At 36.5% G+C, this 60,948-nt stretch overlaps 8 protein-coding genes across 12 annotated transcripts in view; 3 read left to right on the top strand and 5 right to left on the bottom strand.

Moving 5' to 3' along the window:
• LOC109710770 (DNA topoisomerase 3-beta) lies at positions 887-8,161 on the top strand. Of its 2 annotated transcripts, none has more exons than XM_020233521.1 (16): positions 887-977; positions 1,063-1,119; positions 1,277-1,380; positions 1,492-1,585; positions 1,709-1,808; positions 1,924-2,167; positions 2,956-3,118; positions 3,206-3,325; positions 3,977-4,056; positions 4,717-4,995; positions 5,335-5,503; positions 5,639-5,767; positions 5,904-6,116; positions 6,243-6,422; positions 6,858-7,540; positions 7,713-8,161. In XM_020233521.1, exons 1-15 carry the CDS (start codon positions 957-959, stop codon positions 7,506-7,508), a joined length of 2,604 nt encoding a protein of 867 aa, XP_020089110.1. In that variant the 5' UTR covers positions 887-956; the 3' UTR covers positions 7,509-7,540; positions 7,713-8,161. The 2 variants fall into 2 exon arrangements, with proteins under 2 accessions (XP_020089110.1, XP_020089111.1); XM_020233522.1 differs by having other exon boundaries at positions 6,858-7,544.
• LOC109711100 (translation initiation factor IF-2-like) lies at positions 10,066-12,089 on the bottom strand. The gene is made up of 2 exons (XM_020234003.1): positions 11,747-12,089; positions 10,066-11,652 (listed from the first exon to the last, which is right to left on the bottom strand). Exon 2 carries the CDS (start codon positions 11,650-11,652, stop codon positions 10,396-10,398), a length of 1,257 nt encoding a protein of 418 aa, XP_020089592.1. The 5' UTR covers positions 11,747-12,089; the 3' UTR covers positions 10,066-10,395.
• Positions 15,232-18,821, bottom strand: LOC109711057 (cytochrome b561 and DOMON domain-containing protein At4g12980-like). Its single transcript, XM_020233943.1, has 3 exons — positions 18,046-18,821; positions 16,233-16,487; positions 15,232-15,768 (listed from the first exon to the last, which is right to left on the bottom strand). Exons 1-3 carry the CDS (start codon positions 18,670-18,672, stop codon positions 15,457-15,459), a joined length of 1,194 nt encoding a protein of 397 aa, XP_020089532.1. The 5' UTR covers positions 18,673-18,821; the 3' UTR covers positions 15,232-15,456.
• On the top strand, positions 23,805-26,224 carry LOC109710827 (60S ribosomal protein L32-1). Of its 2 annotated transcripts, none has more exons than XM_020233605.1 (4): positions 23,805-23,895; positions 23,990-24,081; positions 25,398-25,579; positions 25,895-26,224. In XM_020233605.1, exons 2-4 carry the CDS (start codon positions 23,992-23,994, stop codon positions 26,022-26,024), a joined length of 402 nt encoding a protein of 133 aa, XP_020089194.1. In that variant the 5' UTR covers positions 23,805-23,895; positions 23,990-23,991; the 3' UTR covers positions 26,025-26,224. The 2 variants fall into 2 exon arrangements, with proteins under 2 accessions (XP_020089194.1, XP_020089195.1); XM_020233606.1 differs by having other exon boundaries at positions 23,815-23,895; positions 23,987-24,081.
• LOC109710825 (60S ribosomal protein L32-1) lies at positions 23,812-30,581 on the top strand. 3 transcript variants are annotated; one of them, XM_020233604.1, is made up of 4 exons: positions 23,812-23,895; positions 28,215-28,306; positions 29,623-29,804; positions 30,123-30,577. In XM_020233604.1, exons 2-4 carry the CDS (start codon positions 28,217-28,219, stop codon positions 30,250-30,252), a joined length of 402 nt encoding a protein of 133 aa, XP_020089193.1. In that variant the 5' UTR covers positions 23,812-23,895; positions 28,215-28,216; the 3' UTR covers positions 30,253-30,577. The 3 variants fall into 3 exon arrangements, with proteins under 3 accessions (XP_020089193.1, XP_020089192.1, XP_020089191.1); XM_020233603.1 differs by lacking the exon at positions 23,812-23,895 and adding an exon at positions 28,000-28,120 and having other exon boundaries at positions 30,123-30,581; XM_020233602.1 differs by lacking the exon at positions 23,812-23,895 and adding an exon at positions 28,010-28,120 and having other exon boundaries at positions 28,212-28,306; positions 30,123-30,581.
• Positions 34,136-36,087, bottom strand: LOC109710884 (ras-related protein RABA5c). Its single transcript, XM_020233677.1, has 2 exons — positions 35,690-36,087; positions 34,136-34,704 (listed from the first exon to the last, which is right to left on the bottom strand). The coding sequence occupies exons 1-2, from the start codon at positions 36,024-36,026 to the stop codon at positions 34,391-34,393; spliced, it is 651 nt and encodes a 216-aa protein (XP_020089266.1). The 5' UTR covers positions 36,027-36,087; the 3' UTR covers positions 34,136-34,390.
• Positions 39,904-47,431, bottom strand: LOC109710202 (type I inositol polyphosphate 5-phosphatase 13-like). The gene is made up of 11 exons (XM_020232683.1): positions 46,612-47,431; positions 45,900-46,152; positions 44,998-45,808; positions 44,361-44,485; positions 44,126-44,210; positions 43,298-43,463; positions 42,399-42,436; positions 42,028-42,295; positions 41,786-41,909; positions 41,340-41,700; positions 39,904-40,606 (listed from the first exon to the last, which is right to left on the bottom strand). The coding sequence occupies exons 1-11, from the start codon at positions 47,147-47,149 to the stop codon at positions 40,259-40,261; spliced, it is 3,117 nt and encodes a 1,038-aa protein (XP_020088272.1). The 5' UTR covers positions 47,150-47,431; the 3' UTR covers positions 39,904-40,258.
• LOC109710784 (TSL-kinase interacting protein 1) overlaps positions 55,715-60,948 on the bottom strand; it is a 7,609-nt gene continuing 2,375 nt past the window's right edge. The window contains exons 5-14 of the mRNA XM_020233537.1: positions 60,366-60,475; positions 59,737-59,821; positions 59,360-59,621; positions 58,737-58,907; positions 58,504-58,610; positions 58,131-58,369; positions 57,504-57,759; positions 56,921-57,259; positions 56,704-56,826; positions 55,715-56,239 (exon numbers count right to left, since the gene is read on the bottom strand). Coding sequence (XP_020089126.1) covers positions 56,054-56,239; positions 56,704-56,826; positions 56,921-57,259; positions 57,504-57,759; positions 58,131-58,369; positions 58,504-58,610; positions 58,737-58,907; positions 59,360-59,621; positions 59,737-59,821; positions 60,366-60,475 — 1,878 coding nt within the window. The 3' untranslated portion in view covers positions 55,715-56,053. The remainder of the gene's footprint in view (positions 56,240-56,703; positions 56,827-56,920; positions 57,260-57,503; positions 57,760-58,130; positions 58,370-58,503; positions 58,611-58,736; positions 58,908-59,359; positions 59,622-59,736; positions 59,822-60,365; positions 60,476-60,948) is intronic.

The following is a 60,948-nucleotide window of genomic DNA, read 5'->3' as shown; positions in this document are numbered from 1 at the left end:
TAATTTGAATTAAAAAAAATGAGTAAAATAAAAAAATAAAAATGAGTAAACAGCGCGTTTTAACTAGGATAAAAATATACAAAGACCTTTCACCCTGAACTTCAATTTTTTTTTATTTACTATCGAGTATTTCACCGGGTCCTGCATCGGGCCCGGGTCTTGATCCGAATTTGGAAACTCTTCCGGCCCCTACCTTTTAAAAAATCGGGTTCGAGTCAGGTCCAAGTTGGGTGTGGGTATAATGTATTCGAACCCATATTCGAAACTTTAATAGATAATTTTTTTTTTTATCCATATACTATTTATTTTTTGTCATGTCCGGTTCGGGTTTTGGTAGAGTCCAAGTCAAGCATGAGATATTGGATATTTTCGACAACTTTATGTTTGGTACTGAGATCCATCTAATGCTAATAAATAAAATGGTGTTAGAGAAAAAGTATATAGAAATGTATTTTTGCATTTTTCAGTCGGACCATCAAAAATATATTGAAACTGGTTCCAGAGAATAACCAACCATCTTTAGAGCAAGTGGCAAAGGGCTTGGTGGTTGGTACCCGAGACCCAAGTTCGAATTCTAGTTGATTCACATTTTCAGCTAATTTTATTTTTAAATGAAATAAACGAAGCGGGTAGTGTGCTCTCTCTCTCTCTTTGTCTCTCTCTAAAAAAAAAAAAAAAAAAAAAAGGGTTCCAGAGAATATAAAAAAGAATTTGATGGTTGATATTGGATATTTCAAATTCCAAGGCTAATTGCCTCACATTTTTATGGGCCGGGTCAGTGCGGGCCAGGCCGGCCAACGGGCTGCCTTCCCGTTTTTCACCCCGTACTGGGAACTGCTGTCAACCCCTTTAGCCTTTCCTGCGCGGTGCGAGACCGCTCTCTCTCTCTATATCTCTCTCTCTCTTCGCTTCTATTTCTGTTTTTCCCCTCGCATGTTCGACAGATTTCGCTCCGCATGGCGCCTAAAGTGTTTATGGCAACACTCCAAACCCGCTCCTCTCTTTGCTGCTTATTATGACAATACAAAAATACTTACAACCAAGGTTCTTCCCCGTTTGCAGGTGGCAGAGAAGCCGAGCATCGCCCTCTCCATCGCCTCCGTTCTTTCCGCCGGCCGGGTAAATACCTAAACGCCGCCTCCCTTCCAAAAACCCATCCATTACATTCCAAAGGAAACTGATTCTGTAAAACTCGTGCCGTAATAATCGTTAGGACGCTGCAGTTTTAGATGTTCCGCACATTCAAGCTGCCTCTGACCATCTTTTTACGCCGCAGATGTCGACGAGGAAGGGCAGTACTGATGTGCACGAGTTCGACGGAATGTTCCGGGGAGCACATTCGCACTTCAAAGTAACATCTGTCATCGGACATGTCTTCAGGTTGCCTGTTGATTGATTACTCTGGATTTTGGATTTGATACATGTCAGACTTAGTTTGATTTATGCGTTTGCAAAACTTTGATTGTGAATGTTCTTCGCATCGTCGGACAGCGTGGATTTTCCACCTGCGTATCAGAACTGGGAAGTGACTGATCCTATGGACCTTTTCGAGGCGCCGGTTCTGAAGTCGGAATGTAACCCAAAGGTATCGTCTTCCGACACTACACTTTGCTGACAAACATATATGTAATGGTACGCAGCAGTTGTCGGCATTTCATGCATCTTCATGTCGGCAATATTTAAGCTGACAAATATTTGTATGTGCAAGGCTCATATCCGTAGGCATCTATCGCTAGAAGCTCGAGGTTGCACCTACTTAGTACTATGGTTGGATTGCGATCGGGAAGGAGAAAATATATGCTATGAAGGTAAACCTTGTTCCCTTTTCTGAATGAGATATTGGCGGTGTATAATGTTGTTAGACGTAGAAGTGATTGAGCGAATAGTAGAGTTGAAGCTAATCAGCTCTACCCTTTAATCTAGTTATCGAATGCAGTGGAATCCATGAGACCGAGGCTGGAAGAAGAATTTTTCGTGCTAAATTTTCATCTGTCACTGAGAAAGACATATGCAATGCAATGGACAATCTTCTTGTGCCCAACAAAGATGAGGCACTATCTGTTGATGCACGCCAAGAAATTGACTTGAAGGTAGGAGTCGCATTTACTCGATTTCAGACCCGCTATTTTCAAGGAAAGTACGGGAACCTTGACTCGAGAGTTATCTCGTGAGTTCTCTTTCCCTTCCCCAGTGTTGCTTTGCAATAATGACTTTGTTAGTGTTACTTCATGCTTCTAGTTGCTTTTTAACCGGTACTTTTGTTTTTTCACGTATAGTAGTTTGCGTTACATTTCCTCTTTTTCTGCTGCACGTTATGTAGGAAGTTTTGAAACTGTATCGCCGAATGCCAATTCAGTCCCTAATCATCGCTCGTTAATGATTGAAACTTCATTAAGTTGTTTTATTAATCATGCCGTGAGCTACCTCTTATGAGAGGTGACAAAAGTCTGCCTTTCTCGTTTATCCTATCATAAGCAACTGGAACATAAAGTATTCCTTGGTCGATACCACTTTGTCGTACTACTTTATCATGTCTCCAAAATCACTACTTGAAGGAAAATATAAAAACGAAGATAAGGTGCAATACGAATGCAAACCTCATATTAAAATGAATATTATGATTACTTTATCTCATGTTTCAAAAGTTAGTTTGTTTGCTATAAGCTTTGTCTATATTATAGATTCTATGATGCTTTATCTCTTGACGCAATTTCAAAAATCAGTTTGTTTGCTATAAGCTTGTCTATATTAAGAAACTGATCACTCGCTATTCTTTCAGTTCTATATTAGATGGCAGCTGTTTCTTTATTTTGTTTTTTTCTTTTTCCTTTCCAGAAAACAAGCATGAACATTCCATCACTTATACCTGTGTCTTAGAATTACCACATCTAGCTTCTTGATGATATTGTGCTATCTGCTGATCTAAGAATTCTTAATATCCATCTGTTTACTTAGCTATGGCCCATGTCAAACTCCCACTCTTGGATTTTGTGTTCAACGCGCCATGCAAATTACAACATTCAAACCAGAAAAGTTCTGGTCCTTGAATCCTTTTATCATGAAAGATGGTTACGAGGTACAATTGGATTGGGACCGCAGGAAAGTTTTTGATTCTGAAGTAAGATTCTGCTTTCTCAGTGCCCAATATATGGTTTGTCCTTGTTATTAATCTTTAAGGTGTTTGCTTTGTCTTCCGAAATTGCAGGTCGCCACGATGTTCCAAAAGATGGTGACTGATGATGGCACTCTAAAAGTAACTGATATATCGACAAAAGAAGAGTGCAAACCTCGCCCTTCTGGTCTTAATACAGTTAACATGCTTAAGGTACCACCATAGACAACACAGTTTGACTATGCTGTTTATAATTCTTATGTATAATGCATCTTTTCTACTTATATTAACAAAAGGCAGTGTCATCACATGGAAGCAAAAAACTGAATCAACTGTAGCATAGGGTCTTGGTAAGAGTTCTTTAATCCTTTGGACGGTGTTCTAATAAATAATCTAGTCAAGGATAGTAAGCTTTTATTTTGCCTAAACTCTGGATACATACAAGAAAGAATGAGATGTTGAAGAGTTATGATAAGTGTGACTGTTGATATGGACCCTGAATGTAATATATTCCATCATCATCATAATAATAATAAACGTAATAGTAACCATCCTTAAGAATTATGTGAGTTGAATTAAAACTTGCTATGATGAGGAAACATATTTCTAGTCTTCTGGTAAAGTAAAAACGTAAAACAGTTGGAGTACAGTAAAAAAAATGTTTCTTTTTGCAAAATTCTTATATATATATATATATATATATATAGAGAGAGAGAGAGAGAGAGAGAGAGAGAGAGAGAGAGCAGCTTAAGCTTTTTTACTTACCTAATTGAAATCTCTGCGAAGTAAGTTTTGATGTTCCAACTGCATAAGTATATTTTCTTAGCCATCCTTTTTTTTTCCGTTTGTTTTTCTTGATATCAGGTTGCATCAAGTGCACTAGGACTCGGTCCTCAAATGGCTATGCAGTTGGCAGAGCGACTATATACTCAAGGATTTATTAGGTTTTCCATAACAGCGTGTTAAATAAATTAACTTATTTTCAAAAAAAAATTCTTTGTATCAATGCTTTAGGTAGATGTTGTATCTTGGAATAACTAAGCTCTGAGAATTCCCCATGCGCATATTGAATTCCCTTTGCTCAAGCTGTTAATGCTGTGTCTTTTTTTGTTCAGTTATTGCAACTGCATGCTTTATCAGTTTTTTTTTTTTTTTCCTCATTATTATTTCATCGAGTGCACTAGCAGCCTAAAATGCCCAAAAATAAAAGGACTCCCAATTATCTGCAAGTATTGAATTAACAACAGTGACTGCCCTACTAAGTTCCTTCCGTACAACGGCGCCACCCAGACACTTGAAATACTATGTACTCATGTGGTTTAAAGGCTATAGGAAGTTTATCAAACTCGTCTTATCATAATTTACTTTTGCATTTCTGTATAAAAGCTTTTAATTTACATGAGACTGAGCTCTAGTTTTATAAATATCATAGGACTACAGATGCACTAATCTAAATTGTCTTTCACTATTCTTTTGTTTTACGTAGTTTGCATCAACAAGATAAAATTCTCATCATGTGCAATTTGTTCTTAGACTAAAACAGTTTGCACTATAATTGTCGAGATATGCTTTCTCTAGAAGATTGAGTTTATTTGCATCTGCAGCTATCCACGCACAGAGAGCACTACATATCCTGCATCATTTGATTTTACGAGTGCTCTAAGTATTCAACAAAACCATCCTATTTGGGGCAACTACGTAAAAGCACTGCTAGCTGATGGGTACCATAAGCCGCGGCAGGGACATGATGCGGGGGACCATCCTCCCATTACTCCAATGCGCTCAGCAACAGAAGATACGTTGGGAAATGATGCTTGGAGACTGTACCAGTTCATTTGCCAACATTTTATTGGTTCTGTGAGCCCTGATTGCCGGTATATGAGGTAAAAATACTAACTTGCTTGGCTCATAGGTCTTATAATTTTCATGTACAGATCCACATAAGTGGCTATGACAATTTCCTTTCTCTGCTTCCTTCTTTGGATCCATATGACTCCTAAATGTAGAGAGGACTCTGCTCTATCAGTGTTATGGAATTCCTGTCATATGGTGCAAAACATTTAGAAGTTCATAATGGCTCTTTGAGGGACTGGAGTAGTTTAACTTTTGTTTTACTTTATGTAATTAAATTGGTTTGAGGTATTCTGAGTTTATTTTCACATGGAAACAGGTAGTTTGTTTCTTTTATTGCATACGATATCTCACTTTTATGGCTATCACAGGACTGCAATAGAATTCACAGCAGGTGGAGAGGTATTTCACTGTACGGGACACCATGTTACTGCTAAAGGCTTTACATCTATCATGCCATGGATGTCAGTTAGTGAGAAGAGTCTTCCTCAATTTAAGCAGGGTGAGAAGATAAAAATTCTTAAGGTTGACCTATATGAGGTATAACCAATTAATATGGGCATCTCTTGTTGGCATCAAACTATGATCATTTTTTGCAATTTTTTGTTTATTCGATTATATTATCCTCTCATCGTACCTTTCTGAACCGGTCTCATAATGCTTATTCACTTTTAGGGTAGCACCACACCTCCAGATTACCTTAGTGAGAGTGAACTGATTTCTCTCATGGAAAAGAATGGTATAGGGACAGATGCTTCCATTCCTGTTCACATAAACAATATCTGCGAGCGCAACTATGTTCAGGTACTTAAATCTCAAACTATTGTCTTATCCAATAATTAATCATGTGGAGTAATTATGGTATTAATGGTGATGCTTGTAAAATCAAATGTTTTACTGCTTTCAAGAATCTAAATTTCAACCGATGTGTTGATTAAAGGTTAACTCCGGAAGAAGATTAGTTCCAACAGCATTAGGAACTACCTTAATAAAAGGATATCAATGCATTGATGCCGACCTATGTTTGCCAGACATCCGCAGTTTTATTGAGCAGCAAATCACCTTGATTGCAAAAGGAGAAGCAGATCATGTTCATGTAGTGCAACATGTTCTTCAGCAATTTATGAATAAGTACTCATATTTTGTTAAAATGGTAAGTTTTCTTTGGCTTGCATCTGGTGTTCACCGACAGTGAACATGCTGACAGGCGACAGCTCATTTATCCATAGGTATATCTTCACAATTATTCACACCAACATTTGAGTTCTGCTTCTTGCAGATTGAAAACATGGATGCGCTCTTTGAAGCACAGTTCTCACCTTTAGCAGACTCGGGGCGTCTACTGAGCAAGTGCGGAAAATGTACTAGATACATGAAATATATTTCCACCCAACCAACAAGGTTATATTGCACAACTTGTGAGGAGGTGTATAACCTCCCTCAGAATGGCACCATCAAGGTAAATTACTCCCAAGTCCCAAGTATTTTAAACATGTTTTGCTCATAATAAGTTGTGATCATGGCAATAACTACTGCTATCACTTCCCGTATATGTAGTTGTGTCGACTTGAATATCATATTTTGTTGTAGGTTCCTCATTCCCTACTTTTGTGGGAAGGAAAATTCACTTTTTTTTTGTATAAGTGCTTAATAGATTTACATGGATACTTCATTTGAAAAAGTTTTTAGCAATGTACCATCCCTATATTTTGTAGCGAGTAAAAGTAGCGACTTCTAAAGCATTCTGCAATATCTTTGTTTGTGTCAGATCTTGATTTAATGCATAATAGGTCTAAAGTAAAAGTAGAGACTTCTAAAGCATCCCACAGTATCTTTGTTTATGTTTTAAATCTTGATTTAATGTGTAATAAGTCTATCTTTTACCTTTTCTCAGCTTTACAAAGAGCTTGCTTGCCCTCTCGATGGCTTTGAACTGCTTCTCTTCTCGATGGCTGGGCCTGATGGGAAATCGTTCCCGCTTTGCCCCTTCTGCTACAATTCTCCCCCGTTTGAAGGGATCGACAAGCTCTTCAGTGCGCTTAAACTTGAAAGGAATCCAGGCAAGGTCGGAAAGGGGGCTGGTATGCCATGCTTCCTTTGCCCACACCCAACATGTCGTCACTCTATGATAACTCAAGGAGTATGCGCCTGCCCTGAGTGTAGCGGAACTCTAATTCTTGACCCTGTAAGCGCGCCTAAATGGAGGTTATACTGCAACATGTGCAATTGTCTCGTCTCACTTCCACAGGGGGCTCATCGAATCTCCACTACGAGCGAAAAGTGCTCAAATTGCGAGTCAACTATAATTGAGGTCGACTTCAACAAGAAGACAACGCCGCTTCAAGACGGTGCGACTTTGCACAAGGGGTGCATCTTGTGCGACGAGTTGTTGCACTCACTTATTGAGATGAAGCACGGAAAGTCGTTCTCTATGAGGCGCGGAAGAGGTGGTAGAGGCAGAGGGCGAGGGAGAGGAAGCAGCAGGGGAAGGGGGCGAGGTGGCTCAGCACGTGGGGATCCGAAGATGAGCTTCCGAGACTTTTGAGAAACGGCATGATGTTTCTTCCAAGCATTTTGGCGGGTAGTTTTTTTAATTTTTGGAAAATCTTAGTTTGCTTTTTGATGTTTGAGTTAATTTTTAGAGAACACGCAGATTGCTCAAAATTTTCGACCTTTTCTCAAAATTTCTTTGCAATGAGCTTTTTTTGACTGATATAAAGGCACATTCTGGTTCATTTTCTTGATGCAGATCCTGGAGAAAGATTAACTTTATGTACAGTTGACGCGGTAGGAGTGAAAGCATTTATCAAGCTCTTCTGTCGGGAAATGATGCTAACAGAGCCCCGTCTCGTAGCAGCTCGAATTCATTGAATTTGGTCGAGTGCAATTAGCGAATAATGACTAGAAATAGTAGCAAAATTAGTTCTGTCAACAGCATCACTCTTATCGAAACCCTACTGTAGTGATCATGTTGTTGGAACTCAGGATTTGTGTTTGTGACCTAGCTGTTGCTGTATCATTGTGTATCATTCATGTACTCTGAAAACTCTTACACTGTATGCAGCTTTACCAAGCATTGGTTTTGTTAATGATTTCTTTTTTATGCTTCGAAAAAGGCTTGAAGGAACAGTTATTATGGCGGAGGATGTATAAGAGGATTGAAGAGTGAGCTATTTCTGTCGATATTGTTTTTTTTTTTTTGGGACTTTTGAAGGGTGAAATGCATGGATGGCTCCTGTACATTCCCAATATATGTCTTTGATTTTAAACATTTTATTTAAACAATTTAGTTCCTGAACTTTGTTTAAAAGAGTTAGATGGGTTACATGCAAGGCACAACACTTGAAGGCCTCGTTTTTTTTTTTTTTTTTTTTTTTTTTTTTTTTTTTTTTTTATTTTTTTTTGTGGTTGGCAAAAAGTATTTCCATACATTGCACAAACAGCAAACAACACCCAAAGAAGAGCCATGGGTACTAACGTTAAAAAACAAACAAAACTCTTAACATAGATAATCCAAGCCCAACAGATCACAAAAATTGTCAAACGGTCAAAAAGCCCAAAGAAGAGCCATGGGTACTAACGTTAAAAAAAAAAAAAAACTCTTAACATAGATAATCCAAGCTCAACAGATCACAAAAATTGTCAAACGGTCAAAAAGCATAAGACGAATAAAGCAACAAATTCAAAAAGAAGAAAAAAGAAAAAAAAGGAGAAAGAAAAAAGAAAAATATCAGAGTCGAAAACAGTATCTCATGTAAATAATTATTACTCTCTTTTTATCCCTGCGGTCCCATAAGTTTAGCTTCTGCTGTAAGCAAAATCCAATGTTCAAAAATCTAAATAAGCTTTTGACTTAAAAAAAACCAGAAGGCCATTCTCTCCCCATCTATACCTCACCTTATTTCTCACTTTCGTTACAACTTTGCGCTGTTTCTATCATGCAAATCAACAAAGCAAAGATGCTTACCTGCAAATTTATCATCATCATCGAAAAAGGGAAAGATAGGGAGAACGATGCTTAAAAAAGAGAGGAAAAAAAGACCCAATCGCCTTTCCTTCGGAAATAGATCTTGTTTATTGCTTTCCCGAACAACAAACTTTTTTCGCTCTTTCACACTGCATTCTAGAAGTTAAAATCACAGGGTAGACTTTTCCTTTTTCTAAAAAAGAAAAGATAACTACATCCAATATTTACCTGGACTAGCTATGCCACTGATCTAACTCAGAACAGTTAAAATGCTTAAATCCAATAATCCTAATGTCCCATTCCATTGGAGATTCCTCTTTATCTACCATTCCTATGCAAGTTCCTCGAGACAACAGTTTTGAGTCTTTTTGACCAAACAACCATGAGCCAAAACGAAAGGACGAAACGTGTTAGCTTGGATTCCTCTGATGCAGTCTTCACGTATTTTACTAATAGAGCTAACAAAATTTCCTCTATAGACTTCGTTAGATTGGGTAACTAGATCCCCAAACACTACAATTACCCCACAAATCGATCTAGTAAAAAAAGTGGCTCGTGAATAGCCCATAGCATCTGCATGACAACAAACAAAAGTTTATGCTATTAATTGAAGGATCTAGTAATTAAAGCCAAGAGCTCTTAAAGCTGAGTAGTGCTTGGACCGACTTTGATACCATGTTATTCATCAAATTGATCTAGTTGGAAATAACCCAAGAATATGAATCAAGAATAGCCTTAAGAATAACAAGCGGTTACAAACGGAGACAACGACACCTACAAGTTTGGTAGGATTACGGCATATACAAACAGAGGTTCAATTTTGAGTGATCAGCAAACCGCATACTTTTTAGTGTTTCGAAACAGCATCTACCGACCTATCTTTCCACGGCCATAGAGAATTCAAAACTCAACATCACACATTAAAATTTGGCTTTCCATGGCCATCATGAACTCAAAATCCAACTCAACATTTTGCTATCAACTTAAAAATGATTTTGTACAATCATTGTTATCTCGGGGCCGAGATGCGGTCCTTGTTATGTATTAATCAAGCATCCAAGTACGATTTGTGAATTCTGAACTTGCGGAAGCAAAGGCTATCATTGAGCCGCGAAAGTACAACAGCAAAGAGAAATTCCAGAGTAAACAACTTCAATTCATCTCCGAGTGTTAAAACAAAATAACAACAACAACAACAGCAACAACAAGAGATCACCTACCGAAGATTCCAATTACAAATAATCCATGTCAATAGATGACCTAGCACAACTCAGATACCAGAATTTGGTTTGCGAATTAGCTTGAGAGAATTAGATGCATTAACAAAGGAACAAAGAAATGTTACACCTAGTTTTAGTACCTAGTACTCTGTCAAGCTAAGACCTAGTATGAATTGAGCTATGAATGAACACAATGGACTAAAAGAAGAATGTGGTTAGCACAACATATCAGGGGAGAAAGTTTTTCACACCTCGGGCGCCGAGGGCCCCGCCTGCTCCGCCTCCACCTTCTTTTCTGCCTCCACCTGCTTCTCTGCCTCATCAGTCTTTTCCTCCTCAGCAGGTATAGATTGAACTTGTTCGACTCTTTTAGGCGGCCGGCCGCGCCTTTTAACGGCGGCGGGATTCGCGGCTACCTCTTCACCCCCTGCTACTGCCTGCTTCACCTTAGGGGGCCTGCCGCGCTTCCGTTTCCCATCCAACGCAGGCGAAGTGGCGGGCGCATCAGAAGGCCTTCCGGGTTCCCGACCAGGCGTCGACCCCTCTGTCGTCGTCGCAACCATCCCGGGCATCTTTCGCGGCCGGCCGGGCTTCCTTCTCTCGCCCATCGCAGGTGATTTAGGAGGCCTGCCAGGTTTCCGACCGGGATTCGACTTCTCTACAGCTGCTGCTACTGCTGCTGCCGCTGCTGCTGCGGGCAATTTCCGAGGCCTACCGGGACTCCTCTTCCCTTCCGCAGAAGCCGCCGCCGCCGCCGCCGCCTTAGGCGGCCTACCAGGTCCTCTACCGGGTTTCGACCTCACCCTCTCCGCCACGACAATTGCCCCGGGCAGTTTCCTCGGCCGACCGGGCCGCCGCTTGCCTTCAATCAAAACCCCCAATGCAGGAGGCCTGTCGGTTTTCCGGCGACCGAATCTCAACCTCTCCATCATCAAAGCCGCCGCCGCCGCCGCCGCTTCCGCCTTCCTCGGCCGACCCGGCCGCCTCGTCAACCCCGCCACCGCAACCTTCGGGGGCCTCCCACGCTTCCTCACCGCCGCCGCCACCGGCACAGGAATCAGAGCCTTCTCCGCCGCCGCCTGAGCCGCCTGCACTTTCCGCGGCCTGCCGGGCTTCCTCCTCACGACCGTCCCGACCGTCCGCAGCGCCTTCGGCGGCCGGCCGCGGCGCTTCGCGGCAGCCGGCGGATTCTGCGGGTTCGGGTCGGTCTTCAGCTTGACAGTCGTCCCGATCGGGACGAAGAGCGGCACCAGATTCTTGCGCGGTCTGCCGCGGGGCTTCGGATTCGCCGCGGGCTGCTGCGGCGACGAGGAGCTCGCGATCTTGTAGGAGCGCTTCACCATCCGCAGCACCTGCTCCCTCGTCATCCGCTGCAGGTTCTGCGCCAGGTTCTTGTCGTGCTGCGGCGAGGCGTCGCCGTAGGTCTGCCGGATGAACTTCGATATCGCCCGCTTGCTCGACCCATTCCTCTCCTTCAGCGCCTCGATCGCCGCCAAAATCATCTGCAGCAAAAAATTTAAACAAAAATCTGAAAACTTGGTAACGAAAGCTTTCTTCAATCGAGGGCGGTGGGAGCTCCGACAAAATTCCGCGTACGTCTCTGTAGGGAGGGTGGCGGGCGGCGGAGTCGGGGNGTGGAGGAGCTCAACAGGATTTGACCATCCTGTTTTGTTTGTGTACGTTGAGATGGGGAAAGGGAGCGGTGGTTGTGGATCAAACGGTTGGGACAGGGATGAGCGGATGTTCCGCGGATTGGTGACGTGGAAATTGTGCTTTTTTCAACAATTTTGTTGGGGAGGTGTAAATGCGCAATGTTGAGGATGAGAAGCACAGGGGTACAGGCTGTATAGGTTTTCTTTTTTGTTATTATTATATTTTCCATTTCTTTTCAGTTTTAATAACAATAATAATAATAATAATAATAATAATGATGGGGGACAAGAAATATTAATTAATATCATCATCAATGAAACTCTGGGAGTAATGTTGGCAGTTTGTTGAGAAGTTACTGCATGGTCGCGGTCTAGCACGTCATCTGTGAACCGGATAAACAATGATTCTCAAAACGATTTATCAAAAAAAAAATTTTGAAAAAAAAAAAAAGGAAAAGAAAGTAGAGAGTTCCAGATGTAGCGAATTCGAAACGCTGTTTGTATATGTTGACCAAAAATGTTGTTTTTACACAATAAAATATCTAAAAATTTGAAAAATATTTTAATTTTTTATTTTGTACTATAAAATTATAATAACTGCAACTTCAATTTTATAATATAAAAACAAAAAAATTATAAGTATTTTTAAATTTTTTAAACCTTTTATAATATAAAAATAATATTTGTAACCACTATATTATTAAACTAGACTTAATATATTAATTTATATAATACTAGAGGTTTTTTAATTTTCTGTAAATATTAATTTATATGATATTGTATATAGAGTCTTTTGCTTACATAATTTTTACTATTATTAAAAATTTTGAATTTATTGTTTTGTATCCAAAAATATTTTTCTAAAATTCAATTCAATTAGCAAACTCTAGAAAAAAAATATATATTGGAAGAAATTTTTTTTAAATCAGTTAAAATATCTTGTTCACGCCGAAGCAAATAAAATATTTTTAAAATTTTGAAAAGCATGCTATATATTATCGCTGTCGTATATTGGGCTACGAACAATCTGGTGCTTTCTAAACCATCATTTTGATGTTTTACCTCTTGTAGATGTCCTTAGTAAGCACTCCAATGATCCAATTCTCACCTAATAATGATTAAAGTTGGATAATGACATTTATTAACTTAAATAGATGATTCTTCCTATCATAATGAAATTATGTAAATGAATGTTACTTTATTGAGTGTTACAGCTATAATTTAGGAAATAAATAAAGATTTTTTTTCTTTTTTTTTTTTGATTGGGGGTCTCTCCTAAGTCTCCTACGACACTACAATGAAAGGGAAAGGGATTTTCCAGTTATGGTCCTATCTAACATATCAAATAATGGCAACAAGCAATGAAGTATACTTAATTGGGTGAATCACTTGATTCACTTCCCACAATATTCTCCAGTTACATAAATAATTTATAAATGATATTTGCAAATTACAGATTGGCTGAATAGTTTTTTCTACATTAATTATTTGCTAGTAATAAATGTTGAAGAAATAGTAGTCTATTGATGGAATTTTTTCTGATTAAACATATCTCTTATAATTTTGTTAACTCTTTGCATTTGCATAGCAATGCACTTTAAACTGAGGTACTCATGAAGCTTCTTAATGATATGAAATGGCAAAAAGGAATATATAATCCAATAGGACACAAATTGAAAACAAAACGTCGCCGAGTATGAGGTAGGCCAACTACTAAGACCTATTAAGTAGCTCTAGTTTTTTCTTAGAAAAAAAGTAGCAAACTATCTGTTTCATTCATTAAATTTAGAAATTTAGCAATATCGGTGAGGCAGTAAAAATCTCAATGAAAGAAAAGAAAAAAAAATGTTAAGAAGGATGATTTTTAGACAAGAAAATAATCTTCCATAGGATCACCATCCTCATGATCTTGGCGATTGTCCTTCTGGAGCCAACGAAACCGTTTTTAAAGATAACACAGTTCCTTAAATCTCAGATGACCTACCAGCAGACTGTCAAACTAGCCATTCTAGTTCGGATACACTGAGATCTGTTCCTAATCATCCACCTGTCCCACATGTAACTTTTATCGTCCCCTAAATTTTTAGATTGAATAGCACTTGTACAAAAACTCCAGTATCATCGTATTTGCTTGCTACCCCAATTTAGCAACTAACTTATGATATAAGGCATTGTAATGTTATTAAGAATTAAGAATGGTGTGATGTTTTGGAGTGGTCCACTGCGGTGGTGCCAATCAACATTTGGTGGGCCGAAGATCGGACCAGTGTTTTGTATGCCCAATGGCACGCGAATCATCCCGGCGCTATCACACGCCAAAGAGTGAAAACGACGTCTGTGTCGCCTCTTCTTTTTTTTCTTTTTTTTTTGGGTGCCGCTTTGTATTGGTTTTGTAACAGCTCTTATAACGACAAGCACTCACGAATAAAAAGCACAATAACGTTTTAATTTTTTTTTTTTTTTTTTGCTAAGACAGAGAGCTAAAAAAGCCACCAAAAGTAGATACTTTCATCTACAGTTATTTTTTATAAATCACTTGAACCAAAAATAGAAGGCTCTGGAAGGAAGAATTAAAATTAAAATTAAGATTAAGATTAAGATTAAAATTATGAGATCTAAAAGTACAAATTTCCACGTGATGCGTTCTGCTGTTTACTAAAGATAGTACCTGCTCATAAAATTTTAACATAATATTTACTCCAAAATTATTTCTCCCAAAATATTTCATTGCAAGTGTGGGAGACCATTTAGGTATCGTTTGATTTGGATATAAATAAAAATTATGTATTTTAAAGATAAATATAAGTTCAAATATAAACAAGAACTATACCAATTTTACGTTTGGATAAAAAAATTAGTTTGTTTTCAAAAATAAAAAAAAATAGCGTTTGAACAAATAAAATAAAATAAAAAGATGAGTACATAATTATATATATTAAAAATAATAATATTACCCTTCATTATATTTGAATTTAAATTTTAAAATTTTATATTTATATTTTAAATTTTAAAATTTTAACTTTTAATTTTTAAAAATTAAAATTAAAATTTAAAATTTAAAATCTCAAATTTTAAAAGGATCAATTAATTGAAGGTTTCATCTGCCCAACAAACCTCCATGTGAACCCTGGACTAAAAAGGATCAATTAATTGATGGAGAATCTCCTTTATACAGGACCCCAACTCAAGCAATTCCTTCACAATAAAAATTGTCGTATAAGTGCAATCTTGTCATCATATCACTTCCTTACAAAACAATTCGCAATAATAGCCAAACACAACTTATCATACATAACATAATTGGCTAAAACGTTAATAATTAATATTTGATCGTCTAAATTTAAAATTTATTTATTTTATATTTCTAACTGAGTTTTTTTTTTTTTTTTTCTAACAACAAAAAAAAAAATATAATCACTAAAAAGGAAGTAAATATGAAACTGAAGTATCTTGGATATAGACCTGGAGAACTGAAGCACAACGTAGACATATATATATATATATATATAGGTATGTTACAATCTATGCCATAACCAGTATACAGAGTATCATATAGGTAACCAAAAGAAACAAAAAAGAATCTGGAACACTGCAATACCACCTTAATAATTACCGAAGAAGAAAAATTGCTGCAGGAGTGGAAAAGCAGGATAATCATACTGCAAGCGGCTGTTGCACGCTGCGCTGGCCGTTCGTAGAGCCTATGTAGGGCTTCTCATCAGAAGACTTTCGCCGGAGAACTATGATCCAGGTAACGATCTCCAGTATGAAGGCGATTGCTCCCAAGATGCAGATCGCGACAATGTACGCTGTTGTCCATTTTTGAGCAGGATCTAAGATTTTCAGCCCTTTGAATATGTTAATGATGCCCAAGATAATCACGGCATAGCCGACCACGTGGTGGTAGATGTTCCAGTAGAAGCGATACTTGTGATCCTTGTTCGGTCTCAAAAGCAATGCAAAAAGCTGAATGAAAAAACACATTGGTTAAGAAGTTCAACATGTAGTAAATAAGAGGCATACGAAAATTAAAAAAAGATGAGAATAGGTGAAATGTATGGCTAGTTCCTGTTCTATCCGGGCATTGCAAACCTAGTCAGTGAATTCTCACTTGGATACTCTAGTCCCTGAAATTTTTCATATATTGCAATTCATCACTCAGGTCAAAATGATCCAAGTTTTTCACATAAAATGATCATTTTACCTTTCTTCAACAAAATGATCATTGTTTAAGACAATGTTAAAAAGTTATTTTTCTAGAAAGAATAAAAAACATGTTGCCCCATTTTCTTTTAGCTGCAACAGGTGGAATTGCAATACATAAGTTTGGGCGCTGAGGTATTTAAGAGTGAAAAAAATTGAGGGAATAAGCTGCAGGCAGTATCAGGATAGTGAAGGGATAATCCATGCTAACTAAGAAGATATTTTACCTGCAAGGTTGCAAGAGAGAAGAGAGCGATCCCGATGTTTCGATGGGTTGTGTAGGTGACTCCCTTCGATTTGCTGCCGAGGTTGAGACCAGTGGCCCAGCCACCAACTCCGAGGCCATAGCCAATAACTTGGCACGAGACGTGAAGGTAAAACCATGCGGGATCTGCCGACTTGAATGTCTTTAGGTATCTCGCGATGATTGCGCCGATAGGAAGTAGAATGCCCCAACTCACAGCATTCAAAACTCCATGCACCTGTACAGCAGTGCAGAGTAGCAGAAAATGAGATAAACACAAGAAGAATGTAGGCATGAATATGCTGACCTTGCCAACATATTGATTCAGACATTACTACATGTTCTATGTACAGGAAATGTGCATTTAAATGCAATGAATTACACTACTATCCCATACGTATTAAAATCGGTCTACATGGGTAAGCTATTCATAGAAGCATCCTTTTCTGAATAGCTAGGAAATTTCAAATTAGCACTGTTGATTATTAAAGGTAAAGAATTCTCTGCAATTCCAAAAAAAAAACAGAGGCCAAAGGCACTGCTTATGAAATTTGTAATATTATTATCTTGGGAACTTGAATTTAATGCCTGTTTGGCCTAACCAGAGCTTTTCCGCTAGCTGAAAGCTGAGAAGAGTTTGCAACCCAAAAATAGAAGCCCCACTTTGAAGCTTTGGATCGTTCTGTAGTATAATTAAAACCTTGAGCTAAATTTTATGGGTATAGATGGATTCATTGTTTTCTTACTCTTTGCATGCAAGTCTCTATCTAAAATATTATATTCCAATTTATATCAAATAGAAGACCAGTTGGTATATCTCATGCAGGTATAATCTGATAGCTACTTTGGCGAAGACCAAATCATCTGAGCGGAGCCTAATGTCTTCAGTGACTAAGATATCAATTGATAACCATACAAGAATTAACTGTATCATCTTTACCTTTCGTTTTCAACTCTGAGATTTGAGTTCAAACTAATTCAAGCACAGTATAGAAGACAATTAATTAATTGACCTCCTTAGCATTAAAATATTCAAAGTTCAGAGGAAAAAAAAAGAAAGTTCCCACATGCAACAAAATCTATCCTATTTTGACTATCTTTTGGAATCTAAGGAGTTTAAATAAGATACAATAAAATTGTACCAATCTTTCAACGCTGTGTGAATAATAAGACATGGAATACTATAGAACTCCAAATAGCAAACCACAATTTATGTGTGTCTCATGTGTGTGTGTGTATGCGTGGGTAGTGCGAAGAGGAGAGAGAGAGAATCCTGTCCTTATCTGCTCTCTTTTTTCTATTTCAGAAAATATCAAAAAAGATTCTACATAATTAATGTTTCACTCTTCAGGGAATTTTTTTTTTAAAAAAAATCTGCTTTGGTATGAAACAAATTACCAAATCAAAACAACAAAAAAAGGAAAAAAGAAAAGAAAAAGCCAAGCCTCAGCACCATACAAAATCAAAACAACAAAAAAAGGAAAAAAGAAAAGAAAAAGCCAAGCCTCAGCACCATACATAAACAAATAAAAACATTAACAAGTCACCAACATCCAGCTCCACAGAAAAATTCTCAAAATTAATTCTTCATCTTAATCCTAATTAAAAAAAATAAAAAGAACCTTTAATTTCTAAAGTCAAAAAAATACACAACCCCCAACTACAACCAACTTATTAATACCCAAAATTCAAACGTACTCAACCCAAAATTTCAATCCGAGAAGAAAAAAAACACATAAAACCAAACAAAAATTCCTAAAATAAGGAGAGCCAAAAGGGATTAGGGCACTACTCACATTCCTCTCCCTGGAGACGGATCCTCCGGAGCCGGAGGCAGAGGCGACGCCCTTGACGAGATCGAGCTTGCCCTTCGCGGCGAGGTTGTCGGCGCCGAACGCGTGCTTCTCCGGCGAGCCGCCGCTCACCCCCGACCCCACCTGCCACACGTGGTTCACCTCCTCCGCCCCCTTCCCGAGGATCAGCTTCGCGAAAACCCTCATCGCCCCGCCCACGTACTCCGCCGCGAGATCCGTGGCCTTGTACGCGATCGGCGACTCCTGCAAGGGCCCGTACCCCGTAATGTTGTACGTCTTCACCCCCATCGCCCCGTCCGGTTGCTTGAAGGCGATTAGGGCCTGGGACCCGGCCATGCCCTCGGCCGTGGGGTTGATCGCCCACGCCACCCACCCCGACGGCGCCGCGGGGGGCGCCACGAACGCCACCGAGAGCGCCGCCGCGGCGCGGTCGTACGTCCAGTGGAGCGACGCCGCGAGGTGCGGGAGGTCGCTGCACGTCGCGAACACGCGGTTGGAGAATGTCGTCGCGGCGCACGACGCGGCGGCGGCGGCGGCGTACCACGGCGCCGCGACGAGGAGTAGGGCGACGAGGAGGAACAGGGATCGCCGGAACCCTAGAGACCCCATGGCGAAAACCTCAGGATACGCAATCGGACTCTACCTAGGGTTAGGGCTTCAGAGATTTGGACTTGGGAGTATAAATTGAAGATCTTAGAGGGGTCTAATGCGCTAAAAATAGTCCTGTTTAATTGTGTAATAAGATAACAGCTATGGTATGAGCTCTAAGCAATTTATAGTGACGAGGCGGAGGGGAAGGTGAGTAGGGGTACGATGCTCCGCAGGAGCATCGGAAATTTGCACGTGGAGAGATATGATTGGGCGAGAGGTAATTGGGAGCGGTGCACGTTCCGAGTGGGAAAAGGAGGGAAAAAAAAAAGAAAAAGAAGTGAGAAATAAGAGGCAAGGAAAGAAATTAGGAGAGCGAAAAAGTCGGAAGCGTATTATGGAATTGTAGTTGGACGCGTTCTCGGGTACGGTTCGACGGTTGGGTTGGGTTCGTGGGATCGAACCTTGTTTTTGATATTTTAACCCCCCAATTTCTATTCTTTTTTCAAGTATACGCCGTAGCGCTTATTAATGCTGTATTTAATTTAATTTTTTAAATATTTCTTCCATAGATATTATTTTGTTTTTTTTCTTCATTGAGTTGATGCCTGCCTTGTTGCAACCAAAAGATTCCAATTTATTATGAGCATTTCAAAGAGGAAAAAAAAAAATATATAAATCATCTGCACTATAAAATAAAAACACATTAGAAAAAAAAAAGTATTAACCTTCTTATTGTATGATATAATTGTAATATTAGAATAATATTAATTGACCATGCGAAGATTACGTGTAATAAATCAAATCAATTCTAGTGAATACAGAAATCAATTTATATGTAACATACAAATAAACAAGTACACTGCAAATCATTTTAAAGTATTATATTTTATATTATTAATATGTTAACATATATAATATAATTTTTTTTTATTAATTTATTCACATAATTTGAAACATAACACTTATTTATCAACATAATATGATATTGTAAAGAATCCAAAATATAGATATTTTAATTTCTAATACTAGAGTTTGTCAGGAATATCATTACATTGTTGGTACAAATTTGTAAAGAAATTCAAATGAATGAAAGGACAAGTGAGGTGCATTATTGACCAACCATGGCATTGACACGTGGGCTTTTTTTGCAAAAGAAATAAAGAGGGATTAATTTGTGTCAAAATGATTTTACCACTAACTTGCATCGGATCGAAACTAATCTTTCGGACCTAATATCACATAGCTTAAAAAACAAAATTATTTTACGACTACCTCTTATGTAAAATAAATTTGACTTATTTTACATATCTTTGAAACTACTGTAGCATAACAAATTCAACAATTTACATTCTATAGTTCTCATCTCACAAAAAAATATTATATTTTTTATAGGTGAAAAAGAGCAGCAGCAGCGAGAACCGGTGATGGTCGGGTACGACGTGTCCTTCTAAAATTGACCACGAACAATTAGAGGTTTCGTTTAATTATTATTTTTATTCTAATTTGTGAATTAAGTCAACTAACATAAACATATACGCCGGGGTGGAGGGGTCGTGTGTGACTCGGAAGTCCAAAGACGGTGTACGGCGACTCCCGAATCCCGAGGGTGGGGTGCAAGTGCGGGTCCAACGGTTTATTAACGTTCTGGGTCGCCTAACCCACGCCGACGTCACCGTGACGATGGCGTGACGTCTGTTCTCGGTTTCTGCAGATCTGCCCGCCTGCTGCTCCCGAAGAAAAAGGGGCAGTGCCGCCTGCCCATCCCCCCACCGTCGATCCGGAGTTGCAATGCATCTGCAGACAGCACTTGATGCGCTGGCGACTTTCAGATCACCTGTCAACATTTTGATTTTTTTTTTTTTTAGAGAGATAGATACCTATTCGTTTTATTTATTTTATTTAAAATTAAATTTAGTTCAAAATATAAATTAATTAGAATTTAAATTTAGGACCACAGATATTAATAATCAAGTTTTTTTGTTACTTGCATCAGGGACAGTCGGTAACATTTTGATTATCATCACGGCGTGATAATCAAAATTTATCACGCCATGATAAATTTTGATTATCATCACAGTTATATTTTGTTAATGTGTTGAATGTATAATTATATTAATAGTATGCAAATATAGTCGTGTTACACAATTTGTATGTGTATTTGGTAAAAAATTAAAAATGGTATTTCGTAGAAAAGTGGAAAAGTGATCTTAAAGTAGAAAAGGAAGCGCGCCACTCTAATTTGGAGCATTTTTTGAACTTACTGGAAAGAGAAAGTGTTAGAAAGTGAAAAATTTAAGTATGGTTGAAGGTAAAATCACATTGGAAGAGGCATCTAGTAGGAGTATGCTCTAAAAGGTGCGAAAAATTGGCGAAAACCTAATGGTAAGATGATAATGACAAATAAGGAAGCCAGTTGTTGGATAGTTTATAGTTACACTTGACATGTGACTTTTTCCGAATTAACTACACTATAATATAATCGACGGTTCCTAGAGCAAGTGACAAAAGACTTGGTGGTTGGTACTTGAGACCCAAGTTCGAATTCTAGTTGATTTATATTTTCAGCTAAGTTTATTTTTAAATGAAATAAAATAAACGAAAAGGTAGCGTGCTACCTATCTCTCTCTCAAAAAAAAAAAAAAAATTGAAAAAAAAAAAGCTACACTATAATATAATACTCTATTAGTGTGTTTTTCACAGCATTCATGTATATATCCTTGGAAGGAAAAATATTTGGATGTGGTTGAAGGGCCAGAAGCGAACTCCAAAGCAAGATCTGAAAAATTATTTTATTTTTCTCTTTAAATAATTTTGTTATTTTTTTTTATTTTTCTCTCTGGCTTGGTTTATTTTTTTTAGTTCATGTATAAATTTAGAGAGCCCATCTATATATCTTGTCCTTTTTATTTTTTAGGTTTGAGAATCATCATTTTTTGTCTTCCCCATTTAGTTTTAAAAATATTTTCTTTTATCTTCTTTTTTCTAGGAATGTACTTTATTTACTTAATCAAAAGTGTTCACTCTTGTAATCAAATTGTGCTTTTAAATAAATTACCTACGAGCTTTATCCTCAAAATAAATATAAGGTCTAAAAATGGGATAAATTTGTTAAATTATGTGAGACAGTCGTTTATCTTCAAAAGTTAAGCTATCATAAAATAGCATTCTTAATACTTATATTCAATACCGTACCTTACGTTCGAACTCAAAATGTTTTGATATATTTAAGACGTGTATTTGAATTAAGCGAGAGAAAATTAATGATGCAAAAAACTAGATGGGACGCGAATTCATAATCTCCGTATCTGATATTATGTTAAATTATATACCACAGTTATTCTTTTTCAAAAACTTAAGCTATTAGTACAAAACGGTTGTTTCGCATTAATTTAATATAATTGCCCAAATTTAGTAACCTAATTAATAATTTTAAGGGACTAAGCTAAGAAAAGGGCAGCAATTATTATTATTACCAATAAAGGACAGAGAGAGACACACAAACAAACACATTGCTCAGAACAAGCAGAGAAATCAATAATTAACGAATAAGCTAAAAGAAAGAGCAATAATGATAACCAAAAGAAAGAGATTCGCAATTACAAGCAAGTGTTTCTGTTGTGAGATTCGAATTTTTGCTCATATTTTTGTTGATTCTCTTCATCAAAGAACTTTGATTTTTACTCTCTGATATTTTATTTTCGGTGGACCATGCCTTATATACACATGTTTGGAATTACTTTTTATCAACCAACCGTGAGTTCACAAGTGTTTAGCTATGTACCGCATTCTTTGAGAGAGTGACTCTCAAGTATCACTAAGGAAGTTCGAACTCCTAAATTCCTAGATGATATGAACATAAACATGAAGTTTCCCTCCGGAGTTCGGACCGTTGGCACTAACCATTGATTTTAAAAAATCGAGCTGTCAAGGAGATACAATTAATTTGTTCAAAATGTACAGACATAGCGCCAGCGAATAAGAGTGTTAACGAGTCGAACACGAGTTGACCAATGAATAACAAATTAAAAGGATTAGATTAGATATATATATATATATATATATAAAATAAATTTATAAAACCTTACCCATTAGACTTTGATCTAATGATTGAAACTTTACAGATAAATGAGTCTTTTTATAATTAAATTTGGCTTTGTATTTTGATTTTGCTAAAAATCAAACAATAAAAATATTATATACATATATATATATATATATATATATATATATATATATATAAAATATATGTTATCGAGCTGAACACGAACGAGCTAGCTCCAGCTTATATTCGGCTCGTTTATTAAACGAGCTGAAAAATTTAGCTCATGTTTGGCTCGTTTACTAAACGAGCGATTTACTCTGGAGCTCATTTCGCGCCGAACACGAGCTGACTCGTGAACAACGAGTTGAATTGCCATCCCTACCCACGGTTATCGATTGTGATTCCGCCCAACCAACCTCACTCCACTTCGAACATAACTCGGCCCAACTCAGCTTCACTCCATTTCGAATGTGACTCGGTCCAACTCAGCCTCACGCCACAGAGCAGCATGCTGGTCATTTTAAACCAACAGAGTCTAGCCAAATGTTTGAGCATGTATATGTGGGATATCAAATATCTGATATCTTGATAGTTAATTTAAAAAATACTAGCCAACTGTACTAGACGGTAATAAACATACACTTTCCTACATGCAAAACATAAGTTTAGCTTTCACAACAGACTCGAGCCGAATTTCGGTATAGCCCGGAATAGGCTCAAAATTAGTTTGAGCCCAAACTCAAGTTCTATCTGGGTATCCAAAGCCCAACGCAAGACGCCTTGCTTGGGACCAGGCCCGTTAAAGCACTAGAATTTCTTTAATAATTAGGGACAATGTATAATGTGTTGGGAGATTTAGGAACTAACACAGAGTTGTTATCCCTACATTTAACTCAAAATTAATTGAATCAAGTTGGATAAGCTCGAGCCTATATACATTACCTTCACGTTGGAGCTTGACCTAAGCGGAACCAATCTGACCCAATCTGATCTGATCAATTGCCCTAGGTTTAGTTCTCATCCGTCCATATGCTCGACGAGATCGCAACCGTCCATGAAGTCACGTGCGCGACATCAAAACCCTCTCTACCGTCTCTCCTCTATAAATTATAACTAGGGTTTTGGCCCAAAGAACGTTCGACCTTCGCCGCCGCATCCTCGTCCCGCTTCCACTCCCCTCGTCGTCTCCTTGCGTTAGGGTTAGTGCGAATGCTCACCTCAATACCTTTTTAGGGTTTGGATTTGCGCATTGGAGTGTGTTTGATTTGATTTGTTTCTGTTTTTTCTTAGAAGTAATGGCGGTCCCTTTGCTCTCGAAGAAGATCGTGAAGAAGCGGGTTAAGAAGTTCAAGAGGCCGCAGAGCGATCGCAAGATCTGTGTCAAGGTATATCTTTTTGTTTCAACTTTAAACTTTTTCATATTTGTTGTTTTTTTATTTTGTTTTTTCCTTGCAATATTTTGATGTGATTTTACTAATATACGAATCATGCATTGTAGTATTACTCTGGTCGCGTGTTGTTGATTAGACTATAGGTGCTGTTGCTCTATGCTGAGCATGAATTATTGCTTTAATATAAAGAAATTTGTTGTATGTTTACTTATTTTCATCTTCTGAAATCGAATATGGAGTTGGGAGTCCTCCGATCGTTGTGAGGTACTGGTGTCTCTGAGATGATTAGGCTTGGTAATATCGGCTTCGTCCATTTAGGGCAATCTAGAGTTGGTTGTCAGAGCCGGAGAAGAATACTTTGTTTTAGCTCGCTCGCTGGTTATCGTAGTTTCATTTGCTATAATTTTACAATCTTAAACTTGGTTATGTTGCTTTTATTTGTATAATCAGTTTTTTCCAGAATTTGTACAATGTTAGATATTAACTGATATCAAATGCGGACAAGTGGGGTTGTGCCTTTTATAAACATTCATATCTATCTATTTGTAGAGGCTACAGATTGATTGTTTCTGAATCGTGGTATCTGAATAGAACTAGAGAGTTTAATATCGTGTGATTTGATTAAGTTTTATATGTAACTTGTACTTCTCATTATTATATGTGGTTTTTAGAAATGATTTCTATGTCATTGCAAAGTTTTTCTTTCTATAGTATTGATTATATGGCATTTGTATTTGTATATGCAGTTTTTGACTTTGCTGCTGTTTGTTATTGTAAATTATTCTTTCAATGGCAGTATTGTATCTACTAACTTTGACCCAATCGTAGCAAGGAATGCTCTCAAGTATTGAAGTAATTCCATTTGCTAGCTATAATTGGACTTGCATATTTGGATGGAAACTATACCATGTATCTATGTAGCTTATGTTCTCTGCATGTCCTCTCAAACCTTTTTTTTTTTTTTTAAGGGAATTGTAACTCAGGCATGCACTGTTTGGCCTATCTATCTTTGGCAACGTGGTGGTTTATTTTTTGGATGGAAGTGATTCCTTTATTAGCTAGCTGCAATACATGCTTAGAGAGTGTTTATTAAGGATACGAGTCTCTTTGTTGAGGATTCGGAAAAACAGGTGCCCACATTACACCTTTTAAAAGTAGTTTAACCCTGCGCTGTTGAACATTGCTGATATGGCCTTATTTTAATTTTTTTGTATTATCATTATGTGTTGTCTCCAGCTTTAATTTGTAAGTGGCTTGTTTATAAGATTGCTTCTATTCATTTGGTGTGGTTGGTTTTATGTGATATATAGCCAAACTGGCGAAGGCCAAAGGGTATTGATTCTCGTGTGAGGAGGAAGTTCAAGGGATGCACCTTGATGCCCAACATTGGCTACGGCTCCGATAAGAAGACCCGCCATTACCTACCTAACCGCTTCCGGAAGTTTGTGGTTCACAACGTCTCCGAGCTTGAATTGCTTATGATGCACAATAGGTACGCGTACTTCCTAGAAACATGTAAAAGTTGTTACTGTAAAGATGTATAAAGCCCTTGCCGCTACTGGACATTTTGAAATAGGCCCTTGTAACTTTACTTTCCTCATTGACACCCCTCATCACCGCTAGATTCATCAAAATTCTCTATTTTGTTGATAGAGATAGCTTAAATCAGAAGAATCGAAATTTCCGGCGATGTAGGTAAAAATAATTTATTTATTTCAATATGAACCTACAGTTGAGGGGATCCCTCTTACCTTTTGACCACACATTATTCATTTTTTTGTAAATACTAATTGCTTACAATGAACAGGACATACTGCGCCGAAATTGCACACAACGTCTCTACGAGGAAGCGTAAGGAGATTGTAGAGCGTGCCGCCCAGCTCGACATTGTTGTTACGAACAAGCTTGCGAGGCTCCGCAGCCAAGAAGATGAGTGAGGGACGGTTTCAATTGTTTGTTTTGGTTTGCGAAACTGAGGCTCTTTATTTGTCGAAGTTACTTTACTTTGCTTTTGCTGTAGGATTAAAATTTTAATTGTGGTCAACATTTTGCGTTGTGCTTGTGCTTTTTTACTGAATCATTATGAGTTGAACGTTGATGAGCTTATAATTTGGTCTTCTTGTTCCTTTTTGGTTTATCTAGTATTAGTTATGTTTCGGGCTTAGGACTGCAAAGTTAATGGTGAAGCTGATTTTTTTCTTTTTATACCAAGGATAGAGGTTTGTTGATGCAAATATTTTGTTCTCTATGTGCTAAAAGATGGATTTTGATCAGTTATTAGATCCCCGAACAAGTTCAATTCTCTTTTTGAGCAGTGTCGTGTTGCCGAGTCAGGGGTATTACTTATAATATCTTTATATTCTACCGCATCAACCAAAAGTATAGAAACTGGCATATCCGGTTGATCAAGTATAGCTTGAGATCTATTGTTGTGTTAATCAAAACCTGCTTAAAACGTTCTCAGCTTGGTATCACGGTTAGTGATGATAACCTTTAAACCAAAAGTTTACCACTCTGGAACTAATTCTGGAAGTGCCCAAAATGCAGTTGAAAAACTACCCTTGCAGTACCGCTGGTCATTCAGAATATGATGTACATTTTAGACTCATTTCATGCAAAATCATTCAATTTTTATTTGTCACATTAAATTTTTTTTTTATTTTTACTAAAAATTATTTAGACTTTTTTAAACTCTAAAATAGGTGTAAGATCTATACTTTTCAGAATGGATTTTCCTTGAAATGTCAACTGCCTTGCTACAAAGCTAGCAAGTAAGCGGACCTTCTCTGACAAACTAAAGCAGAACAATTTGATGACAGAATTATTTCTTCTACAACGTGTTAGCACGCCCCTACAACGTTCAAAACAATTTCCCTTTCAATTTTTCACTAAAAAAGTAAAAAAAAATAATAATAAAAAACACTTTCCTTTTATAAATAAAGAATGGGTATTAGTTAAGTTGTGAGCATTTTGGCAACTCACGTATCTATGGATATCCGCACATCAATTAAAATAAAAAATATATAATCTTTACGGTATTGACTTTATAATCATAATAATTTTATTAATTTTGTATTATAAAAATTTTGAGAAGATAAAATAATTTTATATTATAAAATTTATGTTTTTTAAGATTTTATATTATTTATTTTATATTATGATATTTCAAATAATAAGTTTATATTATATTTTTAAAAATTATATATATTGCATTTAAACAGTATAGAAGTAAAAAGGAAAAAAATTTATGAATAACCCACATATTCACTCGTGGGCGAGTATGGGATAAGATGGACTATTTGAAAATTTAAGAATAAATTTTACACATCCATATAATCTGCGGATACAATGACTCTTTCACAAGTTATCCGGTCAGCTCGTTTGCTAGGTCTATGCGCGTGGCACTTGGGATTTCAAATGTCTGATCTTTTGATAGTTAATTCAAAATACTAACCAACTATATTAGACAGTAATAGACGTACACTTCCGTACGTGAGAAACATAAGTTTACATTTCACAACAGACTCGAGCCGAATTTGGGTATAGCCCAGGATAGGCTCAAATCTATTTTGAGCCCAAACTCGAGTTCTATATGGGAATTCAAAGCCGATGCAATAGGCTCTTGTTTAGGCCCAACACCTAGAATTTCTTTAATAATTAGGGACAAAGTGTAATGTATTTGCAGATTTTTAGGAATTAACGCAGAGTGACTATCCCTACATTTAACTCAAAATTAATTTAATCACAAGTTGGATAAGTTCGAGCCTGTACACATAGCCTTCACATTGGAGCTTGACCTAAACTGAACACTGAACCAACCCGACCCAATCTGATCTGATCAATTGCCCTAGGTTTAGTTCTCATCCATCCGTACGCTCGACGAGATCACGACCGTCCATCAAGTCACGTCCGCGACATCGTTACCCTCTCTCCCCTCGCCCCTTTATAATTAGGGTTTGGGCCTAAAGAGCGTTCGAGCTGTCGCCGCCGCATCCTCGTCTCGCTTCCACTCTCCTCGTCTCCTAGGGTTAGGGTTAGTGCGAATGCTCCCCTCGATACCTTTTTAGGGTTTGGATTTTCGTATTGGAGTGTGTTTGATTTGATTTGTTTCTGTTTTTTCTTAGAAGAAATGGCGGTCCCTTTGCTCTCGAAGAAGATCGTGAAGAAGCGGGTTAAGAAGTTCAAGAGGCCGCAGAGCGATCGCAAGATCTGTGTCAAGGTATATCTTTTTGTTCCATCATTAATACTAAAACTTTTTCATATTTGTTGTTCTTTTGTTTTGTTTTCTCCTTGCAATATTTTGATGTGATTTTACTAATACACGAATCATGCATTATAGTACTGCTCTGGTTGTGTGATGTTGATTAGACTATAGGTGTTGTTGCTCTATGCTGAGCATGAATTATTGCGTAAATACAAAGAAATTTGTTGTATGTTTACTTATTTTCATCTTCCAAAATCGAATATGGAGGTGGGAGTCCTCCGATTGTTGTGATGTACTGGTGTCTCTGAGATGATTAGGCTTGGTGATATCAGCTTTGCCAAAAAGTTGGTTGTCGGAGCCGGGGAAGAATACTTTGTTTTAGCTTGCTTGCGTGTTATCGTAGTTTCATTTGCTATAATTTTACAATCTTAACTTGGTTATGTTACTTTTATTTGTATCATTAGTTTTTTCAGAATTTGTATAATGTTAGAGATCAACTGATATCAAATGCGGAGAAGTGGGGTTGTGCCTTTTATAAACATTCATATCTATCTTTTTGTAGAGGCTACAAATTGATTTTTGTGAGTTGTGGTATCTGAATAGGGCTAGAGAGTTTAATTTCGTGTGATTTGATTATGTTTTATATGTAACTTGTACTTCTCATTATTATATGTGGTTATTAGAAATGATTTCTCATGTCATTGCAAAGTTTTTCTTTCTATAGTATTTGATTATATGGCATTTGTATTTGTATATGCAGTTTTTGACTTTGCTGCTGTTTGTTATTGTAAATTATTCTTTCAATGACGGTATAGGATCTACTAACTATGACCCAATCGTAGCAAGGAATACTCTCAAGTATTGAAGTAATTCCATTTGTTAGTTATAATTGGACTTGCATATTTGGATGGAAACTATACCATGTATTTATGTAACTTATGTTCTCTCCATGTCCTCTCAAACCCCTTTCTTTTCTACGGAATTGTAACTCAGACATGCACTGTTAAATTATGGCCTATCTATCTTTTGCAAATTGTGGTGGTTTATTTTTTGGATGGAAATGATTCCTTTATTAACCAGCTGCAATACATGCTTAGTGAGTCTATTTATTAAGGATATGAGTCTCTTTATTGAGGATTCGGAAAAACAGGCGCCCACATTACATCTTTTAAAAGTTGTTTAACTATGCGCCATTGAACATTGCTGATATGGCCTTTTTTTAAATTTTTTGTATTATCATTATGTGTTGTCTCCAGCTTTAATTTGTAAGCAGCTTGTTTTTAAGAAGGCTTCTATTCAATTTGCTGTGGTTGGTTTTATGTGATAAATAGCCAAACTGGCGAAGGCCAAAGGGTATTGATTCTCGTGTGAGGAGGAAGTTCAAGGGATGCACCTTGATGCCCAACATTGGCTACGGGTCTGATAAGAAGACCCGCCATTACCTACCGAACCGCTTCAGGAAGTTTGTGGTTCACAACGTCTCCGAGCTTGAATTGCTTATGATGCACAATAGGTACGTGTACTTCCTAGAAACATGTAAAAGTTGTTACTGTAAAGAGGTATAAAGCCCTTGCAACTATTGGACATTTTGAAATAGGCCCTTGTAACGTTAATTTCCTTATTGACACCCCTCATCACCTCTAGATTCAACAAAATTCTCTATTTTTTTGATAGAGGTAGCTTAAATCAGAAGAATCGAAATTTCCGGCAGTGTCCATAAAAAAAAAATTATTTATTTCAATATGAACCTACAGTTGAGAGGATCCCTCTTACCTTTTGACCAAACATTATTCTTTTTTTAAAAACAATATTAATTGCTTACAATGAACAGGACATACTGTGCTGAAATTGCACACAATGTCTCTACGAGGAAGCGCAAGGAGATTGTAGAGCGTGCTGCCCAGCTCGACATTGTTGTTACGAACAAGCTTGCGAGGCTCCGCAGCCAAGAAGATGAGTGAGGGACGGTTTCAATTGTTTGTTTTGGTTTGCAAAACTGAGGCTACTTTATTTGTCGAAGTTACTTTGGTTTTGCAGTAGGATTAAAATTTTAATTGTGGTCGACATTTTGCGTTGTGCTTGTGCTTTTTTACTGAATCATTTTGAGTTGACGTTGATGAGCTTATAATTTAGTCTCCTTGTTCCTTTTTGGTTTATCTAGTATTGGGCTTAGGACTGCAAAGTTAATGGTGAAGCTGATTTTTTTCTTTTTATACCAAGGATAGAGGTTTGCTGATGCAAATATTTTATTCTCTATGTGCTATAAGATGGATTTTGCTCAGTTATGAGATCCCTGAACAAGTTCAATTCTCATTTTATATAAGCTTTTAGAGCAGTGTCTTGTTGCCAAGTCAGGGTATTACTTGCATTATCTTTATATTCTACCGCATCAACCAAAAGTATTGAAACTGGCATATCTGGTTAATCTAGTTAGAGATATCTACTGTTGTGTTATTCTTAAACATGCTGAAAACGTTCTCATCTGGGATAGTGATGATAATCTATTAACCAAATAGTTACTCGTGTGGAACTAATTCTGTAATGCCCGAAACTCAGTTGAAAAACTGTACTTGCAGGGCTGCTGATCATTCAGAAGAACAACGTTATTAGTATATTTCAATCAAAGTGTGATGTTCGTATTAGACTTCTTTCATGCCAGGATCATTAATGTTTTGTTTCTCGCATTAAATTTTTTTTTCTTTTATTAAAAAATATTTAGATTTTTGTGAATTTTAAAATAGAAGTATAAATACTACACTTTTTTTATAAAATTTTTTTGAGGGTGTACGAATAGAATTTCTCCATTAGGAATGGATTTTGAAATGTCTAACTGCCTGCTACAAAAATAACACGCCGTATTAGCACGTTCCTACAACGTTTCAACTCCTTGAATAATATTATCCAAAAAAAAATTTCCTTGCTATATTTCACTTAAAAAAAAAAAAATAAATAAAAAACACTTTCTTTTTATAATTTTTTTTTGTCACCTATGTGCTTCTCCTATTCTTCTCTTTTCGTAGCTTGTTTTGCGTCATATTGTGATTGGTTCCTCGCAACTGAAGCAGACCAAACAGAAATTGATTGAAGCGCTGCGACGGTTGTTAACCCGGCAAAATTGTGTCACGCTTCTTACCCGTTTACTGTGCTACCCTGGAGATCAATTCAAGCACTGTCCGGCCTCGGCACTGAACTCTCTCCTTGATCTGTGGTTGAAATTCTCTTCGCTCTCTCTCGTCTAGGTGTGCTGAACTGTCTCCGACAAAATTCTCTCTCTCTCTCTCTCTCTCTCTCTCTCTCTCTCTCTCTCTCTCTCTCTCTCTCTCTCTGTATATATATATAGAGAGAGAGAGAGAGAGAGTTGAGCTAGAATACTCAAAAATACCAAGAGATTGGTGCTTTTGAGTTTTTAACCTTTGGATGGAGAAATGTATGATTGAGATGATGGTGATAGATGGTGATAGATGGTTGTAGATGAAATAGTGTTTGATCCAAAGGCTATTAGTAATCAAGGAGTAGATCTAAGGGCTAAAATCCTAATAGCACCAAAGGGGTGATACTTCTAAAAGTATTCTAACTCAATTCTATATATATATATAGAGTTGAGTTAAAATATTCTAGGTAGCATATGAGCTTCGTTGCCACCTATTTATTTTCGATGATGGAACTTTCAAATCGACGATCGACACGATTGAACATGATCTAGACCACGTAAAGCATCTTGAAACTAAATTTCATATATTTTTGACATCATTAGCCTAATGATCAAAAGATTTTAAATTTTATAATTTTAATAGTCGTTACGAGACTTTTTTGTTTAATGGGTGTTAAGATATTCAAATCAATTGAATTTTTCATAGAATATTTTTTAAACTATTTAAAGCAAGATTTATACTCTTAATCTTGATTATAAGACTCATATCATCACTTTTTAAAAGATATTTTTATTTTCAACCATTTATTTTTGTGTCAACTTGATGGACAATAAAATAATATCGAAAAAAATATGAGATTTGGTTTCTAAATACTTCAACTAGTTTAGATTATATTCAACGATACCGATTGTCAATTAAGAGATTCATTATCAAAAATAAATTAGTGGCAACGGAAATCAAATTGTTACCGATAACATTCCAGCTCAATTCTATATATATGTGCAACAAAGTAAGCTTAAGCTGTACAGAACCCATTTGCTACCTACCAGTATTCCAGCTCAAATTTATATATATGTACGTATGTTATGTACAGAACCCATTTGCTGATAGTATTTCAACTCAAATTACTCAAATTTGCTTAATGATAGTATTTCAACTAAAATTTATATATATGTATATTACGAAGACATTTTATACATCATGAACTGTAAATTAAAACAATAAATATTTGTAACATGTAAATTTATTATTGTTTTCAAAATTTTCTTAATATAATTCAAATTTGTTATTGATAGGTACAAAAAAATATTTGTAACATTAAAAGTTTTATTAAATAAAATTTAAATTTGTCATTGGTAGGGGCCGCGCGTGCGCGTACCCCCTCTACCACAAATTATGACGTCCACTCTCCCACTTGGGGAGATGGTAGGCCAGCGCACTCCCCAGGTGCAATGGGAGCCGCGGGCCTAGGCCATGAGCCTTCTTGATCGCCCATAGACCCCGTCCAGGTAAGTATGGTCCAGTGTTCGACCGTCGATCTCTTTTAAAAGTCTCTCACTCGAACACTGCATGGCAAACATCCGATGTGGGACTAAACTTTCGCCCGGATTAAATAAAATAATAAATAAATATATAAAATAAATGAGCCTTCTGAATTAAATAAAATAATAAATAAAGAAATAAATAAACGAGCCTTCTCCTCTTTTGTGAGCGCTCTGAATCCCAATCCACATGTGAAATCTGATCACAATTCACACGATACAATCATCAAGGTCAGATGAGATGCACATTTCACGGTCAGGATCAAACCGGCTTTAAACAGCCTCCTGATCAACGATCGCTGGACCAAATGCCCCCTAAAAATTGAGCTAATTGAAGAAGCGTTAATAGCTAACTCACAACCTCAAAAATGTTTCTCTCGGAGTGGAAACAGTATTTTCAAGTTAGAGCGTATGCATTTTGAGCTCCAAGGTACATTTGAAAAATCTGCAGTTTCATCAATAGAACAGTTAATTTTTGTAGAATTACTGTTAGATTTGAAAAAAAAAGGGGAAATCTTCAAAAACCCTCCATGTGGTTTCGTAGTTTCTCACTTTGCCCCCCTGTGGTTTAAAGTGTATCAATTTGCCCCCCCTGTGGTTTCGTTTTTATCTTTTCGGTAGCTTTTTCGTTAATATTTTGTTAAATTATATACAAAAAATTTCAGATACCCATCTAGATTTATCAAATATTCACTTTAGTATCCTTTAATTTTAACTTTATTACTGATTTAAGAAAAAAAAATAATGAAATTGATAAGAAAAAGAGAAAAACAAAATCACAGGAGGGCAAATTGATATATTTTAAACCACAGGGGGGCAAAGTGAGAAACTACGAAACCACAGGGGGGTTTTTGAAGTTTTCCCAAAAAAAAAAAATCCAACTTAATTGATAAAATAAATTTAATTAAAATAATTAAAATTTAAACACTGTCAATAGTTAAAGAAAATGGTTGGAGGGCTCTATATAGTTTTACCGTAATATATTATTCAACTAAGCAATTCAGACATATATAATGAACCCCTTAGAACTGTAGAATTCTATAATCAGTTTCAGCACCTGCAAGATTAAGCCTATAATATCTGGAAATGATGCTCAAACAGATAACAGCAGTAACAAGGAGTTTTTTTTTTTATTTTATGGCCCCCTCGACTTAAAGAAGTTCTAAAATATAACCACTTTATTAAACCATTTAGAGTTACATGACTTTGTTTACACAGCAGAAAAAATGAATCATCTCTGGAAACAACACTTCTCCTCCATATTATGTAACTTAAAATGAATACTCATACAGCAATTTAACAATACCAAAAACCCAAATTTAATCATGTAAAACTTTTACCTCCGACAACAAGGGAAGCTTCGGTCTCTGGAACTTAAAATACTAAACACCCAAGAGATGAACCTTTTAGCAGCAACTGAATCTGCTCGTCGGTTTCTGCTCATCTGTGCCGTCGCCGTTAAGGCTCACCCTGTTGACGGTCAATTCGGCTTTATAGGAATCGGAGTTCAAGATCTTCCTGCTGACATTGTTGTAGATCTCCTTGATCACAATCTCGAAGGCCGTCTTGACGTTCGTCGAGTCGAGAGCCGAAGTCTCCATAAAGAACAAGCCTTCGGCTTCTGCGAGGGCTTTGCCTTCTTCTACCGACACTTCTCGGATGTTCGCGAGGTCGCATTTGTTGCCGACCAGCATCTTCGCGATAGTCGTGTCCGAATGTGCTGCATTGATCATCATCACAGTACTTTAAAGCTCAGCTCACGGATGTCTGATCTGAAGCTAATAAAAACTAAAATTTCTAATTTCCGTCATAGCCAATCTCTGGAGGGGGGGGTGTCCCATAGATCAGCTCCTTTATTTTATTTGGTGCCAAAATCTCTTAAGAAGCACAAGCTATTTTGCAATGAAATCGTTCCCAATATTGCCACGTAGCGAGCGATTAACTTGAGATTAGATAGTTGCAGCGCACTACGAGTAGCTGGTGTGCGGGGTATGATTAACTATAACAAGAAGTGAGTTACGGAGTAATGCTAATTACTCCCTCGATACGCTAATAACAAAGGTAAAGTATCACTCATTTTCAAGCGCCAATTAATTTAGATTTAGATTGCACAACATCAATGAAAGAGCGAGCAAAAGATGTTCTGATATATGCAACATATATCAGAACATATGAAAGATGTTCTGAAGCACAAGCAGTGAGTTATGTTTTTTTTTTTTTTTTTTTTTTTTTAAAAAAAAAAAAAATCAAGACCTTGGCAAGCTAAGAATATATGTAATCTGGGCACAAGCAGCCTAAAATGCAACAAAACATGAATAATACTAATTTGTAGAAGCTCGACCAGATCCAGATCTCAAGAAGAATAGATTTTGTGGATGTAAAAAGCAGTCAGTCAGATTTACAGATTCCCAATTCCCCAGCAAAATTCCCTAAAACAAAACGCACGCATCATCCTGCGAAGAAGGGGCTGCTTATTCCCGTGATCTGAGAGCAGCACGCTCTCAGATCCCCGTCACTACCAACCAACCAACCAACCAACCAACCAGCCAACCAGCCGAGTGAGTGGTCTTTTTCGAAATGATCTGATCTGATCTGATCTGAGCTGATCTGATCTGATCTGATGTGATCTAAATGGGGGGGGTAGTAGAGTAGAGTAGAGTAGAGTAGAGTAGAGAGCACAGCACAGCACAGCAGTAGTACTTAACTGTTGAGCTCCTGGAGCCAGCGGGAGACGCTGTGGAAGGTGGAGCGGCGGGAGATGTCGTAGACGAGGAGGGCACCGAAGGCGCCGCGGTAGTAGGCGGAGGTGACGGCGCGGAAGCGCTCCTGGCCGGCGGTGTCCCAGATCTGGGCCTTGACGTCCTTGCCGTCGATGTCCATGCTCTGCGTCTGGAACTCCACCCCGATCGTCGCCTTCGAGTGCAGGTTGAACTCGTTCCGCGCGTACCGGCTCAGCAGGTTCGACTTCCCCACCGCCGAGTCCCCGATTATCACCACCTTGAACAGGTACTCCTCCACCTCCTCCTCCCCATCTTCCTCCATTTCCCCTCTTCTCCTTCTCTTCTACTCCTCCTCCTCCTCCTCCTCCTCCTACTCCCCAGATGAAGCCACACACAAAAAAAAAGAGAAAAAGAAATATATTAGGGCAATAATAATAATAATAATAATAATAAAAGGAGAGAGAGAGAGAGATGCCTTAATTACTACTACTACTGCTCCTACCGTTACCTTACTTACTGTTATTATTATTATTATATTTGTTTAAATTTTACTATTAATAATTAATTATTTTAACAATTACCACAGCACTACAGCAGCGTTGTTGTTTGACTAGGACTAGAATGGATGTCCACCCGAATAATTATAAGATGGGGGTGGGGAGTGGGAGAGAGTGGGCGGCATGACAGGCGGAGGAGGGGAGGGGGCACAGACGGAAGAAAGAAAGATTACGACACGCACGCCTGCTCTGCCGCGGTGGTGAGTTGGCTGCTCCTCCTACGCTCTTATGCTACCAAATAACTCCCCCATCCGGGGTTATGTCCGGGTGGTAACATTTAAGTGGGCATTTTTTTGAGTTATTAGTCTCGTATCAGAAAATCCATTATTAGTTTATCCTTCTCGAAAGTTCTACTAAATAAATCAAACATTCAGTTAGACACTATATACGAACGCCAGTTACTGTAAATTGAATATTAATTGTGTTGCTAAATCTTGAAGTTTAAATTATTGAGATTCAGGTTGAGTCATTTAGATTTAGATTGTTTTGGTATTAATCTTTTAATACAATAAGTTGATTGAATTGTTAACTATTTCATATAATAATATGAGCTAAAATCCTAAAAAGGTCATTTTGCTTGAAGATATGTTGGGGAAGTTGTTTGGTAATTTACTCGGTACGCATCGCAAAGAACAGTCCAGCATTATTTGGTAGGTATACCATTGACCCGTCCAGTTCGTCGTTGGGTCGCTCCAAATTTTCGATTGGACCAGGTGCATTATTATTATTATTATTATCACTTTTTTAAAAAAATACTGATACAGGGAATTTAAATCAGAATCGTAATTCATTTGATGTGTTAAATTTTGTTGAAAAAAATATTTCCCTTAGGTCGTAAATTTTAGAGGTATCTCTCTTTTTCTTTTTTTTTTTTGTGATTCAGTTTTTTTTTCTTTTTTTTTATAACAGTTTCCATATACGAAACTATTTAATGCTTAAGTTACAGATTTCTGAAACTCGTAGACATTAATAATTTGGTTTTTTTCAAAACATTAATCATCTAAATACACTTGGTGCAGGCAATAATTTCTCCTGGGCCATGTTGAGTGATGGTACTTAATGGGAAGAATCAATTAAAAATTAAAGAAACTTTTCTGAAAACAAGAATTAAAAGTTACACAGATGGTAGGTTCATGGATTCCTCAGTGGGAATTACACTCTGTTTTCAAATTATTATTATATAATTTTAGTTATGTTTTAACACAAACTTTTTCAGTTTAATTACTTTGAAGGTCTCAGATCAGCGGACGATCGAGTCTGAAGTTGTATTATTCTATGTGGACTTAAATTTGGAATTCGTGTCGAGTAATATGTAGATGCTTATAAGCACTTTAAGAATTTATTTTTTAAATTAGTAATGTGATAATTGAGTTGAAAAATACAATGTTTGCCACATAAAAGCAAAAATTAGATGATCATTTAATGACAACTAATTAATACATGATCATTGATCTTCCATTTCAAGGAATTTAATTCCCCAATTGGTGGTTAGGGTTGAAACTGGTTCCTTTAGATTGGATCCATGGAGAAGCCACTTTTGAATATTAAATATTTCAAAGTAGTGGGCTACCACTTGGTTCCCCCAATCTCACCCAAACTATTCATCTTAATTCAAGTTACTTAGAAATTGAATATTTTTGAGCTCAAAACAAATTAAAGTTGAATTTAGGTAGAAATATATATAAGATTATTTCGATGTGTCTCCTTTCAGTAATAAGCACTTAATTAAACAATAAAAGAGCAAATATAATTAATTGTTTTCAAAAGGGGATTTTTTTTTTTTTGGTTAGGGATATGTTATGAGAACTAATAAATAAATTTTTAACAAATATGATTTCAATTGATGAGATTTTGGTTATATTGTAAGAAATCATATGAGATAATAAACCACAATCACTGATCATTAGTACAAATTATACGGTGGAGAATGGAGGTTATTCCTCTTTCCATAGCTAATCTCATCCAAGTTAGTCTTTTTGGATGAAAAGAACACATTGTGTTTCTATTGCGGCAATCCTATAAATCCAAGGAAATTTTGAAACCCAGAAGTTTATTCTGCTGTAAAAATGAAATTTAGATACCTTAGCTAAAATATATATAGAGAAAAGCTATAAGATAGATTTCAAAGACTCAAACTTACAATCTGATAGGGCAACTTGAGATAAGAGATAGTGTGTGTGTGCGCGCAAAGCAATTATTGCAACCTACATTAAAGGAGTAGAGGGGGTGCTCAATTGTGTCCAATAATCAATATCCCCTCCCTAGCTAGTGCCATGCGAACATCAATACACTACTACAAGATGTGGCGACAATATGATATTTTATACATTTGGTGGCGACTTTAGTAGTCGTCACCGTATAGTAATTATTTTGTAGTAATACTTGTGTTCTAGCTCTTTTTCGCAGGAAATTTAACAACTGTCGAATGTGCAGTAAGATGTGTCAAGATGATCTGACAACACACAGAATCTGGTAACCTCAACCACTGGATATTTTTCCTAATTTAGCTGCTACGCTTAATTTCATCTCACGGGTGACGGGCCCCTCCTTTATTTTGCTCCAAGCTCTAATTGGACAAGTCAAAACTGCAGGACTTTTTGTTAATATTAGAAGATATTCATTCTAGGTGCTTAGCAACTTCTACTGCATGCTCTCCCTAAAAATGCCAATTAAATGGAAAAGCCATTCGTTTGAGGACATACAACAAAGGAAACAATCAGTTCCTCCCATCAGGAGTAGTACTCCTTTTCGAAATATGCCTTCAAAGTATCATCTAATTTTACCTGGAAATTAGTTTGATTGGTTCGTTTCAACTCTGAAATGAACTAGTTAGTTCAAAATATAATGAAAATTAGAGTTGTGCAACAGAGAAAAGTTTGGCTATAATGGCCTGATTTGTTTCTTGTTATTTTTTTTTTTCTCAGTATTAGAACATTCCTGTAATTGACTGCTGAATATACACAGGAACACAATAACTGTTGCTTGGTTAATTTCCTGCAATTCTTTTGACTTAGGGCCTCTTTTTGTCTCCCAAAAATAGAAACTCCCATTTGGGGTTTTTGATTGTGCTATAGAGAGAACCTCTTTGTGGCTTTTTATGTAGTTTTTTTTTTTTAATAGCATTATTTAGCTAATGCTTTATCGAATAACACTATACCATATATCAGAACAAATAGGCACTTAGGCCTTGTTTGATAATGTGGTGGCTAAATACACAAGCCACATGTTTCTTTGGTGGCAGTTGCAACCGTAATTTTATAGTACAAAAAAGAAAAAGATTGTAAGAATTTTGAGCTTTTTTAGAATTTTTCATAATATAAAAATAATGATTTTAGCAACCACATTATCAAACTAGGCCTTAGTTATACTTAGTAAGTAGGTCACTATATGGCAATAATACACAAACTGCACATACATTTTACAAAATTTTAAAAGTTATGATGCCCTCTGTAAGATCTTTTAGACTTAGTTAAACAAAAATTTAAGGTTGAGCAAGTACCAAACTGACAATGCCCATACCGAGTGTCCAAAAGAAACGACAGGCATATAGTAGCAATGTTAAATTATCTTATTAGCAAGCAAAATATTATTACAAATTTTGGACTAACCAAAAAATTTCATAATTCTAGCAACAGAAGACTTAAATACACAAAATTAAAGCTCTTCTGCTTTATGCTGTTAAAGACATCACCTAAAAATCACTCTATGAGGAATATTACAAAGACAACAATCAACTCAAAACACAGCTCTCTCTCCTAAGAACTCAGCTCTCTAAAATATACTGAAAAAAGAATAAATGAAACACGATAACATGCGAGTACCTCGGGTATTCAGCCTTTTTTTTTTTTGACTCCGAGTTGTGTATGTACAAGAAAAAAATAAAAGAAGAATCTAGGAGCAAGTTCTTAGGGTGTTTTCACAAGAAAAATCTTTGGCTTCACTTCCATTTGTCTCATTCAAAAATGATATATAGATATGGGCTACATATAAACTGCTTTTAAGGGCAACGCATGTGGCACAAGTCATGTACCTCTGAGCTGCCGAACTGGGCGAAGTCAGAACGGTGAAGGTGATTCGATTGGTTTCTTCTCGAAGGCCCTTTAGTCTCATTACATGACGTACGGGATGCAAAGCAATGTCTTACATGGATCCGGTGGGTCTTACTCTTAGTCGAGCCGGTGCCTGTTACGTTTACTGACAGGACGACTTCCTTGTCCCTTGTATCTTCACACCACCAGTTTTGCGGAATTCCATCGACAAACTCTTCCTGAGTGTAGAAGTCCTCGTGGTGAACGGTGATTTCTACTATTTGACCGGGCTTGATTATCCCGACTGCTGGATGAACCTGTTTTAAGTAGTAATAGCAAATTAGCGGCCAATGATGATAATGGACAACTCTATTGTACTCAATAGTTGCTTTTATGAGGAAAAGTAAACAAATGGATCCCAGATGTGCAACACCTAGCGAAATTTCAATACGAGTTACAAAGACTGCATATAAAGTTAGTGCCAATTTACATTATGCGACTCAAAGTAGATCTGATTTAGAAATGCAACAGATACAAAAATCCACACTAGAACACATTTGAATGTAAGTATAATAACTTTTCCCAAACTGAAGCAGCATTAGTTTGACGACCGACAGACAATGGAATTTTGGCATTCCAAACCATGTCACTCAATTTCATGAAACTGATACGACTAATATTGTGTAGAGATAATGACAGAAAATTTCTTGAATTAATTTAAGTGATGCAACACTTCGCATTGCTGCTGTGTACCGTTATGGTTATACTTTATAGTTTGTCGAAGTACAATACGCAGATTTCACTTGTTGAAGATCATTATAAATCAGTTAATTAGAAAGCCTTATTAGCGAGTAAGACAAAAGTCTTGATATTCATCCCAGCATCCACCTTAATAAATATGCGGCACTTGCAATGCCCAACAGCTCCCTTGCAGATCAACTAGTCAGTAATGCAATTTAGAGAACGTCCAAGAAGCCAAGATAAATGCATGCAACTTAAAGGACTCGTCAAAATACATTGGGGTACAAGAGTGAGATAATTGATTCTTACCTCAAGCCAAAGAGGAAATCCAAAAGAAGCTCGAGAACAAAGCTCTGATGCATTACCATCCTCTTTAACGGTCGACTGGCCTTCACAAATGATCTCAAAAGCAGCCTTGTCCTTCTCGCTTTTATTAGTTATTCTAAGGATGGTTGTTTCTTGATTTTGCAAGATGATGTTGTTTGTGCTAACAATTGTTTCTGGAATAATAGAAAACTCTTCGAGCATAGAACTTATTTTCTCATTCGATGCAATTATTTCTCCATATTCTTGCCTCCTTATTAATTCATCTACGCGAGCTATCTCAACATTGAACATACACCTCACGGGCTTGTGATCGCTATCTGTGACATCCATGCAAGCTTCATACCTAAGAAATCGAGATGCTAAGTTTGTAAGTAATTGGAAAGGCACATGCCTGTAATGCTAAGATCAGGGTACAGTAAGTATCTAACAATATAATTGATGAAACCACAGGGCACTCTAATGAGCATTCAGCCACCGAAATAGAGCGGCTATCACGATACAATATTCTGTCACACCATGCTGGAATCCGCTTCTTCTCACCCGAATCATATCCTGCAAGGCAATGAGATGACAAACTTAGCATTCATGCAGTCTACAAAGATAAAATTATAGAAATGAAGTATATGCTATGAGATATTCAAATAAATATTTTCTAAAGGCTGAATGATACCTGATAAGCCTGGTTGGTGCCTTTCAAACTTATAAGTGGGGGGAAATTTGATTTGTCCTTCACGCATTCCTTGAAAGACTTTGCCTGCTTTCATCTCTGCTCGCAGTTGATCCTTCTCTCTAAGCCAGTCAAAACATCTTTGAGAAACCATGTCCCTTGCCTCGTCATATGTGATACCGTGAAGCCGATAATTGAAATCACCAAGGAATACCACCATGTCTGCTTCGGACAGCTCAGGTTTCCCATCATCTGATTGAGATCCACTAGCCTGTCATCTCCATATTATCTATTTGTCAGTATTTGAGTTCCGCAGTCGTGGAAACATAATGTCAAAAAAATCAGTGCACAGTACAAGTAAATCGGTTACATACATTCACTCCTCGATGCAATTGGACAGATGTTGCACCAGCTGCAACATAAATTACATAGTAAGAAAGTTAGATAAAAAATGTATAGGCCATTTGGAAACAGGCCTTGCACTTCATTTTTTATAATTGGAATCTCCTCAGGTAATATGCTGTTTTATTTTTTTTTAAAAAAAAACTCAGTCACAACTAAACAAACTCAACCTTCTTTAATCAAACTCATATATTTTAGCAGAAAATTCTCTTAATCTACAGAATATTCGACAACTCTTCTGACAAAATTTCCCCAAAATCAAGCAACTGAGAGGTTTAAAAATTTATATCTATATAAAAAAATATATATATGTAAGATAGAAGAGCCCAGATTCAAAATGAACAAATTGAAACTCGAAAAGGATCCTTCTGATTCTCGAAGAATGAGGGGCAAAGGGATTGATATCGAGAAAGATTTCTTGTTCTTATTAGAATTATAAGATCGTGATTTGATCCGCATATGTTTGGTAAAAAGAATAATCTTCTCCTTTGATCATAAATGGAAAGTGTTCAATTGGAACATGAAAACGTCACTGAATTAGTCTTAGTTACTCTTCGGGATGGAGTGGAGGAAGGGAGGAGATTCTCGAACGAAGAAAAGGATCCAATTACTTCAAAAGAATTGAACGAGGAGCCGTATGAGGTGAAAAATCTCATGTACGGTTCTGTAGAGTGACAGTAAGGGTGACTTATCTGTCAACTTTTCCACTATCACCCCCAAAAAACCAAACTCTGCCTTACGTAAAGTTGCCAGAGGTGTTTATGCAACTCTTACAAACAAATTGTTAAGCAAAAAAATGTAGGCATATTCTGTAAGTAAAAGATTATCATGCAGCAGTTTATGGATAAAGGAAAAGGTCGAAATAACAAACCTGCCGCTCCATGAAGCCCGATAGAAGGCCTGCTGAAAGACAATGTTCTATAGACATGATCAAAGTCAGCATTGCGTCTGCTGACTGCTTCAAGATGTGCAGCAAAATGACAGTTTACAAAGCATATTGATCGATCATAAACTCTCATTCTCAAACCTACAGCACCCTGTGGACAACCTTTAGCATTACATATCATGCTTACAATAAACATGTGGCAAAAGTGCATAACTTATCGAGATCATTAGGTAAAAGCATTGCTAAGAGGAATCCAGTGTGCGTAATATTTTATCCTATTTACAACCCAATCAAATGCTTGATGCTTTGCCAGAATGAGTTTAAACAGGTCTTCACCTTTTAGCTACTAGCAATTTACTCAGCAACCCTATTTACTGAAATATATTTTTTTGCTAACCCTCTTTTTGCTAACACTCTAAATAGTAAAAAAAATTTCTATAAAAATTTCATCTGATTTGGATTGTTTTACACCGTTAAACTTACAAATGCATCACATCTACCATTAAAATTATCAATTTTGAGACCTTTTGATCACTAGCCAAATGATGTCGAAAAATTATGAAATTTAGTTTCCAAATATTTTTAATTGTGTAGATCAAGTCTAATGGAGTCGATCGTCGATTTGGAAACCGCATCATTGAAAACAACTTGGTAGTACGGAGGCCTCCGTGCTATCGATAGTATACCAGCCTAGCTCTCTCTCTCTCTCTCTCTCTCTCTATATATATATATATATATATATATATCACAATTAAAATGAGGTTTTGCTACTGACTGATTTTCAACAAGAAGTCCTTGTGATAAACATAGTACCTTGTTACCAATTGCACGCCCAAATCCGCATGGCACTGCTGCAGCATCAACATCACCAATATGTGGCCTAAGGTTCTTCCTTGCCCTTCAAAAGTTTACTTAGCAAGTTATACATGGAATAAAGAGAGACAAAGATACCAACATGCATAATGACAATGTCAAATTAACAAAAAGATATGGATTACATCACAAGAATAAGCATTTTCAGTAAGGTATTTGAAGTAAAAGGCCATACCATGCTGAGATTAGTAGTCCTGCCAGCTGCCTTGAACCGACCCGTTGGAAAGATGTACCCTCATCTAAGGTCTTGCCAATAGTGTCTAACCACCATTGTCCATTGGCACTGCCCTCAAGTCCTACCTAAGACCAGTAAATCACTATGAATGCATGATTGTATAGACCAAAGCAACTCCAAATAGAACCTGACCTTATGAGCATTATAAGTATACAACAAAGAAAGAGCAACTAATGAAAGGAACAGGAAAAGGAAAGGTATATCACCAATAATACATATGCAATGATATGGACAACTGAAAAACACAATCTCTACAGTCAACACATACATGAGACAAGGAAAGAAAAGCAACTTGTTGAAACTCCAGCTAACTAAGGTAGTGCTATAAGAAGTACATAATCCTACTCCCCTTATATGCTATAAAAAGTAAATACTAAATAGGCCTTTCTGCTTTCCCAATAGTGTGGGATATGGAGAGGGCAAAAAGAAGCTGTTTCCATGAAATGCTATGTGCCTATGTTATCTCATACTGTAATTAACATGAGAATAGAGCTTTATTTACTAGACTAAAGTGAGAGAAGCCAAAAAAAAAAAAAAAAACCAGCAACAAAACAAAAATAGAGTGCAAGTGCTTTACAGTTTCCTTTGCAGCTGCCATTGCAAGAAAACCAGCACCCATTTCCACCTCCTGCAATCCGATGATGACCAAACCAACCTCCGATGCCACGCTGCCCAGCCACGATATGAGCGAATCATGAGATGCCTTTTCTTGTCCAACATTCCAAGTCGCAGCGAGTATCTTAATATTTTCTATCTTGGTGTATGACAATTCCCTGTTGGCCAATTCAGTTCTCAAAATATCGTCAAGAGGTCCGGGAGATGTTAAATGCCAGCCACGGATACCTCCATGATGAGCCAACGTAAAGATATAGGAACCCCCAACAGCCATCTTAATGACCGGACAGCTGTGTGCAACCCATCCTCCCAATAAATTCCCTTCAAGATCCATAACCTGAATAGTGCCACTAACATAACCCACCCACAACCGCGTCCCAAACGCGCAAATGCACTGAACGGAGGAAGGATGATGCTGAACCTCCTGTATTCGGCCCCCATTTCCATCCCACTGAATAAGTGTACCATTTGTGAATCCGGACCAAATTGTCCCATCCATTGCTATTGCCAATGCTTCCGTTCTACGATTGTCTTCTGTGAATGTTCCTTTGACAGCTACTCTACGCACAGCATCAGCCGCACCCATCAGGGCATTACGAGAGCGCTGAAAGAAGTTAAAAGAGCCTTGCGACTTCTCCTTCTTTGACGTGGAGACGAATTTAACCTTCATCTCATCCTCTACATAAGATTCCTGCATTGGTTGAGAGTCGACCCGTGTCTCAACCTGGCCATCTATGCCAAATACTTTCAATAGATCCCTCGAACGAGCATCCCTGTGGCATCAAAGAGAACTAAGAAATTCACTTCCTGAGGCTAAAAAATTTGAGCCTGGCAAAAAATACAGGAAAATTAAGAAAGGCATACCACAGAGCGAAGGTGAGGCTACTAGCGCTCCACACCTTAGATCTAGAATTATCGGCTACCATATACTTTATGTCGGAAGCAGGCAGAGAACAAACACCACCAACTGTGACCTGGCTTCGTAGGTCAACATATGATCTTTCAACCAGTAAAGCCGCCATATGCCTTTCTTCTATAGTTAGAGAGAGGGATTTTTCAATGGCATCCCAAGGCCACGCCTTTATAACTCCACCTTCAGATCCAGACCATAATTCACCTGGATTTCACAGAGTATAAAGAAGGACAGCCGGTCAGTTAACTTTCTGTCCCAGATTAAGCTTCCAAATGGAAATTTTGAATGACCGGAACGCAAGGATAAACAAATTTCTTGCGAAACACCACACAAATCTCAAATTCAGTTCGTTAATATCTCGCTTTCTTCGAATCAATCCGCAAGAAATGCTTGATTTCAAATTCAGTTATTTAGATGACGTCCCTCTATACATGTTATATCGTAAAAATTGACTATCCTAGTTAACTGGCTTTGATTTTCCAATCTCAAATTCTGGTTTACAAATTTACGAATGCAAGAAACCGAAATTTCACCAACATCTTGCTCATTTGATATCATTTCTCAATTCGAATTATATAAATATCTGATTCTTTCTTCATTGCTAAGAGAAATCTAATTTGGAGAAGAAGAGGGCTAAAAATTGTGTTGGGCTATACTGCCTACCATAGCAAGTGATGACCATGGAGAGAACAGGGGACCGGTGGTGCGCCTGCCAAGAGAGCCCTTCCCTGAATTGGACGGGCGCGGCGCCATCCTCAGAGGCGTCCTGGTGCGCCTTGGGCTGCTCGATCTTCCACGACCGGATCTTCCCGTCCCTGTGGCCGCTCCAGATCAATCCGGTGGCGGCGTCCACCACCAAGCACATGGCGGGCGACGTCGGCGCCGACTCCCGGAACGGCGCGCTCTCCTCGTCCCCGCGCCGCGCCTCCCCGGGCCCCCACCCGCCGAACACCTCGGCGAGGTCCCACACCCGGAGCCCGGACTCGGCCCCGGCCCAGAGCTGGCCCCGGCGCGGTTCGCACGCCACGGCGCGGAGGAAGGACCCGGCCTGCGTCTCGCGCAGCGGGTGCGGGCGCAGCTCGAGCGGCGGGGGGCGGCCCGGGTGCATCGCGGCGCGCAGGGGCACCCGGAAGATCCCCGCCCCGCCGCCGCTCCCCATGAACTCCGGGAGCGTCCCCGGCGCCCCGCCGTACTCCGACATGGCCCGCTCCAGCGTCAGCGACCCGTCGCTCCCCGACAGCGACGCCGACCCCCCGCCTCCTCCGCCGCCGCCGCCGACGATGTAGGGGTGGGAGTGGTGGTGGTAGTGCGGGGGCAGCGGGGGAGGGAATCGGAGTTCGTCGCTGGAATTGGAGTGGTGGTGGTGGGGGAAGGAGGGGGGCGGTGAGGAGGAGTAGTAATGCGGGTAGGAGAAGGAGCGTGGGGCGTCGGCGGCGGCGGCGGACTCGAAGAGGAAGAAGGGGTGGGAGGAGTTGCCGCCGGAGGCCACCACCACCACCAGCTCCCGCCGGCGGCGGATTCGACCCCTGCGAAGAAGAAGAAGAAGAAGAAGAAGACTGCACAGCGGACGGCGGATGGTTCTGCGCCCCCGTCGTCGTCGTCGTCGTCGCCATCCGCGTGATCACGGGGTCGGCGTCTTCGTCCTCCATCGGATCTTCTTTTTCTCGCTCAATTTCTCGTCCTCTCGATTTTCTTCAAGGATGCGGAATGGAGAGGAGAGGAATGCGTCAACGAGAGCGCGACGAAGAGGAGAGAACGGGGGAGGAGAGAGAGAGAGAGACGGGCGCCTTCTTCTTTTTTTTTCTTTTTTTTTTTTTTGTGGTGCCCGGTTGTTGTTGGAGTTGGACGGTTTCTCCCTTTCGCACTTTCTTTTCCTTTCTAAAATTTATTATTTATCCATATTTATTTACAGGTGCGTGTTTGTTGATTTTTTTTTTTTATCGACGTGTTAAAATTGTTGAGGGATATTACAACTCGCCCACCGACCATTACTGTACTGTATAGGCTGGGTGGTGGAAGTGGAAGGGCTACAGGCCTACCATGGTGCCTGGTCGTTAGGACGACAAACAGTTGTCTAAACCTGGTCCTCGATGCGCGCCGTGGACCACCAAACCATTTATCGCATGCCTCGTTGGTTCCTTCTACTTTAGAATTTAATCTTCACATGGAAAGTTAACTTTAGAATTTTTAAAAATATATAATATATGGAATTTATTGGGTGCTGATGATTTCACTACGGGATGGTCCACACATGATGTGGCGGACCGGGTCCGTGCAGAAAATTCTGCGCGCTCAAACCTGGCACGGTTTGGCTCTAGCCGTGATAATGTTGTGCGCACTTTCGGAAATGCGGTCTTACTTACAGGCTTTGCTTGATTCGTTGTTTTATCTTTTTAATTTATTAAATATTATTTTTGTATAATTTAATATGGCCAATTTGCATAAAAAATTCACTAGTTTTGGGCTTTTGCAAAACCGGGCCATATTTTTCGTTTTTGCAGATTCGGTCCGCTTTTTCAAAAAAATGACCAAACTACTCCTATTTCAAAATACATAAGAAGTACATGTATTAATTATCTTCAAAAATGCAGCTGACAAGTTATTATTACAGTTACCTTCTTTTTAGAAAATGAAATTCTCATTAACATACAAATAAAAAATTTTAAATAATAAAAGTAAAAAAGAAAGAATGGAATACACCTTAAATAGTGCAATATCGTTCCAAATTGTGCAATATTTCTTTCAAATAGTGTAATATTTGTATAAACAGTGCAATGTTTGCACAATTTATATAATGTTGCACAATTTTTTATACTAAATTATGAATAATATAGTATATATTATAAAAATCATGTATTATATGTATAAACGGTAAAAATTTTACACTATTTATACAAATATTTACACCATTTGCATAGATATTACACTATTATGAGATAATGTTGTACCATTTAGATGTTATGTTGCACTCTTTTTTTAAAAAAATTAAAGTGCATTATATATTAAATAAAGTGTTAAATTTTTTAGAAATGACAACTGCTAAGTCATAATTACATGTACCTTTCTCGAGAGACGAGAATCCTCATTTAATTAAGATAAAATAAAAAATAAAATATCATTAATACAATGAAAGAGTGCAACATCCTCTTAAAGAGTGTAACATAGTTTCAAATAGTGCAACATTCTCTTCCAAATAGTGCACTATTTATATAAATAGTGCAATATATGCATAGTTAATACACATATTGCATGATTTTTATACAAAATTACGAATAATATAATATATTACGTGAAAATAATACGAAAATAATATAACATATTAAAATATACTATAAAAATCATGCATTATATGTATAAACAGTGAATATTTTGCACTATTTGTACAAAAATTTACACAATTTGCATAGATGTTGCACTATTATGAGATAATGTTGCACCATTTAGATGTTATGTTGCACTCTTTTTTTAAAAAAATAAAAGTATATTGTATATTAAATAAAGTGTTAAATTTCTTGGAAATGACAGCTGCTAGGTCATAATTATATGTACTTTTCTCGAAAGACGAGAATCCTCATTTAATTAAGATAAAATAAAAAATAAATTATCATTAATATAATGAAAGATTGCAACATTAGAATGAAATAGTGCAACATTCTCTCTAATGTTGCACCATTTAAGAGGATGTTTGCATTATTTGAGAGAATGTTGCACTTTTTCATCTTATTAACAATATTTTACTTTTTGTATATTGTTTTAAATGATCATTCTCGTCCCTCGAGAAAGGTACATGCAATTATGATTTAGCAGTTGTCATTTTCAAGAAATTACACTCTTTATTTAATAGATAAGCACTTTAATTTTTAAAAAGAAAGAGTGCAATATACCATCTAAATGGTGCAATATTTTCTCATAATAGTGCAGTATATATACAAATAGTGTAAATATTTATACAAATAATGTAAAATATGCACCGTTTATAATATAATTTATGATTTTTATAGTATTTTGTGATATGTTATATTATTTTCGTGTTATTTTCACGTAATATATTATATTATTCGTAATTTTATATAAAAAATTATTCAATATGTGTATTAACGATGCATATATTGCACTATTTACATAAATATTGCACTATTTGGAAGAGAATGTTGCACTATTTAAGACTATGTTACACTCTTTAAGAGGATGTTGCACTCTTTTATTGTATTAATGATATTTTATTTTTTATTTTATCTTAATTAAATGAGGATTCTCGTCTCTCGAGAAAGGTACATGTAATTATGACTTAGCTGTTATCATTTTCAAAAAATTTAACACTTTATTTAATATACAATGCACTTTAATTTTTAAAAAGAATGAGTGCAACATAACATCTAAATGGTGCAACATTATCTCATAATAGTGCAACATCTATGCAAATGGTGTAAATTTTTATATAAGTAGTGCAAAATATTCACCGTTTATACATATAATGCATGATTTTTATAGTATATTTTAATATGTTATATTATTTTCGTGTTATTTTCACGTAATATATTATATTATTCGTAATTTTGTATAAAAATCATGCAATATGTGTATTAACGATGCATATATTGCACTATTTACATAAATATTGCACTATTTGGAAGAGAATGTTGCACTATTTGAGACTATGTTACACTCTTTAAGAGGATGTTGCACTCTTTTATTGTATTAATGATATTTTATTTTTTATTTTATCTTAATTAAATGAGGATTCTCGTCTCTCGAGAAAGGTACATGTAATTATGACTTAGCAGTTGTCATTTCCAAGAAATTTAACACTTTATTTAATATACAATGCACTTTAATTTTTAAAAAGAATGAGTGCAACATAACATCTAAATGGTGCAACATTATCTCATAATAGTGCAACATCTATGCAAATGGTGTAAATTTTTGTACAAATAGTGCAAAATATTCACCGTTTATACATATAATGCATGATTTTTATAGTATATTTTAATATGTTATATTATTTTCGTGTTATTTTCACGTAATATATTATATTATTCGTAATTTTGTATAAAAATCATGCAATATGTGTATTAACGATGCATATATTGCACTATTTACATAAATATTGCACTATTTGGAAGAGAATGTTGCACTATTTGAGACTATGTTACACTCTTTAAGAGGATGTTGCACTCTTTCATTGTATTAATGATACTTTATTTTTTACTTTATCTTAATTAAATGAGGATTCTCGTCTCTCGAGAAAGGTACATGTAATTATGACTTAGCAGTTGTCATTTCCAAGAAATTTAACACTTTATTTAATATACAATGCACTTTAATTTTTAAAAAGAATGAGTGCAACATAACATCTAAATGGTGCAACATTATCTCATAATAGTGCAACATCTATGCAAATGGTGTAAATTTTTGTACAAATAGTGCAAAATATTCACCGTTTATACATATAATGCATGATTTTTATAGTATATTTTAATATGTTATATTATTTTCGTGTTATTTTCACGTAATATATTATATTATTCGTAATTTTGTATAAAAATCATGCAATATGTGTATTAAAGATGCATATATTACACTATTTACATAAATATTGCACTATTTGAGACTATATTGCACTCTTTAAGAGGATGTTGCACTCTTTCATTATATTAATGATATTTTATTTTTTATTTTATCTTAATTAAATGAGGATTCTCGTATCTCAAGAAAGGTACATGTAATTATGAATTAACAGTTGTCATCTTCAAAAAATTTAACACTTTATTTAATATACAATATATTTTAATTTTTAAAAAGAAAGAGTGCAACAGAATATCTAAATGGTGCAACATTCTCTCATAATAATGCAATATCTATGCAAATGGTGTAAATATTTATACAAATAGTGCAAAATATTTACCGTTTATACATATAATACATGATTTTTATAGTATATTGTAATATGTTATATTATTTGCGCGTAGTATACTATATTATTCGTAATTTAGTATAAAAAATTATGCAATGTTATATAAATTGTGCAAACATTGCACTGTTTACACAAATATTACACTATTTGGAAGAAATATTGCACAATTTGGAACGATATTGCACCATTTAAGGTGTATTCCATTCTTTCTTTTTTACTTTTATTATTTGAAATTTTTTATTTGTATGTTAATGAGAATTTTATTTTTCAAGAAAAAGATAACTGTAATAATGACTTGTCAGCTGCATTTTTCAAGATAATTAATGCATGTACTTCTTATGCATTTTGAAAGAGAGGTAGTTTGATCATCTTTTTGAAAAAGTGAACCGAATCTGGAAAAACGAAAAAGGTGGTCCGATTTTGCAAAAGTCCAAAATTAGTGAATTTTTTATGCAAATTGGCCATTTAATATGTTGAAGGCATTTTTTTTATTATTGTTATAGCTGCGCAGCTTATCATATATTCTGCTAACTATTCGATGGTAAGTTGTATAAAAAATTTTTAAAAGAAAAAAAATATTTTTAAATTTTTATTCTGTGTTATCAAGTAAACACTTTGAATGAAAAAAGTTTAAACTTTTACTTAAAAAATTAAAACAAGCGCGATACCAAACAAGATAGATTTTTATTTCTCTAATGCAAACCACATAAACATCTTATAATATATTGCGGTAAAGATTTTTTGCAGTACTGAAACTAGATTAGCGAAACTTAAAATATTTTTAAGTTTTTCTTAAAGTTTTAAAATGTAATGGTATATGCTTCAATTGTAAAATAGAATTTGATTGAGCTCAACAAAATTTCATTTTGTGCAGAAATTTCTTATCAATTTTTTTTTTGTCTATTTTCCATTTAACTGGAAATTGATATGAGTCAAGGTCAAGTCGCCAGTTGAGGGGTTCAATGATTAGGTGATTACATGATTAATTAAAGTTCATATATTCATGCTCATGTAGGTATGTGTTATTTGTTAAGAGAAATATTAATTTGCAAAAACAAAAAAAATTATATTTTTATAGGACAAATATGGATTTACTCCACCTCCTTTTTGAGTTTTAGTATTTAATAAAAAAAATATGATAAGACTAATGAACAAGACTAATGAACAAACGTTGGTATGTAAAGAAAAAATTGTTAATTTACAATCCGTTTTGAATTTTAAATCTAGCATTACTTATTTGATATACTGCTATTGCCAAGGACTTTTCTTTCATATTTGTTATCAAATTTACCATATTTGATTATTTCCTCAAAATGAAAATAAACAAGTATAATCTATGCATAAGCATAGAATGATCTATTCGTCACTAAGAAAAAGATCGATTTGAATCATTACTTCTATTTTTTTTTTAACTGGCGATTCAATTGTAACAATGGACGGATATTAATTTTCTTATTTAATACGTAGTATTACAATTTTGTTTACTAAACTTTCAGAATCCAGCTATGTTCTTAGCTTTTCTAGTATTGACTCGATAATTATTGTTATTTTTATTAATGAATAGAGCAAGTATTATAGTTTTTTTTATTATTATTATGCTGACGTGGAAGGCGCTCATCAACTGATGTGGCGGGTGACCGTTAGAATGTGGGGCCCACCAGTTGACTTGGCACGTCCTTTTCGCCTTTCCACAATTAAAAAAATTCAGAAAAAATAAAAAATTCCCACGTTCGACACTTGGAAAGTCGGAATGGGGCCCACCACTTGCGAACGATGTAGAGCGTCGCAGAGGTACAAAATGTACGGAGACCCACTCAACTATAGGCTCCTCTGAAAAAGGTTCCTCAACTTTTTTTTTTTTCTTTATACTAATTTTCTTAATTTAAATTTACATAGTTAAATAACTTTTTATAGCTCAATTTGCTATTAGTACTTAACTAGTCCAGCTTTATTGGACTGTAATCAATTTGGTAAAATTTGTAATTTATTGGGCTAAAGTTACTTAGTTTTTAAATAAATTTAATTTAAACAAATAGTTTTGACACTGATTTCTCAAATAACCAATAGGTGGAGGGGTTTCCATACATTTTTTCACCTGAAGGAGACGAGACGAGAGCAATTAATACATTGCGACGGAGGAGTCAATAATTTCAAAGTAATAATTCAAATAAAGATTAGAAAAAAAAATTAATTCAGAAAAAGAAAATTAAAAGCGAGGGAGTGTTAGGTCGGGAGCCTAACTAATACGCCACCTGTCAAAACGACCAGCCAATGGCCGTCTCACACGTGGCGCCCACGACCTTCAATGCACCTCTCCTTAATTTGATTGGTGGTTGGAATTCTCACAAAATTATTGCATTCACAATTACTTTGCAATCCAATTCAATTCATACACATTATCATTCCTGTTACTGTCCAAAAATATTCGGGTTGATTCTGCAATATAAAATCATAATTGAATATCAGAATAACTTATTCGAGATAATTTATATATTATTTTATAAATTTTATTTTTTTTTGGTTTGATAATAAATTAAAAATTTTGATTTTTAAGTTGCTTGAAAGATGCCGGTGTCTACTATTTGATATAATAATTTTATATTTCAGCTACTATGTGAAATACTTAAAACCTGAATATGACTTGCTTTTAAAATTCATATTTTATACAATTTAAAATAATAGCAAAATTGTGAATAGATCAGGAGTTGATTGTCGTGTTAATACTTATCCAATTAGAGAGAGAGAGAGAGAGAGCTATGAATGACTTATAAGCGAATCAAGTAATTTGATTGTTACTTATCCAATTAGAGAGAGAGAGAGAGAGCTATGAATGACTTATAAGCGAATCAAGTAATTTGATTGTTTGACACACTGTTATATTCTTAACTTTTGTTACTTTATTATTCATCAAATTCTTTGTACTTTTAAACTATCATTTATTCTCGATGAATTTAATCCAAATACCGAATTTATAACTTCATGCTGTCTCTTTAAACTTAGACCTAATCATCAGACTCACTAGTGTAAAAATAAAAAAAGAAATTTGAATTAGAAAACTATAGCAACTTACTGTGCGGTGAAAATTAAAAAGTTAACGAGGGAATGTACTACGGCCTCTCATTGGGTGGTGCACAGCTAGTGTGGTGTACCAGGTGTAACTAACAATTTATCCTGAGAGTTCTTGTTGACACCATGCTGAGATCATGATACTATTCATTGCACTATTTAATGGATGGTCATGGTTCTAATTTCATTTGCACGCTTAACATGGCATGGAAGAGCAGTTGTGAAATCAATATGTCGGAGTCAATTACATCATCTTATCCACAAAATGCAAAATAATGTAGGGTATGGGGTAAGATTCAGGAGGTTATCTAATCAAAAGGATAATTTTGACAAATATGGACCAACTCACTTTCTGATAAGTAATGAAAGAGACAGCCTTTTATTCTGTTTATAGAAATAGTTTTTCTTTTCTTTTCTTTTCTTTTCTTCTCTCTTTCTGGTTATGTTTATTCTGGTCATTTTCAATCCTTTATTATTGTTTTGTTTCTGACATAGCCATGCATAATAATATTATAATAATTCTTAAAGAGATTCAACATGTATTGGGTGGGTTTAAAATGCCCATACCAAGGACTCCAAACAACAGGTTCTACGTCGGTGGCATTCAAAAAGAGTTGCTGGGGAAGTTACTTATTAAAGCCTAGTTGGGTATTGCTTTTTGCTCTTGCTTTGAATGCATCAAACTCCAATTTATATTTTAAAGAAAGAATTTTATGTATTCCTCAAAACAGGGGTGTTATGCATCTATGCATATATCTTCGGAAGTTGTATTTTACGCCTGTAACCTTATCATGAGAGTAACAAACTTCACTGTCATAAAGAGTGCTTTTCTATACAAGATTATCAAAAGAGGCAAGAGTTTTTACATTATACAAGATTCTACCAGCAGATTCTGGTTGAATCTCTTTGTTTCTCTCTATGATGTGTCTACAGCAGCCTATATTTCTCACTTAATGTACAGACAAACAAGAACAAACCGACTGATTTGTTTGCACTATCCTGGATCAGTTCATCTATACATGAGAATAACGACGACCTTTTGCGAGTCGACACGTTGATTGTTGTCATGGGCTTCACTTTCTCGCTCCACCACGAGTGGATTATGTAATCTCCCTCCAAATTTGCTTAATCCTTGCAAGTCTCTTCTCTCTCCCGGTCATTCTTGTCCGTGCCAAAGAACGACAAATTCCGGAATGCATCTAAGCTACTCGCCATGATGCGACTCAGACTACTGAGGCTATCGCCAAAGACCAAGTCATGAACCTGGTATTTGAAAGGCGCTTCCAAGTCCAACGGTCCAAGTGAATCAGGCTGAGCGTATAAAAGAGAGGTTCTCATCAGCTACAAGAAATACTAGCAAACTAGTAGGGGTTAATTACACCATTTGGTCCCCATTCCGTAACTCAGTTTTTACTTTGGTACTCAATCTACTAGTATTTGCAATTAGGTCCCAAACATATGCTACTTGTTTCAGTCAAATCCCATCAGTTAAAAAATTTGTTAACTTGAATGCAAATCGCTACGTCAAGATCGAATCATGTTTGCAGCATCTGCATTAAACCTTACCAAGTGACAACTTTTGTCCAAATTTACAGATTTTTTGACGGACGGGACTTAAACTGAACCAAGTAATAAATGCTCAGGACCTAAGTGTAGAAATTAAAAGGTAGGAGACTGACATGAAAACTTAGCTAAACGGTCACAGACCAACGGTGCAATTATCCAATCTCACAGAAAAGGAGTGCAAATATGAGGAAAAGGTGATTGTTGAATACCCAGAAAATTTCTGTTATACACGGATCCTTTGAAGGGCTATCATTGTTATTGTCCATTAAGTCCTCGCTGAACAAACGCTCGCTACTGTTTAGATCATCACTAGGCAAGGCTCCAGCAGAGTCCTGACAAAAGGTGCAAATTTTTCATCATTTCCAGTCAACTCAAATAAACAACTTTTATTGTTGAAGAACCAGGATGAGTTCAAATTTAGTGAACCTGAAGAAAATCCTTAAACCCCAAAGAACTTGAAGAAGGGTTTAAAACTTCTTGCTTTGGGGTTGGCACCCTTCGGAAGGAGAACGCATCACAAGTTTCTTCCGCACCCAAGATAGATGATATGGGTATCTCAGGGGATGAGTTAGTAGATTGATGAGCAGAGATATGCGCAGCGATAGCAGCATCAAATGAATCGCAGCTGCGTGAGGTCTCGTCATTGCAATCTGAATTAGCAACAGCAGCAGCTCTCGATGCTTCAGATAGTAAATCTCCTACACTGATGAGACTATCTGCCCACTCCCCAGCAGATAGTGCGGAGCATTTTGCTCCTTTATTGACCTACATATCAATGGGATAATTTATATAAAACTTGATAAAACATACAGATAAAACAACAAGTTGACAAAAAACTTAGTAATCTCATCAAGAAATCAATGCCCAACGAAAAATTCATCACAAAAAAAAACACCTTTTTTTTTATTGGATATATATGAATCATGAAATTTAGAGCATGAATCAACTATGAACCTCATGTACATGAAACTCTGTTTGTTGACTAGTTTAAGTAGGGAAAGAGGAATACCAAGACGTTATCTTGTTGTCCAGAAATTTGTTCTCTATTTTCTACTCCAACCTGCGATGAAGGTGTTTTGGAGGGTGGAAGAACTACTGCTGAGGTTGACTGATCCTCCATGTGATCTGATGGTTGTTCAGAGGTTTCATCCACACGCATGGTACCGACTTTGTTCACATCGAGATTATCCTTCAAGATACATCCAGTCTCCTTGCCTTTCGTGACCATGAAGTTGTCAAGGTCAGCCGTAGAAAACCAACCATACCTTCATAAGGAATTACAGTTGAAAGAATTTTAGCAGTACAATTATAGCAAGTATTGACGAGTGGATAAAAGCTTCAAGAGGCTATTACATGTGCTTTGCAAAATGATGGCATATCCCTGCAAAATATCCATGTATGTCTTTACACAATGCCTCTTTCGGCAACTTTTTCTAATACAAAGCCAACTATTCTACTATGAATTGGACGATTCCCAACTCAAGATAAGGGTGTATTTGTAGACAAAAGATTCAAGGGATATATGAAAATTAAGAACATGGGCTTATAGATGATTTCACAAAGACATATCTATCTATATGTATACGTATAGATGTAAAAGCTCCATATTCCAAAATGCATGAACTTAAATGCTTACCTTAAACGGAACGTGGCAGGACTACCAACAGAAATGAACACATCAGCGGCCACAACAGTATCCTTCATTGTCCACCTAGGGTAACTTGCTAAATCTTCTTGATGAGCATTATAAGGGAAAAGCATGAGTTCTCCTGATGCCACACTCGAGCTGCCCCATTTCCGACTGAGGTGGTCTAGCACTGATGCTATTCTCTTGCGAGCACTTAAAGTGAGTTCTAGATGTGGATTATGTGCATCCTATTGTGCATGAAAACAACATAATACCACTAAATAATCAGTGCTCATTCAAATAAATAAGATCTGCAGAAGAGAGAAAAGTTGTACAGATTTCGAGGTCCAAACAAGCAGAAAATCATCGATTTCAATAATACCTTCTCTAGCGCCTTGCGGATGGCTTCGCTTATAGGAAATAACTGCAACTTTAATTTTACAAATGGCTGTATAGTTGCTTCGTTGAGATTCTGAGTAGAGCATATCCCTAGTGATGCATTAGAGGATAAAGAGTTTGCATTAATTGTACATTATCAGCATTATTTCATAGGCCAAGTGAAAACAAGGTTTATTATGCTCATAAATTATAATGAAAATCCAATAAAAACCTTACCTTTGTCAGAGTACGTCTCATGTGGCAATGCATTGAAGGTTCCAGCATTAACAGAAGAGTTCTGGCTAATGGTGGAGCGTTCCAGTTGCTCAGCAGCGTCAGCAACTAAAGAAACACCAGCGATCGCTGCTTTTTCCCATCTTCTGTATGCAGAAGATGCAACAACACCTCCTAGACAACCAATTCAGACATGAAGTAACAAGTAAAAATGATTATATATGTAACCCTCAAGAAGTTTTCCGTTTAGACACATATCCTTGCAAAATCTGAATTTACTTGTATTCCCTTCAAAAACTAGATTTCTTACAAAACCAACTAACACCCATGAATCAGATTAGCTCCAATAATAAAATAACAGTATTCTTCATACTTATGCAACATTAACAAACGTATATTTGTAAACAGATGATTTCACAGAGATTTATATATAAAAGCATTCACTATTTGAACCAATTCAATGCCTAATGATACATAGTACAATTCTGCAATGCTATGGAATATTCTAGTAAGCAATGCAGCCAGATGTGATTAAGGACCATCTAAGACCAAAATGCTTCTGCAACTTTTTCTAAACAACAGCACATCATAATTTCCACCAGGAATTACTGGAGTATGAAAAATACCTGCTCTGCGTTTCTGCTTAACAGTTCTTGTCGTAGAGAGGTCTCCTTTGGTAGCTTTTAGCTTGAAGTTAGTGTTAGCATCCGCATTACGCTTGAAAAATGCCCCTTTAGTCGATCCCATTAAGTTAATGTTTTGCGTGTCAACAGCAAGCAATTTTACTGGGTGACCATCAGTGAGTATCGGTGATGTAGGAGTTAAGTAAATATCTTCCTGTGGACGTTTTCTTCTAGTCTTATTGCGATCCTTTAATAGTTGATTTTCCTATAAAGCACAATATAACTAAATGCTAGAAAACAACATAGCTCACAAATTCTCGTTTATTTAGGTGTCAAATACAGAGAAATTAATTGGAAGAGACGAGGAACAATGAACTTACCAGTGCCTCTATAAATATTTTAAACCTTCGAGGCTTCAAATGCAATTTTGATGCAGTGCAACTAAATTTCTCAAGTAAAGACCACCTGCAGTAAAACCATCAACATTTATATATTATTTCTCTTTTTTTTTCCCCCCTTGACGATGTAGAAATAAGAAAAATAAAAATATAAGGAAATTAAAGTTGATGTCTCTGTCTTAGTACATCCAACATTATAGGATATTACTTGATTATTTGATGACTTAGTGGCAGACAAGCATTAACAGAAGAAAATGCTCCAAAATAATTTTCAAAAAGAAAAGGAAAAGAAAACTGATATCAGAAATTTAAGCACAATGGTTATGACTCTTCTACAAGGTTTATAACTCTATCATCCGGACGGGCATGAGTTAACTACTGGAGATAATTGTTCATAACAGTTAACTAGAAATGTCATGGAAAAAGACCTCTTACATCAATCACATCAAAGAAAGATAAAAGTGACCATCCCAACTTAATATATGAAAGCACCAGACAATCTCAACCCTATTAGAAAACTACCCAGGGATATAGATATGCCGAAAAGAAACTAATCTATCAACCATAATGAAAGTCTAGTAAGATAATCAAACACATTAATATGGAATTACCATCTAAGCATAGCAGCAATGGTATCCTTAGAGTTTCTCGCATCAAGATAAAGCCCAGGACCAAGAAGCTTGTTCATGCGTCTCACAAGGCGATAGTAATAATGCCTAACCTGCATGTCAATGTGGATATTGCGACCTCATACCAAAAGCACAAAAATCCTTTCAAATAATCATGTTTCTCAATTTTTCCTCAAAGAAAAAGGAATTCTTAAATAAAAAAAATATCGATTCATAATATTGTACAATAGTATAAAAAATGAAGCAGCTCACTACTTCAATGGGTAGATAGTGTATTATAAGAAGTGATAAGCACCGGCAAGCAGTGAATATAAACCTAGTTATGAACAACTGTACAACCAGAACTTATCATGAAATTTTGTGCATTTGTGGCTTTATATGTTTCACATCTATGAGCATGAAATATATAAAAAATGTGATGATTGAAATTGCATCCAAGCCTTAGTAAAAAAATTAATCCATTTGTCTATGAATTCAAAAGCAAAAGTAAGATTATTGGACCTTCTTCTTTTTCTACTACCAAACTATCTCACAAAATTTCAGTTGGACATTTTTAATAGAGCAA

This window comes from Ananas comosus, linkage group 5 (genome assembly GCF_001540865.1).
Source record: "Ananas comosus cultivar F153 linkage group 5, ASM154086v1, whole genome shotgun sequence".
NCBI lineage: Eukaryota > Viridiplantae > Streptophyta > Magnoliopsida > Poales > Bromeliaceae > Ananas > Ananas comosus.
The sequence above is the reverse complement of the archived record's forward strand: the minus strand, read 5'-3'. Positions and strand labels throughout refer to the sequence as shown.

Bases quoted from the DNA above. Each gene is read 5' to 3' on its own strand.
- LOC109710770 (XM_020233521.1), top strand. From the start codon at position 957: ATGGCGCCTAAAGTGTTTATG. The intron at 978-1,062 runs GCAACACTCCAA...CCCCGTTTGCAG, and splicing joins TGGCGCCTAAAGTGTTTATG to GTGGCAGAGAAGCCGAGCAT. The intron at 6,117-6,242 runs GTAAGTTTTCTT...TGCTTCTTGCAG, and splicing joins ACTCATATTTTGTTAAAATG to ATTGAAAACATGGATGCGCT.
- LOC109711100 (XM_020234003.1), bottom strand. From the start codon at position 11,652: ATGATTTTGGCGGCGATCGAGGCGCTGAAGGAGAGGAATGGGTCGAGC.
- LOC109711057 (XM_020233943.1), bottom strand. From the start codon at position 18,672: ATGGGGTCTCTAGGGTTCCGGCGATCCCTGTTCCTCCTCGTCGCCCTA. The intron at 16,488-18,045 runs GTGAGTAGTGCC...ACTGCTGTACAG, and splicing joins CCGTCTCCAGGGAGAGGAAT to GTGCATGGAGTTTTGAATGC. The intron at 15,769-16,232 runs GTAAAATATCTT...TTTTTCATTCAG, and splicing joins TCTCTCTTGCAACCTTGCAG to CTTTTTGCATTGCTTTTGAG.
- LOC109710827 (XM_020233605.1), top strand. From the start codon at position 23,992: ATGGCGGTCCCTTTGCTCTCGAAGAAGATCGTGAAGAAGCGGGTTAAG. The intron at 24,082-25,397 runs GTATATCTTTTT...TGTGATATATAG, and splicing joins ATCGCAAGATCTGTGTCAAG to CCAAACTGGCGAAGGCCAAA. The intron at 25,580-25,894 runs GTACGCGTACTT...TACAATGAACAG, and splicing joins TTGCTTATGATGCACAATAG to GACATACTGCGCCGAAATTG.
- LOC109710825 (XM_020233603.1), top strand. From the start codon at position 28,217: ATGGCGGTCCCTTTGCTCTCGAAGAAGATCGTGAAGAAGCGGGTTAAG. The intron at 28,307-29,622 runs GTATATCTTTTT...TGTGATAAATAG, and splicing joins ATCGCAAGATCTGTGTCAAG to CCAAACTGGCGAAGGCCAAA. The intron at 29,805-30,122 runs GTACGTGTACTT...TACAATGAACAG, and splicing joins TTGCTTATGATGCACAATAG to GACATACTGTGCTGAAATTG.
- LOC109710884 (XM_020233677.1), bottom strand. From the start codon at position 36,026: ATGGAGGAAGATGGGGAGGAGGAGGTGGAGGAGTACCTGTTCAAGGTG. The intron at 34,705-35,689 runs GTTAAGTACTAC...TGATCAATGCAG, and splicing joins CTGGCTCCAGGAGCTCAACA to CACATTCGGACACGACTATC.
- LOC109710202 (XM_020232683.1), bottom strand. From the start codon at position 47,149: ATGTCGGAGTACGGCGGGGCGCCGGGGACGCTCCCGGAGTTCATGGGG. The intron at 46,153-46,611 runs GTAGGCAGTATA...TGTGAAATCCAG, and splicing joins CATGGTCATCACTTGCTATG to GTGAATTATGGTCTGGATCT. The intron at 44,211-44,360 runs GTATGGCCTTTT...AAACTTTTGAAG, and splicing joins GGACTACTAATCTCAGCATG to GGCAAGGAAGAACCTTAGGC.